The 72,089-nt window shown below is 40.9% G+C and overlaps 1 protein-coding gene across 3 annotated transcripts; it reads right to left on the bottom strand.

Moving 5' to 3' along the window:
• Positions 1-17,789: 17,789 nt before the first annotated feature.
• Positions 17,790-58,779, bottom strand: LOC122801681. 3 transcript variants are annotated; one of them, XM_044071191.1, is made up of 2 exons: positions 57,439-58,343; positions 17,790-18,111 (listed from the first exon to the last, which is right to left on the bottom strand). In XM_044071191.1, the coding sequence occupies exons 1-2, from the start codon at positions 58,049-58,051 to the stop codon at positions 18,092-18,094; spliced, it is 633 nt and encodes a 210-aa protein (XP_043927126.1). In that variant the 5' UTR covers positions 58,052-58,343; the 3' UTR covers positions 17,790-18,091. The 3 variants fall into 3 exon arrangements, 1 of the variants encoding a protein (XP_043927126.1); XR_006364782.1 differs by lacking the exon at positions 57,439-58,343 and adding an exon at positions 58,556-58,779; XR_006364783.1 differs by lacking the exon at positions 57,439-58,343 and adding an exon at positions 58,350-58,548.
• Positions 58,780-72,089: the final 13,310 nt, after the last annotated feature.

A 72,089-nucleotide genomic window follows, 5' to 3' on the forward strand; every position in this document is an offset into this window, starting at 1 on the left:
TTCCTTGAAGCCTGAAGTAAGCTATCACTGGAGCCAGAACCTTCGTGAATACTCTGGGCGCAGTAGATAAGCCAAAGGGCAATGCAGAGAACTGATAATGAAAATCTCCAGTTCGAAACCGCAGATACTTTCTGCAACCTAGCCTTATAGGCACATGAAGGTAAGCTTCCTTGAGATCTAAAGTTACCATCCAGTGATCTTTGCCCAGCAGAGGTAAAAGTTGTTGTAACGTCAACATCTTGAACTTGGGAATGTCCAGATAAGTGTTGAGGAGAGATAAATCCAAAATTGGTCTCCACGTGTTCCCCTTCTTTGGTACTAGGAACAGGCGAGAATAAAATCCTAAGCCCCTTTCTGATACAGGGACTGGCTGAATGGCCCCTATCTGGAGTAACTGAGAAACTTGCTTGTGAGCCTCTTTTCTTTGTGGAGGAGGAACGTCTGGCATGCCTTTGAAAGGGGGCATTGTGTGGAAATAAAATCTGTAACCGTGATGAACGATATCCAGCACCCATCTGTCTTGAGTGATTAAATCCCAATTTTCTTTGAAAAGAGACAGTCTTCCTCCCAAAGGAGCTGCCAGACGAGAACCCACTGGCAGCTGAAAAGGCAGGTCATTGGGTCTGCTTACGAAAGGACTGACCCCTGCCCTCACCAGAAGTCTGAGCAGGTGAACTCCCTGATCTAGGCCTAAAGAACCTTGAGCCCTGCCCCTACCACGTCTAGACCTACCCCTAGACTGGGAATCATAAGCAGGATATGTCCACCCCTTAGCAGGCCAATTTCTACTAAACTTCGGAGGCTGCACCTGCAAAAAATCTTTAACAGTCTGCATAGACTTAGCTTTGTCCTCCATTTTCTTTAAAACTGCTTCCACAGGCGGTCCAAACAACACATCAGACTGTAAAGGAGCATCCAAAATCCTTGTCTTAACATGCTCAGCTAAATTCTGATCCTTCAACCAGGCATGCCTGCGAAGAACAGAACTAGTAGCAGCCACCCTCGAGGAGGCCTGAACAGCATCAAAACCACACTGCAAAGAATGCTTACCCACTTGTTCAGACACATGAACCAAATCCAGCAATTCTTTACACTCAATACCTTCCGCCAAAGCATCCACCTTAGATTTCAATTGTGAAAGGAGATAATTTTGATATTTTAGCATGTGAAACTGACAATTCAACGCCCTCATGGCTAGAGTGGAAGAAGTATACACTTTCTTACCCCACCTATCCAAAGCCCTTGCCTCTTTATCAGAGGGTACAGGATTTTTAACCACAGAAGCTTTAACACCTTTAGGCCCCTGAGAAACAGTTTCTGGGTCCGCCCTAGGACTCTTAAACAAATACTTATGAGCTTGGGCACCCTATAATACCTATCAGGCTTAACAGGAGCAGGAGGCAAGGAGTCAGGGTTCAGGGAAGCCTCTGCAAAACATCCTCCACCACATTCAACACAGGAGGAATAGCTAAGGGCCTATGCTGGGGTAAAACAAGAATTCCTAAGCCTCTTCCTGGAATCAGAGTAATCCTGGCCTTCCCATTTAAAGTGCACCCTCATGGAGTGTAGAGTCTCTGAAAATGAAAAATCCTCAGGAGGAGAAGCGTAGGAGTGGAATCATCCACATCAGAATCAGAATAAGTAGGATACTCCTGTAAGTCTTCCACAGAAGAGTCTGAAGCCTGTGAACACTGTTCAAAACTATCAAACTCCTGTTCCACTCTAGGCCTCTTATCAGGCGGGGCATAGAACCTCTAATCATAGTAATCAAATCTTCTGCCATTTTAAGCATATGTTTCTTAGGCACAGAGCCGAAATGCTAGGAGAAGCCCCACAGAAGCTGAACTTGGCCTACCTCTAAAAGAAGCTTTGGCAACAGAAGGAGAGGCCCTAACTACCTTGGGAAGAGAGGGAAGAACAGTTACCTGAGAGGCCCCCTCAGCCTGGCCTACCTCCTGAGAGGGCACATCCTGTAACAACAAAGTATCTGCCTGAGACTCCATGGAAACTCCTGGCAAAACCTCTGGCTCCACTGAGCCTTCCAAAGAACCAACGTCCGGGACTGCCGGTTCATCAACCCTAGGCTTCACTGTTTTATCCTTGCGCTTCTTGGATGAAGCAGGCGTCGGAGTATCCGACGGCATATTATAATTGCAACGCTTCCCAAACACTAACCTAGCACAATCTAGCCTCCTCTTAATAGTGCGTTTGTTAAATCTAGCACAAGAGCGGCAACCAACAACGTCGTGCTCAGGCCCTAAACAAGGTATACACAATGTATGATAATCCCTATGCGGTATCTGTTTCCCACAAGAAATACAGTTATTCACTTTTTCTGACATCCGGTTAAATACTGAGGCAAGAAAAAACCAAAATGTTCCCCAACGGGGTACTTAGCCAACTCTGTTTCGGTCTGAAACTCCGGTTTCGGAAAAATCTCAGAACGCCAACCTGCACTCGCAAAATTGCTTCTGCATCGGACCATGCGGCAAAAAAGACTGAGGATATGACGTCGGTCATGCGCATTAGTACCCTGACGTACTGACGTCAGTCTAAGGCGCCATGACCGGCGTCAGCCTTATACTCTGGTATTCGGGCCGACTGGACGCGGACTATACCCAATAGTCAGGACTGCAGCAATGGAAGACGAAGAACATCAGGGATCATACCATCATTTGAAGGGCCCCATGCATGGGATAAAGCATTTAGGAGCTGCATTTGACCATCAGTTGTACAGGAGGCAGTCCTGGGGTAAAATTTCTGTTTCCCATCCATCGATTTAAGCTGCAGCTGAAATCAATGATGAAATTTGTTTTATGCAGATGGGGAGTCTGTTCCAGAACAGAAGTATCCTCTGCACGGTATACCAGCCCCTTCATGCCATTCTGATGTTGCAGAAGAGGGTTAGATCCCTAGACCACGTATTTCTGATGCCATCTGACTTGCTTATTTGCAGGAAAACCATCAGTAGGGGATCGGTGGTTGCCCTGCATGCAAGATATAGGCCACATCTTAGCCATCATACACAGTCATATATCATATTGTTAGTAGTCATAGTTACATACCATACCTCATACACATTTTAAAGCAGATATACATTTTTTTTAGAACCAACAGGTTACGACTATCCCCTTCCCAGCACCAAACCAAGGATACTGGACTCAATGAGGGTTGTTGACCCTTTGCTACCTATAAGAGTTTCTGTTGGCTAGACCAGGCTATGGTGGCATACGTGGAAGGATAGTGCCACCAGTACAACTTAATATAGGCATCAGCCTACCTACTTAACCATTGCAAACAGGCATGACTTGTTACCAAACTGAAGTGGCTGCCTACCAAACAGTATTTCAAGGCCTAGAAAGCCCATGTTATTTTTAGGGAGAGCTTTCATTTCAGACGTATCACCTTGTGTATTACTTAGCCTCGTACTGATATAGCACACCAAATGTTTTTCATCTTGAATGTCTTGAGACACTACTGCCCCAAACCCATCTCTAATCACACTGAACTGATCGAAGGAAGGACACTGAGGAAACTCGGAGCTATAATATATAACATTAAGTATCCTGTATTTTGTTTATTTTGTTCTTTATTTCTTTGTTATTATAGCACTTTGTGTACTGTGTATTTTTCTAGCTAATTTCACTGTGTGAGGTATTAACTGGAAATTGTCCACTTTTATTAAGCATCTGTTGGGTTGTTTATTTCTGATAATTTGTTGCAGTTAAACTCTTTTTTCTAGAGGCTCCTTTAGCTGTTTAAAACTTTCATTTAAAGGCTCACTGCTGCTTTTCATCTGTGAGATACATTTCTGCAATTTGTTTCCCACCTTCCCTCCCTGTTGGTATAGTGTTTATAGTTGGTGGCTTTGCAGTTGCCCGCCCCTAGTGTAAATTTGATCTGGGACCCTCCTCCCAGTCTAGTGTCATTACCTCATTCTACCCAGTACAGGGAGAACATTTGAGAAGGCCAATCAGCTTAGTTTCTGCTACTCCTTTCTCTCTTTCCACTAAAGACAAAAAAAAAAAAAATGCATCTGCTTTTACTGTATTTGTGTTTCTTCCTAATTTATTTTGCTTTTGCATCATCTTAAAAGTACTCAATTGTATTTATTACTGCTTGGTGTAACTCATTCTAAGCCTTTTAGTTTAAGCACTTGGGCTTCAGACCAGTTATTTTACATTAGGAAGGTTTGTGGTCTGCACTGTAGTGGCAGAACAGGTAGCTTACATCCTTCTTAGTTGGGAACTGCTGATTGAGAGCTCAGTGTCTGTTATTCTAAAAGTGTATTAATTCTGGTTTAAGCACTTGGGCTTCGGGCCAGTTATTTTACATTAAGAGGGTCCGTGGTCTGCACTCTTGTGGGAGGAGAGGCTGGACTCTGCCCTTCTGAGCTGGGAATTTCTGGTTAAAGGCTTATAGTGCCTGCATATTTGAACTGCTTCTTACTGTAATTGGTACACCTTGTTTGCTGTAGCATAGACTAGATCCAGGCCTGCTGAATCTAGCTTTGTGCGTATACTTGTTTGTTTGCTAGTTATTTCCCTGAAAAGCTAATGCCACCTAAAATGAGGCTTTTCATCGCTTCTGTGGATCCCTAGTGATATCTGCATTGCTTACTGTACTTATTTCCTTGTTTCACTTGAAAGTTACTGTTTGTCATTTTTGCATTTAAGTTACCAGGCACTTGCTCACTAAAGCAATTATATAAGTCAGCACTAAAAAATTAAAAGCACTACACCCTCACAAACTCCCATTGAGTACCTTGTTCCCCATTGGCCCTTTTTTTCAATTATAAAGGAATTCCCAATACTATTCTAGCATGTCCAAAGGTCAGTTGTCAATCTCCTCTCCGGTCCAGCTGGTGAATCTGGGAATCTTGAGGCAATGTTACAACTGCCTCATGTACACAGACAACCCTCTCCTCCTCCCAAAAAATTCCAACACATGTGAGAGATGCAACCATATAGCCAAACTGGAGGCTAAGCTCTCTCAACTCAGTACTGGTGTAACCAGTCAGGAGAAGGAAACCAAACTCACTACAATTCCAGTCTCACACAGACCTACCACGACAGCAAACCAAACACATAAACACACAAAAACATACCTGGAGGCTCTAAATAATAATCTGCCTAAGCAGCAGAGACCTCCAAAGCAGACACCCAAGCAACCGCTACCCCAAACAAAACACATGCAACACATAGCTCACAAAGCCAGGGTGCCAAACAGTCACAGTCCTTAAGGCTAAACAACACACCTGATACACTTGTAATAGGTGACTCTATCATCAGGCACACTGACGTCCTGCTCACCAGGCTGAACAAGGAGAAGGTCACGGTGAGCTGCCTGTCGGGCGCTAGGATCCGCCACATAACACAAGCACTCAGGTCACTCCAAGGCAAGTACAAATATGACTCCGTCATTGTCCATGCTGGTGTGAATGACCTGAGATGTACCTCCCTGGACTACATGAAAAGAGACAGAGGAGCTCTCTGAGCATGTAGCCCAGGCCGGCATGACCCTGACCTTGAGTAGCATCTTACCCTCACCAAGAATGATGCCACAATATGAAGACAAGATGATCAATTTCAACAATTGGCTTAAGTATTGGTGTCATTCAAAGGGGATCCAATGCCTGTCAGCCTGGGATGGCATGCTCGACAAGCCACGATGCTTCGCTAGGGACGGCTTGCACCCATTACCCCTGGGCTTTCGGATATTGGCAAGGGCTCTTGCTACCCCCATAGTGCCTTTTTTAGGCAAGGCTCAAAAGACAAACCCACCTCCATAGGTATCACAAGGGATAAGAAACTAAGAGTAATGCTACTCAACGCCAGAAGTCTAAACCTCAAGATGCACGCACTCGAAACTCTCATTAGCATGGAGAACATCGATATCTGTGCAGTAACAGAAACCTGGTTCAAGGCTCCCGAGAGCACCCCAGCACTACCAGGTTATACCTCATACCATGCTTTTTGGCCCCAAAACTTGGACAGAACCACAAAAGGAGGGAGAGTATCAATATTCGTCAAAGATACCCACACCTCCAGGTTGGTGGCACAGCACGAAGCATCAGAGACTATCCATGTGCAACTAACAGTGGGTAAAACTGCCTTCCAGTTTATAGCCTGCTACAGACCACCCTCCCAAACCCAGGAACCTCACTCGGCCTTTCTGAGAACACTGGAAAATATGAAGGTCTCTCCAAACACCATTATATTGGGTGACTTCAACTACCCAAACATAGACTGGGAGCATTACTCTAGCTCCAACACCCTAGCCCAAAGGTTCCTAGAATATATAAACTCAAATGCTATGGAACAACTTGTTACCACTCCCAAAAGAGGGGAAAACATACTGGACCTTATCATCACCAACATGGGGACTTTATGCTCCAGACCAGAAGTGTATCCCTCACTGGTAAGATCAGACCATAAACTAATCTCACTGGATATTCACATCCCGACCCCACCCCCTGCCCAGAAAACCACAGTGAAAAACTTCTCTAAAGCAAATTTCACACTCCTCAAAACGAAGGTGGAATCCTTCAAAGCCCCCAGGCCTGTGGAAAATACAGCCCAGACCGCAGAATCCTTTATAAACGCATTCTATGAACACCTTCAGGAATGCATGGATCATGCAATCCCAAATAAAACCAAGACCCAAAGGCAAACGTCCTGTCTGGTGGACCCCAGCCATAAACAAACTATACAATAGAAGGAGGAAGCTACTACATGACAGAGCAAAATCCCAAAAAGGGAAGGCATCTCTGATCAGTATTAGCAAAAAACTACGGGCACTCATAAAATCGTCTAAGGCCAGCTTCGAGAGAAACACTGCACAGGCCACAAAGGATAATCACAAGGCTTTCCTTAGTTATGTTAGTAACCTGGGTGGGAGTTCCCAGATATGCTCAGAATTAGTCCAAAATGACAAAACATACACTGAACCCACAGACATTGCCAACATGCTAGCTAACAGGTTCAACGCAATCTCCCCCCCTCCCCACCAAAAGGGCAAATATCTATCCCAGCAGAGTGCTGCCCCCCTGACATCCCAGATGCTCAGGTAAGAGCCGCCCTCTCCAAAGCAAAAAAACACAGCATCAATGGAACCAGACGGTGTCCTGGGCTGCGTCCTACATGAACTCCAAGAAGAGCTAAACCCAAACATAAAACTACTGTTCAATCTCAGCCTTAATACAGGATATGTACCCAAAGAGTGGCGTACAGCAACAGTGGTCCCTCTCCACAAAGGTGGTGCCTCAACGGATCCTGGAAACTATCGCCCCATAAGCCTGACTAGCTTGGTCTGCAAAGCTATGGAAAGGATCATCATGGACCTCATAAATAAAGATATTGGGGACCTACAGACACTGGATCCTACCCAGTTTGGCTTTAAGGGCAGATCCTGCCTCTTAAACCTGGTTAATTTCTTTGAAACAGTCACCAAGGCCATTGACGAGGGGAAGGTGGTCCACACAGCCTACCTGGACCTCGCAAAAGCCTTCGATACAATACCCCACTCGGGCATTATAGATAAGCTCAACAGTTTAAATATAAACCCCTATGTCACTAGATGGGTTGCAAACTGGCTCAAGGACAGAACCCACATGGTTAGAATTGCTGGAGCCATGTCAGACTCCAAACCAGTTACAAGTGGCGTCCCACAAGGCTCAGTCCTGGGACCTCTCTTGTTCGGTATATATTTCTCGGAGGTACAGGCCAACACAGAAGGACTGTAGCTGACCAAGTTCGCAGATGACTGCAAACTGGGCACCATAATCGACTCTCCAGCCGACACAAGCATCCTCCAAAAGGGCCTCATAGAAAGAGACAACTAGTGCCAGAGCCATGGCCTCAAGCTAAATGCCAAAAAGTGTATAGTCATCCCCTTTGGCAAAAACAAAGTGCCCACAAATTACCACATAGGTGGTAATCCATTAAGTACAGAAGTAGTAATTAGGGACCTGGGGACCCAAGTTGATAGCAATCTCTCATTTGACAACCACGTGGCCAAAGTGGTTAGAAAAACATTTCATATAGCCCACCTAATCATGAAGGGATTCACATCTAGATCAGGGGAGGTCATCGTGCCTCTTTACTCATCCCTCATCAGGCCCATAATTGAGTACAATGCCCCTTTTGGGATGTACCTTACCAGACACCTGCAGCAACTGGAAAGATCCCAAAAGTACCTCACCAAGAGGATCAAAGGGCTCAGACAGATGCCATATGCTGCCCGGTTAAAGAAACTCCAGCTCTACTCAGTGGCATACCGCCTGCTCAGAGGTGATCTGTGCCTGATGTATAAAGCCATGTCCAACCCAGAATTAATGGACATGCTGCACCTCAGAAAATCCAAATCCCATTGAGCCACGCGCTCGAGAGACTTGAACCTCAGCACTGAAATAAATAGGACATGCTGGAGGGACAGATTCATAACCCAGAGGCTCCCTTCACTCTGGAATAAAATCCCAGTCCAGGTTAGGCAGAGTCCCTCACTGACTCTCTTTAAGAGGAATCTTGATGAGTGGATGGGAGATTCTAGGTTTACCCCAGCTATCACTTCTGTGTCACTGTTAGACAGAGGCACAGTATACTAACCTCAAAAAAGGGCATAGCAAAATTAATTTAAAATAGGTGGTGAAAGCCAAACACACTCTGGCTAGGCTTAAAAATGCCCTAGGGCAGATAGCCTAGTATGAACCTATGAACTTACAATGCATTGTTATACAAGGTAAACTAGTACAATCAGGAGATGGTCATCATTCTGACTACTGCACTAGCCTGTGGATTGTATCCTTCCATGGATATAGCAACTGGACAGCTTCCAAAAGCATTCACCCACTCCCAGATGGTCGCTCTGGCTAAGTTAACCCTTATTAGAGGGAGCTATATAAGCAGCCAGAGTGACTAAAAAATCTTTAGCACTTTCTTGCCGACTCATGCAAGTGCACATTTGAGACTTCTCAGGAACAGTAGTTGACCTAAGGCTTCCTTTTGGACAGATAAGCCCCCTTGGGAACCCTTCCACATTTATTTATATGTTTTGAGGAATGTTTGGCATTTTTTAATCTATTTTTGACAAAACTGTAGTATGTTTCTTTAAGAATACCAGGTTTTCAGGAACCATTCCTTGAAGGACCCCTACGTCAATCTAGGAATTGCTTTCTAGGTTTAACTGTCTGTCTGGGCTTTTAAGGGGGTATAGGAACAGCACCCATTTCAGTTTTCCTATTTGTACTAGCAGTATTGTCAGAATTTACCATGTGACCCAAATACACACTTTTGTAACAAATTAATACACCACTTGCTGATTTGTGCTTGGCAGATGATATTCCACTTCTTAATGCAGTCAGTTTTAATCTACAATATATATATATATATATATATATATATATATATATATATATATATATTTCTGCAATAGTTACTAATCTGAATTATTGGGATCAATTGTTCCTATTTTCTTACACTATTAGACAAAGCTCTTTTAACTGTCTAGTGATAAGATTTCTAAGATTTTTTGCTTTAGTGATGCTGTTTGGTAGGTTCAAGATAGAGCTTTAAAATCTGCTTTGAGTGTGTGCTTACTTGTCTAGCCACTTAAAAGTGCATACTTGTACTTCAGGAGATATAACAGCCCTGACCAAAAGTTAAGTTCATCATAGTCCATTCAGTCTATTCCTAACCATGAAGAGGTACATCTGTAGTGCTTCTACCCTCAGCTAAGACGTGATTTTTGATAGCCTGCTTGGCTCCAGTTCTTTGTAGTGGCATACTATTCAAATGCTACCAAGTAGAACATTAAGTCATCCTCCCTGGTTAGTTTCTTCATAGGGGACACATTTTTATAGTTGGCAGCTATAGAAGCCAGCACAACTAACTGTTACTCCAAGCTGCAGCAGATTTTGGTCAGTTTTTACCAGTGAATCCACAAGTCTCTGTAGTAAATCCTGCATGGCTGGGAGTCATCTGGTGAGCAAATAATGCCAGGTACACAACAATTAAGCTTTGTATGGAATTAGTAGCTCAAAATATGATTTGCAATAAGTAGCAGAGACACTTTGAGGATCTGAAAAACGGCAAGTAAGAGGCCAGCTTCCATATTCTCCACCAGTGTAAGCCCAAGAAAACACTGGAGGCAGGACATGTAAATCTTATTTTTCTCTTTCGGCTGTTCCCGTTAGGGGTCACCACAGTGGATCATCTGTTTCCATTTCTTCCTGTCCTCTGCATCTTGTTGTCACACCAACCACCTGCATGTCTTCTCTCACCATATCCATAAAACTTATCTTAGGCCTTCCTCTTTTCCTCTTACCTGGCAGCTCCATCCTTAGCATCCTTTTCACAATATACCCAGCATCCCTCTTCAGCACATGTCCAAACCAATGCAATCTCACCTCTCTGACCGTCTCCAAACCGTCCAACCTAAGCTGACTCCCTAATATACTGATTCCTAATCCTGTCCATCCTTATCACACCCAGTGCAAATCTTAACATCTTTAACTCTGCCACTTCCAGCTCTGATTCCTGCCTTTTTGTCAATGCCACCGTCTCCTACCCATGCAACATAGCTGGTCTCATTACCCTCTTGTAGACCTGCCCTTTCACTCTTACTGGTACCCGTCTGTCACAAATCACTCCTGACACTCTTCTCCACCCATTCCACCCTGCCTGTACTCTCTTCTTCACCTCTCTTCCACACTCACCATTACTCTGAACTGTTGATCCCAAGTACTTAAACTCATCCACCTTCGCCAACTCTACTCCCTGCATCCTCACCATTATTCTATCCTCCCTCTCATTCACACACACATATTCTGTCTTAGTCCTGCTGACCTTCATTCCTCTCCTCTCTAGAGCATATCTCCACCTCTCCAGGGTCTCCTCAACCTGGTCCCTACTCTCACTACAGATCACAATGTCATCTGCAAACATCATAGTCCATGGGGCCTCCTGTCTGATCTCGTCTGTCAACCTGTCCATCACCACTGCAAATAAGAAAGGGCTCAGAGCTGATCCTTGATGTAATCCCACCTCCACCTTAAATGGATCTGTCACTCCCACTGCAGAGTTCAACACTGTCACACTACCCTCGTACATATCCTGTACCACTCTTACATACTTCTCTGCCACTCCTGGCTTCCTCATACAATACCGCAACTCCTCTCTAGGCACCCTATCACATGCTTTCTCCAAGTCCACAAAGACACAATGCAACGCCTTCTGACCTTCCCTATATTTCTCCATCAACAGTCTCAGAGCAAACATCGCATCTGTAGTGCTCTTTCCCAGCATGAAACCAAACTGCTGATCGCTAATCATCACCTCCCTTCTGAACCTAGCTTCCACTACTCTTTCCCATAACTTCAAGCTGTGACTGATCAGTTTTATCCCTCTGTAGTTACTACAACTCTGCACATCACCCCTATTCTTAAAAATAGGTACCAAAACACTTTCTCCACTCCTCAGGCATCCTCTGACTTTCAAAGATTTCAGTAAACAATCTGGTTAAGAACTCCACTGCCATTTCTCCTAAGCACCTCCCTGCTTCCACTGGTATGTCATCTGGACCAACAGCCTTTCCATTCTTCGTTCTCTTCATAGCTGTCCGTATTTCCTTTTTGCTAATCCGTTTCACTTTCTGATTCACAATGCTCACATCATCCAACCTTCTCTCTCTCTCATTCTCTTCATTCATCACCCCCTCAAAGTACTCTTTCCATCTGCTCAACACACTCTCCTCGCTTGTGAGTACTTTTCCCTCACTATCCTTTATCACCTTACCTGCTGCACATCTTTCCCAGCTCGGTCCCAATGTCTAGCCAATCGGTAGAGGTCCTTTTCTCCCTCTTTAGTGTCCAACTTTTCATACAACTCTCCATATGCCTTATCCTTAGCCTTCACCACCTCTCTCTTTGCCATGCTCCTCATCTCCTTATACTCCTGTCTACTTTCTTCATCTCTCAGACAATCTCACTTCTTCTTCACCAGCCTCTTCCTCTGTATACTCTCCTGTACTTCCTCATTCCACCAACATGTCTCCTGGTCATCCTTCCTCTGTCCACGTCATACCAAACACCTTTCTAGCAGTCTCCCTTACCATCTCTGCTGTAGTTACCCAGCTATTCAGTAACTCTTCACTGCCCCACAGTGCCTGTTTTAACTCTTCCCTGAACTCCACTTCACACTCACCCTAACTTCCACCATTTGATCCTTGGCACTGCTCTCACACTTGCCCTCCTCTTCTTGATCAACATAATGCTACAGACCACCATTCTATGCTGCCTAACTACACATTCCCCTGTCACCACTTTACAGTCTCTAATCTCCTTCAGACTGGCCCTCCTACATAGGATATAATCCACCTGTGTGCATCTTCCTCCACTCTTGTACATCACCCTATGCTCCTCCCTCTTCTCAAAATATGTATTCACCACAGCCATGTAAATACACACACTTATTCAGTGATGCCAAGAAAGTAATATATATATATATATATATATATATATATATATATATATATATATATATACTGTGTGTGTGAGACTATACCCATTCTTTGAATTTCAATACTTGTTCCGTTTGCTTACACATTTCTAATTTTGTACAAATGTGTTAATGCAGTCTTTCAGTTTTGCCTCTACAAAGTAAGACCTAGTGAACCTTTATATTTCTATATATATATATATATATATATATATATATATATATATATATATATATATATAAAAGAACTGTTAACCTACTACATAGTTTTCCTAAGAATTTATAGACCATTTTGATCTAAACTAAACAAAATACACTATACAATATGTACTATACAATAAATGGGGGTGGGAAAGAAAGGGGGTCAGATATGATTTATTCAGCAATAGCAGCAGAATGTTATCAATAATTATCATAAAAATAAAACAATTAGAAGTCCATCTTTAACAACCAGCGAGACTTATGCCCCAGGTGTTGGAACCACATGGCTGAGATAACTTTTTTCAGATTGCCAAGTCCACCCCATCCAGTAGTTCTCCATTTCTTTCTCCAGTTATGAGACAACATGAAAGCTCACAAGAGATGGAACTCAGACTCCAGTAAAATAACACAAGAACCTGATGCAAGCATGAAGGAGACTAGGAGGATCTGTTACTAAAGGTGGACCTCTTCTAGTGGATCAGTCATGATGGTAAATACCCATACGATTTGTGATTGATAAAGAGGTGGTCCTTCTTCTAGAACCAGAAGCATAGAGACCCTAGCTAGTCCTTATGTGAAAAGAAGCGGTAAGGCTAATAGTTTATTTTTCTTTATTTAATACATTTATTTTTTATTTTTAATTTTATGTATTTATAGTGATCAAAGACTTGATTGGAACGCAGTTTGGTAACAGAACTGCGTAACTTGTAACATCCTAATGGAATTTGCACTATTATAAACTAATATATATTTTTATTTGAGGGTATCCTGTTACTAGGAAGTATTTTTTCTATTTGAAGGGGCTTTCTTAGGATTTTTATAAGACTATTTAGTATAATTAATAATGTATAAAAGTTTTTATTCATCTATGTAACTAGTTGTCAGTATGGAGTATTCATTGTTAAATATATCCTGTCTCTTTAATTGAATATTTATGCTAATTCATGTATGAACGTGTTCTTAAAAGCCTGGTTTTGGCGGCTATTTTTGAAATTAGCCTCTGAGAAAGCTGCAGCTACGTCTACAGCGAAAATGCTATTTCTGGTTAAATAAAAATTTGCGTTCAGTTTTTATCGTAAGCAGTATCTAGTCTGCATTATTTGGTGGTTTTCGTTTCAACATCTCTTGGGAGAGCAACTATTTAATCACAAGAACTATTGGTTTATTTTTTCTTGACTTGTTGCACATAAGGGTTTGCCACTATTTGTGACTTTTACTCAAAGAAATCTCACTGAGCAAGCCCCTGCTTCATAAAGAATGCTCACTGAGCAGTCACCTACATAAAAACACAACTCAATGAGCAGTCAGGTACATCAGGAAGAATGCTCATGGGCTAGCCATGCACCTTGAAACCTGAATGCTTAAAAAAACACAAACAGTAAAATTCAAACAAATGCAAACAAAAAAGTAAAGAAGTAAGAATTAAGCCAAACTATTTTTGCAAAAGGGGTAAACCCACCCACACCCCCCCATCTTGATATTTATAACCTTGAGATCATACATACAGAGAACATGAAGCAGTGAGTTCTTACTCGGACTGTTCTCCCTCCAATGTGTTGGCATAATTTTCACTCTCTCAAAATAAGCGGACAATAAAAGTACACAAGCACTATTTAGCAAACCATATAACAAAAGCAGGACTCAAACAGCATAACCCTCAGTAATCAGTGGGAATTTACTGATCATTCTCATCATAAGGTGCCCTGTTCCTGTTTGTAGCTCTAAAAGAATATAGAAAATATCAGACTTCTCCTGGATGGCTCCTCTTCTTAACAGGTTTCTGCACCTCCTTCCTACCCTGGATCCTTTGAGTGGAGGAATACCTGGCAAAGACATAGGTGAGAAGGAAGGAGGTGAAAAAACACTGTACATGACAACTGTTGCATACAGTGAGTGCTCCTTACCCATGCCTTGGTAGTAATGATTAAACTGATCCTCTGATTACTCCTTCTGGGTGTGGTTGTATATGGGCGTCTGAACTGCTGCTGACTCCTTGAGGGTTGTCTATGGCTACAATGAAAGTAATCAGGGGGCCAGTTCACTTATTAGGCTCTAGCATGAGACTTCTAGCAAGCTGCTTTCTGCAGAACTGGGGTCCCCCTCAGACTCCTCTTTGTACTGGTAAAGCTGCAATGAGGAGGGTAAACATTTCATAGCCACAGAAGGATATGCCCCTTGTCCATCATAGCTTTAAGGAGTCATCCATGTCGAGGCCAAACAGCAAGGGCCCTTTAAAAGTTGAATCTATGAAGGATGCCTTAATGTCCCATGCAAACTGATTATGAAGGATGCCTTAATGTCCCATGCAAACTGATTAAAAGTCAAGAGTGCCAGTGTGAATCACTTCTAGATCTTGTAATCCCTGCAGATTTATCTGCAGTATCTCATGTAACTTGTGCCATAAGACTGAAAATTGCAAATGGCTTGGATGCCTGGGGCATAACAGTGTCCTTAGGGAACTTACATCTCCTCTATATAGCATTGTAATTCATTACAAATCTCTCTGAAAATATAGCATCTAAATGAGACTGTTCAGCCCTCTCATTGAGAAGAATGTGGGTGTAAGTGTGCATGCACACACACACACACACACACACACACACACACACACACACACACACACACACACACACACACACACACACACACACACTTTCTAATATTTTCCAGAGGCCTAGAATTCATGATAGGGTGTGAGAAATGAATAGAATTTATTTGAGCAGGATATCTTCTCTAAGGCCATCAAGGAGCAAATGACATTTAGTCTTGAAGTCTCTCCCAAATAGAACATTTTTGGAGGGGGTGGAACATTCAACCTGCCATCCTGGCAACATAGGCCACAAATGTCATGACATGTATCCACTAAAGTGGTATCATTTAAGACAATTGCACTGCACTTCTATGATGCTGATGTAGTCTTCTTTAGGGGGACAAGATGGCATAAAATGGTTACCCTCTCGCTCTCTTGTTTACGTTTGAGGATTCCCCCTAAATTTAGGGTCACAGGAGAGGATGGAGGAAACTCCTACTTAAAAAAACAAGTTGATGAGGACAAGTTAACTGAAGAAGTGTTTAAATCTTTTGTCTTTGTTTAAAAATGCTCCTGAGGTGGAGGATTTGAAGGAACTGTGACCTAGTGGGGAAGGGAAAACCTCAACAATGAGGTAGAGAGGATGGAGGTTTGCAGACTCCTGAGCAAACCAAAATATAGCTGCAGTGGAGAGAAACAGACTGTGCTCTTGGCCAGCAGGCCAGGAAGAGAGAGAGTCCCAGTTCCATAACATATGGTGTGAAACAAGCCACAACTGGTAAAAGAATGTTCATAGGTGTTTACTAGGCTAAAGACCACAAGGGCCTTTTTAAGCCTAGTCATGCATCCCAAATCTCTGACAAGTTCTGATACCCTTAATAAGTGTAAGTATGGGCCTGGGAGATAAAACATTTGCAGGTTACCATCTTGTGTCTGCATATAAACCTGTTCCTGAAGGAAAGGTACCTGCAAATCCTGGCCCCAAAGGATGTTCTTAGTGTTGGGTTAGTCATCCCATCCATACAATGCTAGCTTCATCTGTGATATTGTGACATCTGTCAAACCAATCTTGTGTCTGCATATACACCTGTTCCTGAAGGAAAAGTACCTGCAAATCCTGGCCCCAAAGGATGTTCTTAGTGTTGGGTTAGTCATCCCATCCATACAATGTTAGCTTCATCTGTGATATTGTGACATCTGTCAAACCAACATAATTAAAACAGACATCAGGTACACCAATACCCAAGCAGGTACTGATAAGGTTATTACTTGCTGTACCATGTTCTAGTGGGCCAGTTTCAGAAAGGCAGACACCTGGGTATGGGCGATATGGAGAGGTCTTGTTGTTAACCTGATGAGGAAATGGGAGGTTAAACTGGGCGCTGGAGACTAAAAGGCAAGAGTAACAACCACACCTGGTAAAAATAGGGTAGGTGCTTTGACCAGAGCTGTGGAAGACTCTGCTATTAAAATGGTAGGAAATTTAAATTGTAGAATAAAAAGTGAACGAGCATAGGAATCGGTCTAGTTCCAATCTCACCACCACAAGTGTTAAGGAAAAAATAAAAAAAATAGAGAAAACTAGTGGTCTTAAAACTTTGTTGATGAGCTCAAGTCACAATAATCCCCAAAAATCTTGAAACCCAGGTAGTGCTCCAAAGCAACAATCCTTTATTCATCACAGAGAAGCAATCTTCAGTAACAAAAATCAGAAATATTTTACAATGTTAAAACATATCAGCTTTTATACACTAGTGGTAGGTGTGTAAAATATATGTATTGTTTAATTTTAAACCAGCCTATTTAAGGCAAATAATATAAATGGGGCTGAAAGTGCATTTTAGAACAGCAAGTACCCACCCCCAGAAAATATTTCTTATTTTTGTCACTGAGGAACGCTTGTTTGTGACGAATAAAGGCTTGTTGGTATGGAACACACCTGTTTTTAATGATTTTTTGAGAATTATTTTGACTGAGCTCATCAACAAAATTTAAATTCAGCATCACTTCAGTTCCACAAGCTTTTTGAAAAACTTCTGACGTTCTACAGTTGAGAAGGAAAAAAAAAAAGATTATATTCCTTCTTGGTATAAGGCTGAACCTATAACTTTTTGACTCTTGGACAAGTCAGGTTTAAAATTTCTGGAAGCAGAAGGTTCTTGTGCCAACTTTTAGAGCCTCTGCAGTAGGCTATAATTCTGCAAGACCTTTTATACAACAGCAGCATCATTCCACTCACTGCAAACCAGTTACTCCTGAGCATGAGGGTGACTCCGCACAAATTAAACAGTTTTAAGGAGTTCTCAGCAGGCGTAATCTGTTTGACAGACAGATGATTATTTATTAAAGCTTTGATACAAACAGGACTCAAAACCACTGCAATACTACTAAGAAAATAAACCAGCTTAATACAGAGACAACCCAAATGATTTATTTATTATTTGTTTATCGGGAAAGTCCAAGCTGGAATGAAGCCAATTTTCAGCAGAGGCCCGGTGAGAAATGCTCTAGATGCATATCTTTGTAATGTGGGAAGAAACCGAACACCTGGAGAAAACCCACACAAACGTAGGGAGGACATGCAAACTCTGCACAGAAGGCACCCCAACTGAGAATCGAACTGGAGATCCTCTTCCTGTGAGGCGATAACGCTACTGCTGCACCATTTGCAGTTTCATTGTGTACTCTACTTTGGTTAGATGATGCACAATTTCTCCTTAGGTTAAATCAAGACAGTTACAGGAGGCAGGATGTAAGGGGCATAGCCACTACATTTCTAATTTGTTACTTAGTTTCACCTCCTGTCATTTCTTCCACTTGCTCTCCACCTGCAGCAGTTGTTTCTGAAACGTACTTTGTTGCAGCTTCAGCCCCTTCTGCACCTTCCTAGAAAAAAAAAAAGTAATCAAAACTATTTTTCTTTTATAGTGGGCATCAATTAGAAAAAAACTTGTTTTCATCCTGAACAGTTATATAAACAGCATGTTGTTAAGACACAGACTTGCACTGAATCTTTAAATCATTTAAAATGTTTAAAGCAAATTAGGAGCACTAATTAATCCATCTTCAAGGCACTGCACTTCCTGATGAAAAAAGTATGTTATTCAGTCTCTTCAAGGCTGCTTTAAAAAAAAACTGATGATTAAAAGTAGTAAATATAAAAACAGATGTGGCCGATATTGAAGTGGGTTTCAATTCTGTGATCAAGCTGATTCTATTTTGCCACTGCAGCAGGGGTATGCTATTGAAGGAGCAGATTACCAGTTTGTACAGGATGTTATTGAGATTTCCATTCAGGTGGTAGAACTGAAAGACAAGTTAGGAGTAAGAACTTCTGCATGATGGGGGTTGTTAGAGAGGAAGGACTAAAATGGGCAGCCTACATGAACAGCAGTTTGGTAGAAAAATCAACTGCACAGTGAACTGTATCAATTTGCAGAAAACCTATCGAGATTTGGTCTTTCAACTGGGTGACCTAAAACAATCTGTTGACATTCCAGTCTTTTGCAGGTTTTGCCTCAACTGTGGCAGTCTGGTAAAGTCTGTTGGTCGGTAAAATGTAAAGTATTTTGTCAATGATTATTCTGATCAAACAGCCAAAAGGTGAGCAAAATTTGTGACACTTGTGTAAGTAGAGACTAAAGATCTGAACATTTAAGCAGATGCATCCAGTTATTCAAGGTCTTTTTTGGTACCACTTTGCTTATACTGCACTGGAAATGTACAAAGTACCTAGTTCTAAAACCGAACAAAAATAACTGGAAAAAGCTCACCAGTGGGTTAGTTTTGTAAGCTTCTGGGACAGAAGATAACACATTGGATTACCTTCAGTACCATGTAAATGACCCAGAACTGTAACAAAACGCATGTGGTTAATTTTCTATGGAGTGACTTCCATAATGTTTGCCTTTAGCTCTTGGGACTCTTAGCTGGTCAGTTTATTAAATGTATTGTCACATATTTAATATAACACATTTAAAATGTTAAGTCAGGAGAATTTTTGCATTAAATTTGAAGTTTTCTGCTGTATGATTTATTGTACCTTGCTTGTAAGTTTGCTCTTTAAAAATGTCAGTTTTCAACTGCAATTACTTGGGTGGGACCATCTTCAATGACAGCGTTTTAACTGTTTAAGATGATTATAAATTTGGTGATGCTCACTAAAAATGGTCAAAGAGCGTTTCTAATAGTGCTCACACGGGCACCATTAGACTCAGATATAGTGCAGTTTATCTGGACTGCTTCTCACTAGATGTTAGAAGTAAAGGGCTGCAGTATATGCTGCAAAGGGACATCTTTTGAATGGTGTTGTTTGCTCTTACAAGAGATGTAGACCTAAGTGGCCCAATGGAAATATCTGTTAATAGGAAACTTTGGGGCAGATACTCATTCTCTGGGTCCCTAATCATAACTGTTTAGATGACAGATCACAAATGGCTTTGTCATAAAGTCAGGGATCAAAATTTGAAAATGACGTTCTAACAAATGTACAGTTATAAAAAAAAAACGAATTCTGTATTGGACTAGATGTTGACAATTGAAAGTAGTTTAGTAGAATATTCATGAAGGAAATCAATTATTAGTCTAATATGTACCAAAAAGGAATTATAGAATATGGTTTACAAAGCACATTTTAGGGGATGCCAATATCACTATATCTTACTGAACACACATTTTTGGTAGTTTGTTTTCCATCTAAATCAAGTTTAGAGCAGCTCTTGTGGAACTGACATAAATGTAGATGGCCAGAATCCCAAAGTCTGGGTCCGGGCGCCGTTCAACCACGCCCTTGACGCAGAGCGCCAGAGAGTACAAAGCTGACATTTTCTTGCCCCAGATGTCAGGAGTCCCAAAATGAAAAAAGTCCCATAACCTATGCAAATACACCTCAGAAGAATGGTGAAAAAGGAAAATGCACAAAAGTAAAAATAAGAGGGGACAGGGAGGAGGTTTGACTGCAACAGTGAAGACACTTAACATCTACATTTATGGTAGGTGTACACAACTGTACTATGTTCATCATGTTTCACTGTTGCGGTAGAATCCCAAAGCTGAAAGAAAGGGAGGAAGACTGCAGAGGCAAAGCCTGCCCCTAGACTAGAGTAGAGAGGTAGATTGTAGTGCTTTGAAAAGTATGCACTGAACGTTGCAGCTTCCAAAATGTCCTTGGTAGGAACTCCCTGAGGAAGGCCGCAGAGAGTGGCAGCAGCTCTGGTGGAATGAGTCTGTATACTCCCTGGGATTTGCTTTCCATGGTGAGAATAACAAAATCTGATTCCATGAGCAATCCATTTAGAAATGGTCTGTCTTGAAATGGCTTTACCTTGGGAACTTGAAGCATAAGAAACAAACAATTGTTCTGATTTTCTGATGTCCTTGGTTCTGTTCAGGTAAAAACGTAGTTATCTGTGTACATCCAAGGAATGTAAGATCCTTTCCCCTTTATTTTGAGGAGTGGGGAAAAAGGTTGGCAAGTGGATAGTTTGATTTAAAGCCACTTTGGAAACCACCTTAGGCATGAAGGTAGGATTAGTCCTCAAAGATACCCTGTCTTGATGAAAAATAATATAAGGTTCCACACCCATAAGAGCTTGTAACTCTGAAACTCTCCTGGCAGAAGTTAGGGCTAACAGGATAGCTGTCTTCCAAGATAAAAACGTGATGTCAGAAGAGGCAGCAGGCTCAAAAGGAGGCAAGATTAGTTTTTCCAAAACATAGTTAAGATCCCAGGCAGGAATGGGAGGAGATCTAGGAGGTCTTAAGTTCTTAGCTCCTCTGAGAAACTGTCTCATGAGCTGGTGGGAAAAGATGGGAGGGTCTGTAGTATAATGAGCAGAAATAGCACAGGCATGTATCTTAATGGAAGAGAAAGAGAGACCTTTATGTAAGAGATCTGTCAAGTAAAGTAAAATTGAAGTAATGTTAGGAAGAAGAGGATCAGAATCCTGAGCCTGCATCCAGGAACAAAATCTTTTCCATTTTCCTGCATAAGATTTTCTAGTGCTAGGACGTCTGGCCTCTAAAATGACATCCATAACCTGCTTGGGCAGTAAAGAAGAAATCAAAGGCCCTGGATTAACCAGGGATGCTGGGACAGAAAGTTCTTTTAGAGTTGGATACCAAAACTGCAGAGGCCAATTTGGAGCCAGCAAGATAATCATCTTGGGCTTGTCTTGTTTTATCTTCAATAAAACCAGTGGAAGAACAGGAAGAGGCGGAAAGGCATATCCTGAGAGGTTCCTCCAACTGAATGACAGGGCATCCACTTTCCAAGCTTCTCTGTGGAAAGTCCTGGTGCAAAAATTCTGTAGTTGATGATGGAGATGAGATGCAAAGAGGTCTATGTGAGGACATCCCCAGACTGCTGTTATCATCCTGAATATTTTGGTGTCCAGCATCCACTTGTGTGTGTGAATCCGTTTTTCTGCTCACTGTGGTGCCAGGAAGTTTTATTTCTGGTAGAAACTGAGCTTGAAGATCCAGATTGAGCTGTGTTCCATAGATCCATGGCTAGTCTGCATAGATCCCTTGCTTGTTTATGTACCACATAACTGTGGTGTTGTCTGTCCTTATTAGTAGTTGTCCTGGTTGTAAAAGATTCCTGAAGGAACATTTACTTTAAATTGATATGCAGGTGCTTCTGATCCTTTGTCCAAAGGCCCTGCAGACAATTTTAGAATCTGAGTGGCAGGAGGCAGATGGAAGGGTTTCCCTTTGTTTAGAGCACATGCCCTGGACCACCAAAGAAATTCCTTTTGAAGGCAAGGAAGGACGAAGATCAGTATGTCTAAACTGTGGCAATGCTGAGACCATACACTTTTTAGGTACCACTGTATTTTCCTCGTGTAGTCTTGCATATGGTATGAGAAGGATGCAGGAGGCCATGTAACCCAAAGCCTGCAGGAATTTCCTTGCAGATAGTTGAGTTAGAGTTGCCAAGGTTTTGAAGGTTGAAGCCAGCTGTAATTGTTTTTCGGATGTCAGAAATGCCATCTGGGTTGGGGTGTTTAGAAGTGCACCCAGAAAAGTTATCTGTTGTGATGGTGTCAAATTTGACTTTATGTTTACAGAGAATACCAGGAACTTGAGGAGGTTCTGTACAAATTCTAGATGCTGGAGTAAGACATCCTTGCTGTCTGCCTGAATTAGACAATCGTCCAGATAAGGGTAAATTTGAATTCTGAGTCTGCAGTGAGCCAGGCATTTGGTGAAGACCCTGGGCACAGTAAACAATCCAAAGGGCAGCGCAGAGAATTGAAAGTGCCTCGATCTGGCCTTGAACCTGAGGTATTTTCTGCAATCCTGCCTGATGGGAATGTGTAAATATGGCTCCTTTAAATCCAAAGTTACCATCCATGCATCTTTGGACAGCATTGAAAGTAGCTGCTGTAGAGTAAGCATCTTGAATTTTGGAATCTTTAGAAAGGTGTTCAAGATCGACAAATCCAGAATGGGTCTCCATGAGTTTTGCTTCCTTGGAACTAGAAAGAGCCTTGAGTAAAAACCTTTTCCCATCTCTGAAAGAGGAACCAGTTCTATGGCATTCATAGCCAAAAGAGCTTCCACCTGGTTTAAGGCCTCCGTCCACTGATGTTTTGGAAGGTCTGGCCATCCGCTTGGCCTTGGCAAGGTATGAAAACTGAATTTGTAACCTCTTAAAACCACATACAAAACCCATTTGTCTTGGGCTATTTGAGTCCAATTTTGATAAAAAAGAGAGAGTTTTCCTCCGAGAGGGGCTTCCAGGCAACAAGTTCCTGTAGCCTAACAGAGGGAGTCATTGAGTTTGTTTCCTTTGAGATTGTGACCTGTCCTCACCTCCCCTAGGGGTGGAAGCAGTCCACTATCTTGGTCTATAAGCATCTTGTGTTTGAGGCCTCCCTCTGGAGCATCTATATCTACCCCTCTGAGGCCTGTCTGAAGTGGGAAAGGACCAATTTTTTGAAGGCCAATTCCTGCTAAATCTAGGTGGCTGTACTTGTAAGAAATCTTTAACTGTTTGCATGGATTTCGCCTTATCCTCCATCTTTTTAATCACCTCTTCAGCTTTTGATCCAAACAAAACATTATGCTGAACAGGAGCATCCAATAATTTAGCCTTTACTTGTTCAGGTAAATTTTGTTCCTTTAGCCATGCATGCCTTCTAATGACTGTGCCAGAGGCCGCAGCCCTACAACAGGCCTCCAAGGCATCAAATCCACAGTGTAAAGCATGCTTCCCAACCTGTTCAGAGGCATGCAATAAGTCATGTAATTCCTTATCATCTGCACAGGCAGAGATGGAAGTAAGCTTTTGTTTTAAGACAGACAAGAGAAATTGCTGGTATTTAAGCATATGAAACTGACAGTTTAAAGCCCTAATGGACAAAGTAGCAGAAGTGTACACTTTTGCCCCATCTTTCTAAGGATCGAGAATCCTTTTCAGTAGGAATAGGATTTTTGGCAGAAGCGGCCTTAACTCCCTTAGGACCCTGAGAAATGGTTTCAGGGTCAGCAGAAGGGTTCTTGTATAAAAACTGATGGGAATCAGGAACCCTGTAATATCTATCAGGCTTAACAGGAGCAGGAGGAAAAGAGTCAGGAGTTAGCCTCCGAAAAGGCATCATCCACAATATCCAAAACAGGAGGAATAGCCAGGGGTCTATGTTGGGGAAGAAGAAGAAAATCCCTCAGTCTTTTCTTGGATTCATACTCCTGTCCTTCCCAGTGGAAATGTTCCCTCATTTCATGCAAAGTTTCCCAAGAGAAATCCTCAGGGGGAGAAGCTGAAGGAATGGATTCTTCAGCATCAGAATCCTCATAAGAAGGGAAAGAATATTCCTGATCAGAAGAAGAAACTGAGGAAACAGAAGCCTGATCAGAGGAATCATAATAAACATCCTGCCTTGGCCTTTTGTCTGGAGAGGGATGTGAACCCCTAATCATAGTAAGTAAATCCTCCGCCATCTTGAGTAACTGTTTCTGTGACTTGGGAGCCGGTTCAGAAGAGGCCTGTGTTGAAGTCTTTGATTTAGAAGGAGTCTTTGCCTTTGTCTTTGGCTTTGCCTTTACTAGTAGCCGAGTAGGCCTGAAAACCCCTTCAGAAGCCGGTACCTGCACAGCGGTTCCGGACCCATCCGAAGGAGCATTGTCCGAAGGTCCTGCAACAGAAATATTTAAAGGCCTGGTTGACTCCTCATGAGAGTCCGTTTCGGCCGTCGGTTCTGAAATGGCTGACGGCTGCAAAAGTGCCTCACTGACCTGAAGCTGGCTCTGCTTGTGCGCTATCATCAGATTTGGACCTCGGAGGCCTGTCTTTATCCTTGCAACGCTTAGAACTCCAAGCCCGGACCATATCCGACATTTTGTAGTTAAAGCGCCAAAAGCAAAATCGTATCTTCGTTTAATAGTACACTGATTAAATCTAGCACAAAACCGACAACTAGCTACGTTGTGGTCAGGGCCTAAGCAAGGAATACAGTAAGAATGAAAATCCTTATGAGGTATTTGCTTCCCACATGAAATACAATTATTAACTTTTTCTGACATCAGAGTGGAGCAAGAAAAGTTTAGCTTTGAGTGGAGAAGAAAGTCTTCGGACCAAAGTATAAAGAAAAATTCGTCAGGAGTCAGCCGACCGGCACTTGCGAACTGCTATCACTGCACGGCAAGAAAGACTGGAGAAGATGGCGTCGGCTGTCAGCTTTGTACTCCTGGCGCTCTGACGTCAAGGAGCGTGGTTGAACAGCCGACGCCGGACCCAGACTTTGGGATTCTGGCCGACCGAGGGATGCCTGCCGGCAGGGGAGAACCCTACAGTCATGACTGCAACAGTGAAACACGATGAACATCTAGGCCTTGTCTTGCTGAAAAACATGCCCCCAGATGAGGGTTCTTATCCTTGTGAGGTATAGATCCTACTGCATTGAGGGTGCTTTGCAGAGGCCTTGGAAATGTGCAAGTTTACAGGCTAGATGGGCCTACCAGCAATGTATACTGTGCTGGGGGGACTATTCCATTCTGCCTCCCATAATTTATTTTTATTTATTTATTTCAGTTTAACCGGGAACGTCCATTGGGCCAAGGTAGCCTGTTTTCAATGAAGGCCTGAGGAGAAAAGCTCCAGACAGAAAGATACTATACAATGTATTAGTACAGCATATAAGAACAACATTCAATATACAGAAGGACAATATTTTACATATCCTGAAATGTATGAGCTGAGTCAATCACTTATAATATATTTACAAAAACAATAGATTCATGTTCATTTAACACAATACAAATAAGATATTTACAAAAACAATAAATTCATGTTCATTTAATACAACTAAATGTATTCAATCAGGAGATCGGTGTCCTTTTCTGAGTCCTGATAGCAGCCCATGATTGATTTTTTTTTTATAAATAAAAGCAGAGATAATAATAGTCCCAACTTGCTTTTGTATACCATGAAACTGGCAGTTGTAAGATTAAAGACCGACCTTTTATGCTAATACAAATTACATCTTGTGCTCTAAGCTCTTAATTTTGAAAATAAATGCATTTGGTACTCCATGTCCCAATTTGTAGGCACATATTCTTGCAGATGAGCAGAGCTTGGCACCTTGAGTGGTTTAAATGCAGATTTATAAATTAAAACATTTCAGAACTAGGTTTATTTATGAATGGTGTGAGTTATTTACTTCACTGGACTATATTGTTATAAACAGTAGCCTCTATAAAATAAGCGGTTGCAAGATTTCAAGTCGCAATTTACAACAAATCATTTGGTTGGTAGTGACTGGATAGATGAGATGTGGACCCACCATTTAAATGATCTTATGAGAACATGGCAGGAATAAATTGTTTGTAGGCTGAGAACAGGTTGTACCATACAAGAGCGCAAGCTGACTGCCATTAGCACTTTCCACTCATTTTAAGAGAATCTGAATATCAAGGATTCACCGACTCATTCAAATGACATATGTAAGAAAATTGCTGCTGCTGTAAGAATATCTGCGATGCAATATTATGTTGTGAAGTGTATTTTAAAGATTATTAACTGGAATTTAATCTGCGTGATTAAATGTATTTGGGACAGAATGGGCGCTTTCAGTATCGGAGGGGTATTTGGTACTAGTGTGCACCACTTTTAAAAGGCAACATCTGAAATGGTAAATATTAGATAAAGGAAAGGGAAACCATGGCTAGATCTTTTCACAGAGGGTACACCAGTCCAAAAATGTTTTACTAACATACAAGTGTTTGCAAGTATAGAATGCGTACTCATCTATGCTTATTCAACTCTTGATATAGAAGTTAATAAATTATGTTCAGAAAAAACTAAGCTTCAAACTTCTCAATAGATACTGCCCAATAAATCAATGATTTCAAACTGTTCTGCTTCGTAACCTTGTAGACTTCTTGCCCCATATTATTACCCATAATGTTCTACAAACAACATTCCCCTCCAGATCTCTCAAGTCACACCACAATGAAACAGAAAATCACCAACATAGTACCATACCCCTCTACATTCCAGACTACACAGAGGTGAGGGGTGGGAGTGGCAGTTGTGTACGTCAAGGAAAGTGGCCCTGCTCATCTACAATCTAACATTACAGTAAGTGTGTAACTTTTGTAGTCATTGTGTCAGTGGCATAGGGGGATACAGTTCTTAATGCAGTCCAAGCCACCAGAGTTCAATTATCAGCTTGGACACTTGATAGCGCAAGCAGGGATGATGCAAACTCGTACCTTGGGGGGAGATGCAGAGTGGTTCTCATACTGAGATCTGCTGGAGGCCAGGGCCCAGAGGGATTGATGGACTGGGTGAACAGGGAAGAGCTAGGGAGGTGTGGCTGCTTTAAGGGCAAAGGTCAGACACACACAGGTTCACAGGAGGTTACTAGGTTAATGGCCCTAGGCCCTTTGCAACCCTAGCCATGTTACAACAGTATTTCCCAACAGACCCCAGTTAGGTTAGCTGGTAGCTATTCACACAGTGAGTCTATGATCAGCACCAACTACCCCTGTCCATGAGGGACATACATGCCACCCCTGAGGTGAATTTACAGTCTCCCATCCAATTGTCCAGGTTGAATTTGAACTGGGTCATTAAGAAGCTCTGCTTCACGTGAATTGGGAGTTTATTCGAGAGGAGTGACAATCTCTGGGAGATACATCTCTCTCTCCAGCATGTGCTGTTAATGACTCAGGAGAGGTTGAGATCCCTGGAGTGAATGACTCTTCTCCCACTTGATTTGCAGATGCACAGCATTTCCACTAGGGCAGGATCAGAGACTGCCCTGTAGGCCAGGCACAAGTCACCTCTCAGCAGCCTATAAGATACAGAGTACAGTGACAGGGCTTTTAGTATTTCCATGCAAGTCATGTGGTGGAGGACGTGAATTTTCTTGGTGAGAAACCTCTGTGGTCTCTCCAGCTTCTGCAAATGTCTGATGAAGTGCATACAAAAAGGAGCACTGTACTCTACTAGTGGTCTGATAAGGGTCGAATACACAGGAATTATAACATCCTTAGTCTTGGATGTGATGCCCTTACTTATCTGTATTGCTTTTGCATAGCTCTACAATTGGCTCTCAGAAGGTTCCACCTACTGGTTCTCCACATATGGTACTTTGTACTATGCTGCACATGTACACAGTCTGACAGGGTACTACTGTGTATTGATCAGATTGTACTATCTTTTAGCTCTCCACCGTATGGTGCTGTATTGAATTTGTACTATGCATCACATTTGTGAGGTTTATGTTTGCTTGTCACACAATTACTATATATGTACTGTGTAATACTTTGCTTATGGAGCTTTTCTCCCCGGGCTTCCACTGAAAATGGGTTCTCCTTGGCCTAGTGGACTATCCTGGTAAACAAATGTAAGTAAGTAAATAAGTGAATAAAAATAAATAAATAACTCTCACACCACTGGGTTTGAGCTTAAGGGGGGCACTGTCAATACTGTAAATTGTAGGAATTCCTCTTTGCCAAAGGGGATAATAATGCACTTTTTGTGTTTAGATTTAGTCCGTGGCTTTGGCACCAATCATTTGTCTGTGTTAGCCCCTTTTGTAATATGTTAACATCACTGGAAGTCTCAACAATTGCGCCTAGTTTGCAATCATCAGTGAGCTTGGTAAGACGCAGGCTGTTTACTTTCTCCAGGATCTCTGAAAAATACAGTCCAAACACTAGAGGGCCCAGCACAGATCCTTGTGGTACTTCACTGGTAACTGGTCTAGTGGTAGAGATGGAATCCTCAACTTTTACTCTGTTGGTGAGCCAGTTGGCTACCCATCTATTGACACAAGGGTTAATCTCCTGTTTTTAATTTATCCAAGTCTTTTGGGTTTCTAATACCATGATGGGAATGGACTCCAATCCTAAGTCGAAGTACGATTAAAGTTCATGAAATTAGTAATGTTTCTATTCTATCTTTGAAATTAGTAATGTTTCTATTCTATCTTTGATGTCAGTCAGAAGTGCTCTTCTCAACACCTACAATGTGCCCAATAATTACTCCTTCTGCAATTTGTGTGGAGTTACATGTACTGGTAACGTATAAAAAAGAATCTACAATTGTATTTAGATAAGACCTGTTGCTCCTACTACTACTGGAACTGCCTGGGTATCTTTCTCCACACTGCTCTCATTTTTGCCTGCAAATCCTGATATTTTATGACTTTGTGTCTCTCTGTACGCAAGACAATGTAGTCACTGGGTGTGGTGATTTCAATGATCAATGCTATTTTTGTCTTCTTTTCATGGACCACTATATCTGGTTTTCTCGCATCTATCTTTTGAACTGTTGGTAATGGGCGATTCCATGTGATGTAGACTTCATTTTCTACTATGCTTTGTGGCTCATGTTTCCAGTGTTGTTCAGCCACTTTAATACCATAATGTTTGCACAATTGCCAGTGCAACAGTCTTGCCACATTATTATGCCTTTCAGTATACAGTCCTTCTGCCATTAGTAGGTCATAACCAGCAACAAGGTGTGAGACCTTTTCCAATTCTGTTTACAAAACCTACATTTGTCTGTTTCTCCCACATGTTCAATGGACTTTGTAAACCAACATGTATTGGGCTGCCAATATTAACCTTTCATCTTTTGGTTTAAATTCAACTCTCCTTAACCATTCCTGCATTCCATCCTGATCAACAGGTGGTTCTTCCAGACATTTTCCATACTTGCAACTATATTTATGCATTTTCCACATCTCTTGCCTTCTCATCTGATCCTTTACCTTATATTCTTTCTTTTGTTTTTTGGTACATTCAGTTGCTGCCTAATTTTTTTATCTACTTCTGGTTTGATTTCCATTCCTGCTTGACACCAACACACTTCCAACTACACTAAGCAGGGAAAGCACCTTAGATGTATTATTCTCATGTTTCAAAACTTTCACTATATTTGGGTCTTATGAGGTCAGCAGATGTGTGCAGTCCCATGACTGTAAATCTATACATGTAATCAATTTCAGCGGGAGGACCATACCTCCTTCGGAACGGGGAATGTATAATCTTGGTATGCACTGACTTTTATAAATCATCTGATAAGAATGAAGCATCCTTATTGTTTTCCTATCTAATTTATCCAACACCTTTTTGGGCCAGTCAATTACTGCAAAATTAAGTTAGAACAAGATAAGCAAATCGGTTTATAGCTTGAATTTTGTTCCTAGATGTCAATGCTGTTTTCAAAATTCAATGAAGTCTTCTAACATATTCCTTACTAAGTTTTATTTGCACTTTTTCATGTTTTATTGCTGATTCTTCATCAATTCCCAAATATTTGTACAGTCCTTCTTCTCAAGTTCTTTTATATCACATTCCTGTCCCAAACTGATGTTTTCTTGGTGCTGCAGATTTCCTGCTTTAAAGGTTGCTTTTGCACATTTATCAAGACTAAAGGACATTCTTATATTATCTGAAAAGGTTTTGACCATTTGCAGTTGTGCTTTCAGTTCCTCATCTGATGAGTTGTGCTTTCAGTTCCTCATCTGATGAGCTATACAGTTTGATTTAAATCACTGACAAAGAGAAGATGAGAAGTCTTTACAATTTGTTGTTTTCTAGGAGCCAAATTATAGCTATGGCCTAATCTGTTAAGTAGATAGCTTAATGTGTTAAGGGCAAGACACAATAGCAGCAGTGACAGGGAGTCACCCTGGAATATCCCTTTGAATTTTTACCCCTGGAATAATAATTTGTCATTCATCATGGCTTAATAGTAAAGTGGTCTGCCACCATTTCATGGTTACTGTAATGTAACTGATCAGTGTAGGGTGTATTTTGTACATTTTTAAGCACTCTTACCCATGAATGTGGGATACTGTTAAATGCTTTTTTGTAGTCAGTCCATGCCATTATTTAGATTATTCCCCTTTTTAGTTCTCCATTATGACTTTATTCAGCAACAAATGATCCTTTGCTCCATACAGCTTTCTTTTATTATCCTGTTGTTCCACTGTCATGATTTAATTTTCTTCTAAATAACTATAAACTCTGTCAGCATCATTCCACTGTATAGTTTATATGCTGTTGGAAGGCAAGTTATTGGTCTATAAAATTGTTAAGAGTGAACCTGCAAGTTATCCTAAGCAGGAGCATTGTTTTTCCTGTTGTTAACCAGGTTGGTGTCTGTTTGGGGTGCGCATATAAATATTTCTTACTTGTGGCTAAATCTTCATGCAGAGATACTTTAGCCAGACGTTAAGTACTGCATCTGGACCTGGGGTTTTCTAATTGGAAGCTTTTTTTAACTGTATTTCAAATCTCTCTGCCCATTACTTCATCCCATTTCATATCCTGTACATTTGAAGTTTTTCTTTTTACTTCTTCTATCCATTTAGCATCTTTGTTACATTCCACAGGATCTTCATATATATCTCTTCTAAAATGTATTAATTTCTTCTTTTTTGGGTGCTCTTTCAATTCTCTTTGCCTTGTTTCCCAGTTCTCTATATAACTTTTTGGATCATCAATAAATTGCTTATTTTGTACTTTTCATTTATATTTATCCGTATCTTCTAAGTTTTTTCTGCCCGTGCTGACAGTTTTAGTTTATTTGCAATATTGCAAGACAGATCCCGATCCATTATAATACTGCACATTGCTTTTATCGCATCTATTTTTCTAAGTATTTTTGTTGATCTGTTTCCTCTTCTGTACTCTTAATGACATTTCTTATCTTAATTGCTTAGTGTTTTCTCTGTTCGATACTTCCATGATGGTTTCGATTTCTCCCCTTCCTTTCCCTTACTACTCTGTGTTCTTGTGGTAGACCTTTATCAGTTATTAACTTAGCTGCACAGTAATATATTCTGTTTACTTCTGTTATATCAGTCCCCACAGTCCTAATTACTGTGTTCATTTGTTTTATCAAACTTGACTTTTGGGGCTTTATTGACCTTATGCAGCCTATTTCTTTCATTGATCTTAATATGTCCATCACTGCTAAATCAAGCAGCTCTTCTCTTAACTAATTTTCTTTTAAACTGAGGGCACATTTTTTGTTCTCCATTTCCTGTGGGCATTCTATAGAAAGTTCTATAGCATCTTCCTGCAGCACATTTTCTTCAATTTCATCCTGTGTCACCCACTGCTCTCTTTATACTACTGTGGAAGGCTCCAAAACATCTTCATATGGCAACAGACCAGTTGCTTCCTGTTTCACTGTTTTTTCCTTAACTTGGATGTCCATTGCTCTATCCTGCTGTCATGCTTTCTGAGTTATATTTTCTACACTGAATCTTTCACTTCACAGGTACTCCATAACCTCAGTTTCTATTTCGATAACTTCTCCATTACTAATCTCCTTTTCTACTTTTTCTCTTGGTTTTCTTATTTTTTGCATTGTGAAGTTTTCCATGTCCAGATTCCTTTGCCTGTATTTCTCTTCAAATATCTTTGGTGCTGCTCTTTTTGAATTGATTAGGGATTCCTTTGCCTGTATTTCTCTTCAAATATGTTTGGTGCTGCTCTTTTTGTGTGGATTAGTTTTGCTTTCTCCTTTGCATAAATATTACACCATATTAAATCTCTTTCCCATGTCCATGTTTCTTCTTCAGATGTCTCCTGATCTTCCCATTTCTCCTTACTTTGGGGACTCGCTCCATCATGCTGTGATGTAGTGTGTGTTACACCATCTACACAAAATCCTTCACTTTGCAGGCATTCCATAACGTCAGCTTCTACTTTTAACTTCTACTTTACTAATCTTCTTTTCTATAGTCTCTCTCTGTGAATTTTTTCATATCTGAAAACCTTTGCCTATATTTCTCTTCAAATTAATCAATACAAAAAGGCAGCCCCAAATAAATTTGGCGTTTGACTTTGCAGAAATATTGCACCATATTAAATCTCTTTCTTTCCCATGTCCATATTTCTTTTATTTATATAATTTTTAAAAATCTCTAGGTTTTGTTGTTTATATTTTTGCAATTCCTCAGATGCTTCTTTTTCCAAACAGATCAATATTTCTTGGTCTATAGAATGCCTTTCACAAATCTGTTGTACTAGTGAACACACATTTTTCACTGAAGCTCCTGAGTTTTTCTTATGGAATTATTTGTATATCATGTGTCTGGAAATTCTGGGCTATCCTAACAGTAACAACACAATTTCTTTCTTATCCTCAATAGTCCACTCTATTGTCTTTATGGCTCTTCTTTTGCCAACAGTTTTGCGATTTTTGTGGACTGCTACTTTTTTCAACAGGGGGGCCATCCTCCCCCTGGGCCTGGCCCCACTGTAGGAATGTTTCATACTTTAAGAATGCTACACTGTCATTTTTTCCAGTCCTGGCACCATTGCACCTACCAGGATTGGAAGATACAACTGGGAGAGTTTCTCAAGGATACCAGCGTAGGTGATCTTGTCAAAAGCCTTGGTTACATCATGATAGGCAGTATGTGCTGTTCTGTCTTCATCCAGGGCTTTGGTGACATTCTCAAAGAAGTCCACCAGGTTTAATAAGCATGATCTACCCTTAACGATGCCAAACTTGAGTCAGGTCAAGGGTTTGAAGGTTGCCTATGTCCTTGTTAATAAGGTCCATCATGATTCTTTCCGTGGCCTTGCAAATAAGGCTGGTTAGACTTACGGGTCTATAGTTCCTAGGGTCAGTTGATGTGTCCCTTTTGTGCAAGGGGATTACTGTTGCTGTAATCCACTCAGGTGGAACAAAGCCAGTGCTCAGGCTGTGGTTAAACAGAGTGCCAAGTAGTTCTGCTAGATCTTGTTTTAGATTTAGTAAGCAGCTTGGGGTGTTATCTGGTCCCACAGAGGCCATGTTTTTGCCTTGGAGAGCATGGACATGACCTGCTCTTTGAAGATACTAGGCAGAGGACTGGTATTGTGACTGGGGGGGAGAGTTTGCATCAAATCGGTCAGCTAGCAGGTTAGCAATTTACTCAGGTTTAGTACGAGTGGTACCAACCACTACAGGTTCAGCACATAGCTGGGCATTCCCTTTTAGATTCTGGACATAGAGAATGCCTTATGATTATCCTTAACTAGGGATACTAATTTAGCTTTGTAATTAGCTTTCCCTTTTTTTTTTCTTTCTTACTCCTATCTTTTCTCTTTTTCCTTGTTCAGTTTTAAGAAATGCAGGCACTGCAATGTAAGAAGAAAAATAAGAAAAGTCTGGTTAACAGAGCATGACAAAAGAAAGTGTGTTTTTTCTCATTCTTACATAGGGGAATGACTAGATTATGGCAGTTGACAATCTAGTAACAGTCTCTAGGAGACAATCTGATAAAGAGAAATGACTAGGAGATATGTTCTCTGAAAGCACTCGGGTGTTTTCCCAGCTGAGACAGCAAAGATTAGACAAAACCAGACAGCAGTAGAAGCACAAGCTGTCTTGTGAGTGTAGCTGCCGGCTTGGGACATTTATTCCTATTAGGAGGGTAAAACTTCAATATAAGAAGATGTACATAGTTTTGTGTGTTATGACTAAGTTAATAGGTTTTAGGGGAGTGCTGTGGTATATGTTTTTTGTTTGAGGGTTTTTAATAAAAAAAAGTTCTGAAAGATGTGACATAGAATCAAATGGATATAACAAGAACGGTCTTGCAGATAAAGAAAGAGTAGTGAACTATATTAAAAAAGTGGAGTGCAAGACACACTTGGAAAGAATTGAACATGTGAATTTGATAAAGAAAAGTTTTCAGTCAGGATGGTTATTCAGTGGAATACCTGGGACAAAGGAAGAGAGGGGTACTTATTAACTGCAAACGGAGCTCCAATAGTGATAGAAGAGGATAATATACATATATATATATATATATATATATATATATATATGAAATGAAGGTAGATTTGTAGTACTAAGGGGCTACTGGCAAGGGAGCAGGATTACACTGGCATGTTTTTATATTCCACCTAATACTGCTATAATGGAGTATAATAAAATTCTGGGAGAAATCAGCTTTCAACAAGGAATATTACTTATTGGTGGAGACTGGAATTTGACTTGCAACAGTGAAGATGTGTCGGGGGGGGGGGGGGCAGAAGGAAAAAATATAACAAAGGAGGGTAGATTTTTGAAGACATTTATGAAAATATTTGGCATGGCAGATGTGAATTCAGTTTTAAAAGTTTGAAGTGAATTTACATATTATTCCCAAAGATACAAAATGTGGGCTAGGCTAGATCACAGGAATGTGTGAATTTAATTGAAGGTCATGATATGCACCCAATAATTATTTCAGATCATGTGCCAATAACAAAAATAAAAACACAGGGGACTGAATTAAAATGAGACACTGGTGCATTCCCACCTATCTGTTGAAAACAAGAGGAATTTAAGGAGTGGGTAGTGGAAATTATTGCTATTCAAGAGGATAGAAATTATTTATGAAAATACAGCTAGGGAGTGGGATAAAATTAAAAAAGAAGTTATGTACTCACCATAACGTTCCATCCGAGTAGTTCTACTTCATTTGTCTTCAACCTGTGGGTACCGGATCTGTATCGGATCCGAGCTGGTAAGTCCACTAGCATCTGTTCTGAGCTCCAAGCTCCTCTCCTTACCCATAATACACCTCCACTATCTTCCAACCCCCAGATCGAGTTTGCTGCCACTTATACTGAGAACCCAACCTGAAAGACTACCTTATGACCTACAAACTGCAGCCAAACAAGCTGTCCATATGATAAGGCCAGGGGGAAGGAGGGAGGGACGGTTGAAGACAAATGAAGTAGAACTATTCAGATGGAACGTTATGGTGAGTAGATAACTTCTTTATCTGAAGTAGTTTACTTAATTTGGTCTTCAACCTGTGGGACAGAGTCCCCACCTACTAAACTCCTGGGTGGCCCTCATGGAAGGATATTCCGGAGCACCGCAGAACCAAAGGATGCTCTCCTTCTAGAAGTCAAATCCAATTTGTAGTGAGAAATAAAGGTATGAAATGAGGACCAAGTAGCTGCAGAACAAATATCATCCAATGAGACTCTAGACCAAAAGGCCACAGAAGTAGCCATTGACCTAGTGGAAATGAGCTTTCACCTGACCAGGAGGAGACAAACCTTTATCCTTATAGACCTGAAGGATACACAAGGAAATCCACTTGGCGATAGTGACCTTGGAGTTAGGTTTACCCAAAAAGGGTTTAGAGAAGGACACAGACAATTGCTCAGATTTACGAAAGGTTTTAGTCCTGTGTAAATAAAATAGTAATTGTCTATGAACATCCAACAAGTGGAGTCTGTATTCCATTTTGTTAGCAAAATTTGGAAAGCAAACAGGTAATGTAATGGTCTGATTGATGTTAACTTGTAATGCAACCTTGGGAAGGATGGACGGATTGGTCCAAAGGGAAACCCCATCCTTATGGAAACTCATATATGAAACTTTAATATACAAAGCTTGCAGTTCTGAAACCCTTTTAGCAGAGGTGATAGCGACTAGAAGACAAAAACATAAGATCTGTGGTTGCTGCAGATTCAAATGGCGGAGCAACCAAAGCTTGAAGAACCATAGTAAGGTCCCATGGGGGAACAGGATCCTTGATCGGGGGGGGGTAGGAAAGTACCTTTAATAATGCCAGAAGCAGATGTGAAAATGAGAGATGGCAGCTAATTGAACTTTGATAGTAGAAGAGCTTGCTCCTTGTTGAAAAATACCGGCTAGGAAGTCAAGAATGGCAGAAATAGGAGCCATGAAAGGGTCTAAACTCCTTTGAGAAGCCCAAAAGGAAAAGTTTCCATTTGCTGTGGTAAATCTTCCTGGTGGAAGACTTATGAGCTGCCACCAGAATAGACCTGATTAGAGTCCTAGCAATCAGGGGAACTGGAGCAGCCAAGCCGTGAGCTTCAAACTGTCCAGGCTCGGATGAGGAACCCCCCCCCCAAAGGGTGTGAAATAAGATCCTGAACGGGATCCAAGGCGGAGCCAGAAGATGAGACCAAAGGAAGGGAAACATACCTGGCGAGGCCAAAATGGGGCAATGAGGATCACTTTGCTCCCCAGTCGACAAGCTTTCTGTAGAAACCTTGGAATAAGAGGTACTGGAGGGTAAGCATACAGAAGACCGGGAGGCCAAGCATGGACTAGAGCATCTCTGGGGGACCCCCCCAGCTGGGGGGGTACAGAGCGAAGAACTTGCTGCACTTCGCGTTGGAAGGAGATGCGAAGAGATCGCAGCAAGGCTGACCCCACTCTAGAAAGATCTGCTCAGTTACTGAATGATTCAGAGACCACTCATAAGGCATCAGTATAGTCCGACTTAACCTGTCCACTAGGTTCATAGGTTTATACTAGGCTATCTGCCCTAAGGCATTTATAAGCCTAGCCCAAACTTTTGTGGCTTACGCCACCCCTTATATGAAAAAATACTGTGCCCATTAGTTTGTTGTGCCTCTGTCCAGCAGTGACACAGAGATGATTCCCGGGGTAAACCTACGATCTCCCATCCACAGGTCTAGATTTCTCTTGAACAGAGTCAGCGAGGTGCTCTGCCTCACATGGACCGGGATTTTATTCCACAGCATAGGGAGTCTCTGAGTGATAAATCTATCCCTCCAGCATGTCCTATTTATATCCGTGCTAAGGTTTAAGTCGCTTGCTCTAGTGGTTTTGGTGGATTTGGATTTTTTGAGGTGGAGCATGTCCATTAATTCCGGGTTGGACATGGCCTTGTATGTCAGGCACATGTCACCTCTGAGCAGACGGTATGCGACTGAATAGAGCTGGAGTTTCTTCAATCTGGCAGCATATGACAGATTTTGGAGTCCCTTTATCCTTTTGGTGAGGAACTGTGGGGTCTCTCCAATTGCTGCAGATGTCGGGTGAGATACATCCCGAATAGGGCATTGTACTCGATCATTGGTCTGATAAGTGAAGAGTACAGGGGAACAATGACCTCACTAGATCTGGATGTGAATCCCTTCATGATCAGGTGGGCAATGTAGAAGGTCTTTCTAACCACTTTAGCAACGTGAGTGTCAAAAGAAAGGCCACTGTCAACCTGGGTCCACAGGTCCCTGATAACCTCTTCTGTGCTTAGTGTATTGCCACCTATATGGTAGCTTGGGGTTACCTTGTTTTTCCCGAAGGGTATGACTATACATTTTTTGGCGTTTAACTTCAGGCCATGGCTCTGGCACCAGCTATCTGTTTCCGTGAGTCCCTTCCGAAGGATATCCGTGTCCGATGCACTTTCCACTATGGCCCAGTTTGCAGTCGCCTGCAAACTTTGTCAGCCAAAGTCCTCCCATGTTGGCCTGGACTTCTGAGAAGTAGATGCCAAACAATAGGGGCCAAGGACCGAGCCCTGTGGGACACCACTTGTGACCGCTTGGAGTCTGACACAGCGCCAGCAACTCTAACCCTGTGGGTTCTGTCCTTAAGCCAGTTTGCAACCCATCTTGTGACATATGGGTTTACATTTAAGCTGGTAAGTTTTTCTACAATACCCGAGTGGGGCATTGTGTCGAAAGCCTTTGCAAGGTCAAGGTAGGCTGTATGGACTGCCTTTCCTCATCAATGGCCTTGGTGACTGTTTCAAGAAGTCGACCAAGTTCAAAAGGCATGATCTTCCCTTGACAAAGCTAAACTGGGTCGGGTCCAATGTCTGCAAGTCCCCTATATCTTTGTTTATGAGCTCCATTATGATCCTCTCCATAGCTTTGCAGACTAGACTTGTTAAGCTTATGGGCGGTAATTACCAGGGTCCGTAGAGGCCGCCTTTGTGGAGTGGGACCACAGTTGCCGTCGCCACTCCTTGGGCACGTATCCTGTGGTAAGGTTGAGATTAAACAGCTGCCTTATGTGCGGGTTTAATTCCTCATTTAGCTCGTGTAGCACACAGCCGGGGACACCATCCGTCCCATTGATGCTGTGTTTTAGCTTTAGAGAGAGCAGCTTTCACCTGCGCATTTGAGATGTCCGGGAGGCTACACTCGGCTGGGATAATTATCTCTCCTTTAGGGGAGAGAGAGGGGTGAAGTTTGCACTGAACCTGTCTGCCAGTATGTTGGCAATGTCTGTGGGTTCAGTGATTTTTGTATCATTTTGGACTAATTCTGAGCATATCTGGGAGTTTCCACCCAGGTTCCTAACATAGCTGAAAAAGGCCTTATGATTGTCCTTGAATCCATGGCAATTTTTCTCTCAAAATTGGCCTTAGTTGATTTTATGAGTGCTCGTATTTTTTACTAATAATGATCAGGGGTGACTTCCTTTTATGGATTTTGTTCTATCATGTAATAGCTTTCTCCTCTTATTGTAAAGTTTGTTAATGGCTGGGGTCCACCAGACTGGATGTTTGCCCTTTGTGGAAAGAGTCTTGGTTTTATTTGGGATTGCCTGATCCATGCAGTCCTGGAGGTGTTCATAGAAGGCATTTGTAAGGGCTTTCGCAGCTTGGGTTGTGGTTTCCTCTGGCTCAGGGGCCTTGAAGGATACCACACCAGTCTTGAGTAGTGTGAAGTTTGCTTTAGAGAAGTTCTTCACTATGGTCTTTTTGTTTGGGGTGGGGGCATGTGGATTTCCAGTGAGATTAGTTTATGATCAGATCTCACCAATGAGGGATATACTTCCGTGTGGAGCATTTTGTCCCCATGTTTGTGACAATGAGATCTAGTATATTTTCTCCTTTCGTGGGAACAGTGACTAGCTGTTCCATGGCATTTGAATTTATGAACTCCAGGAACCGTTGGGCTAGAAAGTTAGGGCTTGAGTAATGTTCCCAGTCTATATTCGGGTAGTTGAAGTCACCCAATATGATGGTGTTTGGAGATACATTTATACCCTCCAGTGTCTTCAGGAAGGCTGTGTGGGGTTCCTGAGTTTGAGAGGGTGGCCTGTAGCATGCTATTTGTAGAGCAGTTTTGCCTATGGTTAGTTGCACCTGGATGGTTTCCAAGCTTATGCGTTGCCACCAACCTGGAGGTGTGAGTATCCTTTATGAATATGGATACACCCCCTCCTTTTGTGGTGTGGTCCGGGTTTTGGGGCCGGAACGCATGATATGAGGTAAAACCTAATAGTGCCGGGGTGCTCTCAGGAGCCTTGAACCAGGTTTCAGTTACAGCACAGACATCGATGTTCTCCATACTGAGAAGGGCCTCGAATGCATGCATTTTGAGATTTAGACTTCTGGCATTGAGCAGCATTACCCTCAGTTTCTTCCCATTTTTGTTTTCTAGGGTGGTAGGTTTAGAATTTGAGCCTTGCCTAAAAAAGGCACTATGGGGGTGGCACTATGGATGTTGGACCATCCCGGAATGTGCGTTGCTATGTGAAAGCGACCGGTGGAGACTGCCCTTTCCGAAACCCTAATGGCCTTGTGACAAAGGGGGTAAGATCTGGTCCCTCCCTGTTTGTTGACATACCAGACCACTGCCATGTTGTCTGATTGAATTGCAATGGTTCTCAGAAAGGCATGAAGGGCCTGCAACTCCAAAAGGACTGCCCTCATCTCCAGAACGTTTATATGCAAACTGGTCTCAACAGGTCTCGACTGCCCTGCCCAAACAATGCCCCTCCCCACCCAAGTTGGGAGGCATCCATGGTCACTGTGGCTTGGACAGGGACTGGAACAAAAGGTAGTCCCTCCAAGATTTCCGGAGAGTACATCCACCAAAGAAGGGACGACCTGCAGACTCGACTGAGGTGTATTGGATATGATAATGGAAGATCCAACAGGGACCATTGCACTGCTACAGTCCACTGTAGTACTCGCATGTGTAACCAGGCACACTGTAACAGCTGCCCTAGCCACTCCTTCAGTAGCATGTGAAACGAGTCACATGGATGTACTGGAAACTGCTTTTAAAGTGGCCATCCTCACGAAGAACGTGTTTCTGTCCTGCGACATGGACTTACGGGGAGACTCAGCCAGTTCCTTGACCAGGTCGCTCTGTAGTCTAGTAATGTGGGCCAGGTAGTTCAGCGCCCTGATGGAAAAGGTCGCTGAAGCATAAACCCACTTCGCTAAGCAGTCCATCATCCAAGACTCTCGGTCGGGGGGATGAACCGAGGAACTCTCCTAGGCTAGTTCCTTTTTAGTGGCTGCAGCTACCACCATAGCATACACAGGGGAGCCCTTGTTCCACACTGGTCTGAGGGTGGACTCAAGATCTTGTCTGAACATTTTGGGATGGGTTCCACGGTGTCCGGCTCCTTCCAGGTCCACCAGGGGATCTGCGGGAGGGGACACCCAGGAAGTAGACAGGCTCTTGCCAAAAGCCTCCAGGAACATGGATTCGTCAAAAGAAGGTTTGGGGGTGGACCAACCTCCCTGCTAGCATAAGATTTCCATGACGTCTCCAAAGGAGACATCCTTGGGAGGTGACCTGGGGGAACCTTCCCCATCATCCAAATCAGTGTCCTCGGTGAGGGACTTGGGGGAGTCCAAGTGCCTCCTCTTACATGTATGCTTATGGTGGGGCTCTCCGGGGGGAACTCGCAAGCCACTTGATCCTCAGGGGGGAACTGTCAGGGGGTCCTCGAGCATGGGCTGTCCCTCTGGTAAAATGATGGGATTTCATAGACAGAGCCGAGGGAGTCAAGGCGGAGTCCGAGGAAATGGTCAAGGTTCTTGATCAAGTGGAGAGAACCCCTTCTACCATGTCAAAAGCCAACGGAGAACCCTCTTGGGACACCATTAAGGAAGCCGCTCTCCCCGGATCCAATGAGGGAATCGTAATCGAGCCCGAAGTGGACAGAGCTCCGAGGGGAGGAACTTGGCCCGACATCAGAGCCGATGGAAAAAGTTCCGCTCCCTCAGATCCGACACCCAGGCACCGGCTCCGAGAGCCACTCGGATCTGAACTGGTCAGATCTGACAAGCTCCAGGCAGCTGCCAGCATCGAGGAGACAGGTACCATCGGCGTTGACCCCCTGACTAAGGCCATCCTCTGATCGAAATATTCCAAACCCGGTGGATGGATCGGAGAAGGAGAAATTGGTGTGAAGAAAGGAAGCAAACTCTCCCCTCCAGAGGGAGAGGGGGCTGGCAAGACTCCCATCTGGATTAGAGTATGAATGAGCCTCCTCATCATTTTATCCATGTCAACTTCAGATAAGTTTTGGGTGGATCTTGACGAGGCCACGGACTCCGACCTGGCGGGTCGAGGAACTGAGGCCCTAGATGGTGGTCATGGCTCCTCTGGCTCCGGAGAAAATCTCAGAGATCGGAGCCGAGGGGAGTCACAGATCCTAGCCTGACTTTTGCCTGGAGTAGAAGAAAGGTCCAGGGACCTCTTGCATTTCTCTGGTCTAGGCTCTCCCTCCTTCTCTCTGCCCCTTCTGTGCTCCACTTCCACAGGCTTAGAAATGGGAGTGCCAGCCTGGGAGGGAGGAGAAGCAAGGGCAAGAGAGGAAGGAGAGGTGGCCACAGCAGCTGCTGTGATTGAAGCAGTGGAAGAGGCAGCCGCCTCAGTAGTGGGTAGAAGGCCTTTCAGGGCCAACTTAGCCTTTCTATCCTTAATAGCACGAGAGTTAAAACCCACACAAATGGTACAGTCAGTGCTTAAATGTGCTACACCCAAGCACATAATGCAAAGAGTGTGGCTATCGGCTGGTGACAATTTGTGGCCACACTCAGTGCACCTCTTGAAGACAGGCTTGGAGTCAGCCATGTCTCTAAAGAATAAACAGCACACACAACAAGAGAAGGAAAAAGGAGAAAAATGAACTATTTTCTACTCGGACCCACTCACCACACACTCAAAGGCACACAGAACACTGAGGGAGGAGGAGAAGCAACACACTAACACTGAAAACTACTGAAAAAGCCCTAAACACGACATCAGCGAGGGGAGGAGGAGAGGGTACCAACACTAACAGTTACACTCAAACAACTATGACAAAAAACTGCTTAATTTATCAGAAACCCAACTCACTAACTTGGAGCTCAGGATCACAATGTTTCAGCCAAGCCGCAGCAAATGAGATCTGGGGGTTGAAAGGTAGTGGAGGTGTATTATGGGTAAGGGGAGGAGCCTGGAACAGAAGCTACTGAACTGTCCGGCTCTGATCCAATACGGATCCGGTACCCACAGGCTGAAGACCAAATGAAGTAAACTACTTCAGATGTGGAGTTTAAAAATAGGGTGTAACTTAAAAAAATAAAATAAAATAAAAGAGATATAGTTAAGAAGTAATGAGAATTATTTAGAGGGATTGACAAATGTTAAAGTATTATAAAATAAAGGGAATCTCATAGAACAAGAAGAGGAGCAACCTCAGAATGCTAAACAGAAAATAAGGGATTACCTCGATAATGTGGCAGAGTTCAGAAAGACTTCTGTTAAGCAACTGTTTCTTAATAAGAACTCATACAGCAGAAAAACTTTTAGCACGACAAATCAGACAACAGACACTAGAAAGGGCTGTTGATAAGCTTAGGGAGCCTAACAAGGAAGATAACAAGAGATCCTGTAGAGGTATTAGAAAAATTTCAGAAATTCTAAAGTCTGTATAAAGCAAAGAAATATGGAAATCAAGAAAAGGTACAAATGGAAATGTTTATGAAGAATTAAATATGCCAAGGTTAGAGGTAGATGAAGCTCAATTGCTAATAGTTAGGATATGAGATGAGCTAAAAACGGTGATGTATAACCCATGTACAGGAAAGTCCTAAGGAATAGATGGTATTCCTGTGGAAGTTTGGAAGCTAGGAGGGGAAAAACTGATAAAGATGCGGAAGGTTTCGTTTAACAGTATTTTAAGAGGAGAAGTACCACCAACGTAATGGAAGAAAGTGGTGGTAGCTGCAATACCTAAACAGGGTAAAGATTCATCGGATCCAGCTTCATACAGGCCCATTTCAATACTAAATCAAGATTATAAAAAGTGTATGTCTATAATGGCTAACAGATGGTAAAGGTGAGACCAAAACTGATAGATATGGATCAATGTGGTTTTGAGGAGGGGAGGCAAACATTTGGCAACATTAACAGAACCCCAATGATCCAGAGGGAAGCAGAATATAAGAACATACCACTGTTGTTGGTGGGTCTTGATGCAGAGAAAGCATTTGACAGAGTAAACTGGGATTTTATGAGCAGAGCAATGGAAGCATTTGCATTCCTTGATAAAATTATAAGGTTGGTTAGGAGGATATACGAGGCGAAAATTAAAGTGGGTGGGTTCCTCTCCGATGATTTCTGCTTGAGCAGAGGAACCAGGCAGGGTATACTCTTTCCCCTTTGTTATTTGCATTATATTTGTTACCGCAGGCAAAGAACATAAGGCACTCGGAAATTCAAGGATATAATCGGTATGGTAGTCAAGAAAAGCTGGCTCAGTTTGCAGACAATATTATTTTATACCTCATAAAACCACAAAAAGACATTACAGTGTTTCAGAAAATGGGCTTACTGTACATCAGTACTCTGACTGGAGAACGAGCGTTCTTGAGCAGCTGATTAATGTGCAAGTAATGCCCACAGAAAAATGAGTCAGCCACTTCACGGTAGCATATCAAGCTGCCGTGGATTTCGGACCCAGAAAATGAAACGGCCGCCATTATTTTACACTCCCTAAGCAGCGCTTCTGCTGTTCAGTGAGTGTAAAATGTTAACAAAAGACGACAAAAAAAGTGTGTGTGTGTGAGAGAGAGAGAGAGACTGTATGCATGTATAAGAGTAAGAGTAAGAGAGAGAGCAAGCTTGATAGAGTGTGGCTGTATGAGACAGAGAGTGATGTGTGAGAGAATGCATGCATGTAAGCAGAGGCGACTGTGTGAGAGAGAGCGAGATCGAGAGACAGTGAGACTGAATTTGTGTATGAAAGCAGCTGAAGACTGACACCAAAGAAAGACGGTGAGACCGATCTTGTGCGAGTGAATGTGTGCATGAAAGCAGAGTGTGTGTGTGGGAGAGAGTGTGAGACTGAAGTGCGGAAGTGAACCAACGATCCCGGGTAGCATGTGTGAGAGAGAGTGAAGAAACTATGATCTCTGCCAGCCCTTAGAGAATGGGCTCTCTTTAAAATTGTTGTGTTTTACTTAAGTATTTTTTTTTAAGTACTGTTTTGTTTTTTTTGTTTTTTAATATATTTTGGATGCAAAATGTTTTTGCCAACACCATTAACATATACTACAGCAAGTATGAAACATTAGGTGGAGGAACTATTTTACATTAAAAATGTATTAAAAAAAAAATAGAACTTAAAAAAACACAAGTAAATAAAACAACAGTTTTAGACAGCCCATTTGCTAAGCGCAATAATGCCCTCCAGGGTATGTATTAATATGCAATTAATGCCCTTCCAGGGGTGTAGAGGCCCTATGCCTGCAGCATCGGGCCTCACAACATCCCTGGGTAAGCATTAATTACACATTAACACACATCGTGGAGGGCATTCTCTCTTGCGTGAAACACTTTGAGATAGTTTCAAATCTTTTGAGGATACAAAATTAATGAAGATAAAACAAAGACAACAGCGGTAAGCTACAGCGGATATAAAAAATGAGATCACAATCATTTCAAAACTTTTCTCATTTTAATGTGACCTATAACCTGCACAATTCAACTGAAAAAAGCAAACAAATCTGTTAGGGGAAAAATATAAAAAATGTACAATAAGCTGGTTGCACAAGTGTGCATACCCTTAAACTAATAACTGAAGAAACTGCAGGAATTTCTGGCAAGTACTGGTTATGTACTACATGTGACAATCTCCCGTATTCTTCATATGTCTGGACTATGGGGTAGGGTTGCAAGAGGGAAGCCTTTTCTTACACAGAAAACATCCAGGCCCGGCTAAAATTTTCAAAACAATACATCAAGTCTCCCAAAAGCATGTGGGAAAATGTGTTATGGTCTGAGGAGACAAAGGTTGAACTTTTTGGCCACAATTCCAAAAGGTACGTTTGGCGCAAAAAAAAAAAAAAACACTTCACCATGGGGGTGGTGTTCTTTTGGTGATGCGAAGCATGGTGGTGGCAGTATCATGCTTTAGGGTTGCTTTTCCTCAGCTGGAACTCGGGCTTTAGTTAAGGTGGAGGGAATTATGAACAGTTCCAAATACCAGTCACTTTTGGCCCAAAACCTTCAGGCGTCTGCTAGAAAGCTGAAGATGAAGAGGAATTTCACCTTTCAACATGACAATGACCCCAAGCATACATCCAAATCAACAAATGAATGGTTTCACCAGAAGAAAATTAAAGTTTTGGAAAGGCTCAGCCAGAACCCAGACCTAAATCCAATAGAAAATCTGTGGAGTGACCTGAAGGGGGCTGTGCACAAGAGATGCCCTCGCAATCTGACAATTCTGGAGCACTTTTGCAAGGAAGAGTGGGCAAATATTGCCAAGTCAATATGTGCCATGCTGGCAGACTCCTACCTAAGAAGACTGAAAGTTGTAATTAAATCAAAAGGTGCTTCAACAAAGTATTAGTTTAAGGGTGTGCACACTTAACGCAACCAGCTTATTGTACTTTTTTTATTTTTTTCCCCCTAACAGATGTTTGTTTTTCAATTGAATTGTACAGGTTATAGGTCACATTAAAGATGGGAAAAGTTTTGAAATTATGTATTGTGGTCTCATTTTTTTATATCTCGAAAACCTGGTATTTAACAGGCGTGTTTAAACTTTTTTATATCCACTGTATGTACCCACATATGAATTGGTTCAGTAATAGCCACATTTATGGGGAAATTATAAAATGTATTTAGGAGTATGGTTAAAATGATTCGGGTGTGGCAACTAAGGATATGTGGGAAGATACTAAAAAAACTGAGAAATTGGAAGCTCTGTTATATGCAGATGGATAGTAAGATACAAGCAGGTAGAATGTTGTAGTCCCTTTAGTTTTATATGCAGGTCAGGCATATTTTATCAACCAGAGGAGAAGTTGTGCATAGCAATTAATAAAGAGCTTAAGGATTTTATCTAGGAGGGGAAGACGGCAACAGTCAAGTGGGATAAGCTGATTCTTACAGTACAAGGCAGAATGGGATGGCTCGATTTGAAGGGGTATTTCAGAGCTACACAGTTAAGGCTCCTATACATAGCATAAGCAGAAAACTATAATTCAAAGTGGAAAGGGAGAATGATGAAACGGAGGGGAAGCTCAACAAATATGGAGAGACTGGGCTTTTAGATGCAAACCTTTTAGGAGAAAAAACAATAATCATACAGAATAATACATTCATAAAGTAGCAAAAAATATTCTAAGAACTAAGCCAACACAGGAATGGAGAAAGGAGATTCTACTGATAGGGATGACTGCAATTAGGGATACCAATAACAGGCAAGAGGGGGCTGGAATTTATTGGAGAAGACTGGCAAAGGAACCAAGGCATTGGGAGCAAATAACTAGAAGGAAAGGTAATAGAATGGAAACGGCCTAAGAATTGTTGGACTGCTGATTAGAGGTTGCCTATACTCTGATATCAATCCTTGATAGGGAGGGCAAATAGAAAGAAATAGTAGGGTCTTCAACAAGAGTTGAGCAATGGTAAAGTTTTTAGTAGAATCTAGAACAGAAGCTGCTGTATAAAATACTGCATGATAAGATATACAAGAATCAGTCTGAGGATGTTAGAAAGGATTGGGGAGAGAGATTGGATATGGCGTTCACAAAGAAAAAATGGGTTTGTTTCCCAAACATGAAACAAAATCTAGAAGATTTAGGATTTTTGCATGGATATTTTTATACCCCAAGTGGACTCCAGAGAATGTTTCCTCAGCTAGACATATTGGAGGTATGACAGGAAGAAAGAGGTAACTGGGAACACATTTTCTGGAAGTGTAATGAGTTGACAGACTTAAGATTCCCTGCAGACTACTCTTTCAGATACCAGGTGAGCAGACTGGTGTAACTAGTGAAATGATTTTTATGAGCTTTGCTAGAGAATCGAAATTGCCTACACATATTAAGGCCTTGCTCAGTCTAATTTTGGTGGCTGGCAAAAAGGCAATTACTAGAAAATGGAAATCAAAGTCTAAGCCAACTTTAGTAGAAGTAGTAACAGAAAAAAAAAATGGAACTGGGATCTTTAGAAAAGGGTAGCAGGGCATTGCATAGGGAAAATAGGAATTGTGGGAACAATACGAGAGGAATGGTGTTTAAAAGAAGGCAGGATATGAATGCACTCTAATGTCTGACTGAATGATTGGGCGGACATAAGTGATATATAATGTTTGTAAATAAAATCATACCAGTATGCTCTCTGATGTAAAATGCTTGTAACTAAAATTGTCAGTGAGGTTATGATTATTGAGTTAATGACATAGGCAAAGAAGTTTCCTGTTAAACAAAAAGCTCTGATACTCCAATCAGAGTAGGTGACACTGCTGCCTCTGGAACTGTCTTCCAGGCTACCCAAGGCAGGTAATATAACCCAAAACATCCCACTGCCCTTCCTACCAATCATGCAGCTTCAGTTGGAGGACAAGAGCTACCGCAGAAACGCCAAACAGCCAGTGACCATGCTGGAGAATGTCAAAGATACATATTATTATTATTTGTATCTTCTGCATCTCGGATAAGGTCCACCCTTGTCAAAGATCAGGACTGAGCCCCAAGCTTATAATCCTAGTAGCTTTCATCCGTTGTGGCTAACACTTCTGACTTCAAAAGACATGTTAAAGCCTGCAATATTTGTTTTTAGACTGTGCTTAAAATATATGCAGTTACACAGAAAATAATTCTCAACACTTCAATGGCCAAAGTCAATAGCAAAATAACGTGGCAAGATTGTTAAACTGGGGATTATACAAACATTGCAGTCTACAAATAGCCGAGAAGCATCGAAACCATAAACCACAAAGAATTACTGAAAATGAAGTGCTGACCACATGGGACCCTCCAATATCAACAGTTAAGAAAACAGAAGCAAGAAAGCCAGACACTGTAGCTAAGGAAAAGGAGGACAAATGTAGCAGCACCAGCTACTGAAATAACTACACTTAGTGACTGCAGTGTACTCACAGCCACTAGAGCAAAGTGCAGTAAGGACACTCTGTTATAATGGTAATAAAAGCAAATGATCTAACAAAAATAGTTTCCAAGCATATTTAAATATATGTTACCAATACAAGTACCTTCTCTCCTGAAGTACAGGAGGCAGTTTTGTGGTACATTGGGGGTACTTTTGGCAAACATCAAAGGCAGAACCAATACTAATTTCATGAACTTGAATTACTTTATGATGTGAATGAGGCAGTTTCATGGTGTTAAAAAACATTGAGGGGAAAATGAGCGTGTTTATATAGTGTTATTGTATAACATACTCATCCCTGGTGTGTTAGCACATAGGACTTATCACATAAGTGATTCTTTGGAAAAGAATTTTATTTTGGCTACTATGTCTACACTTAACTGACCTTATAAAAACGCAGTCTTCTGCATGTGGGGGGCATACCTCTCAAACTCTTAGCACAAGAAATCTGGACAAAGCCTAACATAATGGGGAGCTAAAGGCCCAAAAATAGGGACATATTTTAAATACTGATCTTATAAACTTAGAAAGTTGTTAGAATAACAATGCTTGTATTAGCATACATTTCCTGAAGGCTATGAAATCTGAAACGCAAACTTATGTCATTATGTACTAACTTGTGACTTGCCACAAAACCACAAATTTTATGAGGAACAGACAAACTATGAGGCAAAAATCTGGATAGTTGAGAGGTATGGTGGGGGGGGCTGACAAATACAAAGACCTACAGAGAATGTTAGGTCAACCGTCGTGTCACTCTGCTGTACTTCATTTTAGCCAAAAGGCTGACTACTGTGTACCGTAGATCTTATAGGCCCAGGCAGATTACTTCCTGAAATATAAAATCTGAACATATTAGAATATGCTGCGATCTTTGTGATCTAGGGCAGGGGAAAGAGGCACTGACAAAACTGAAAGGCACAATGAAATATTTTGACAATATTATAGTAAGAAAAATAACTCTTGGGTAAGGTTAACTGCAGTATAGAGTTTTCCATTAAATGTGCCATGCCACGAGGCTGATTTGTGGCTATAACTTCAACAATGACTTGTGATTTAGCAGTCTTGTTTAGGTAATGGTGTTAAGAACTGTATGTACCACAAATGGATAAAAAGTAGCAGGATGTGCACGCAAGGTGCTTATGCCACAACATTTTTTTTCCATCCTGGATTCTGACAAAGTGTTCTGCAACATGCACCTCACATTTGGATCTCTATTTCCCCTCCTTCCCAGACCACAGTGATAAAGCTTAGCCTATACAGGTTACTTCCTGCCTAAAAGATCCTTCCTACTGTAGTACTTAAAGACCTACAATGACCTCCACTCACAAGGCACATCCTCACATTTGCAGTTTATCCTTCAGTACTTGTTCTGTGATCCATAACAGCAACTATCTGACAGTGGTTCCTGTAATACTGTCCTAATTTCCGTCAGTGTTATTTTAAAGCTACTTTTAGTCATATCTTCCTCTCTGTTCTTTACTGTAACTTGAATATTACTTTTCTGTGTATTAGTACTACAGGTTACTACAACTTTCCTAGCCTTTCCTCTTCTTTTCTTTCTGCCTCCTCCCTTACTGTTGCCACTTTCCTTAACTCTTGTGTTTTCAGATACGGTATATAGAGACATGCCTTCCTGTACTTATTGCTCCCCCTTTTATTTAGCTGAGGGGACAGCAGCACAATTTTGAACCCCCCCCCACACACACACACAAACTCACTGCACCCTGGTACATTTCCAGGTTTGTTGTTTAACAGGTTGACAGGTACAGCTTGGAGTCATTTGTCATGGTTTAGTACTAGGTGACAATATAACTACAAACATGAAAGTCTATTAATTATGATCTTTACATTTTTATATAACTAAATTATTCAAGTTTATTTCAATTAAAATGGTTAACTTATTGGAATTTCTGTTGAAGTGATGATACTGTATGGAATTTCTGTTTACTCTGTTAATGGCTTTATATAACTGTTACTCAGAAAAAAATCTTTGTATATATTTTGTAGTAGTGTGTTTTACATGCACATGGATAAATTCACAAATAATGCACATGCACATCTGTCAGATGATCAATGATTTTCATAAATATACAACATTAGCATTTTTATTTAATTCCACTGACACCAAATTAGCTAATAGCTTTGCATATACTGTTAGTATCTAGCTGCTAAAAACATAATTTGGATCATTTTTGCAATGTGTAGTTGGCATTACGTTGACATACTTTATTGCATCATACAGACCGATTTCCGTACTAAACCATAACTGAAAATGTATTGGGATTTTTGCAACAATAACTGCAACATTGTTATTACTGAAACTGGTACACCTCAATCACTGCAGTTTTGTTGCAGGTAGTGAACAAGCTGTGGAAATGAGTCAGGGTCAAAGTACTCCTGCCTTTCTCCAGAGGTTTCGGGTAGCAGTAGAAAGAGGAGGTGGGCAGGGTGGCTACTCAGGAGTGTGAGGCTAGGAAGTAAAGCAAAGGATGGCGACACACTCAGTGGAAGTGGGAAAAAATTACTTAAATGCACAGCAGAAAACAGAAACAGGGGCAGAACACCGGGCTGAGTGAAGAATGGGGGCACCATGTATAAATGGGAAAAAGTTGAGGCACTGATTAAATACTTTTGTTTCAGCCATCACAAAGTAAAGCAAGAAGAGACTGACATGCTTGAAGGGAGGTATGACAAAGTAACAAAGCACTGGATAAGCATCATTTCTGCAAGTAAAAAACCTAAGATGGAGCCATCTGCCCTAAGGGAGGCTAAAGTTCAAGGACTACGTTGATACCTGCTTCCAAGGATTTTCAGGAATTTGGCCAATGTGCTGACAGATTCCCTGAAGGAGGATCAACAGAACACTGTCCAGTACGGAACTGCTTGAGGACTAGAAGAAAGCAAGTGTGATACCACTGCACAAACTGAGGAAGAACCCAGAGAACTACATGTTAGTTTACCAGAAATGAAAGGTAAGTTATGGGGAAGATCCTGAGGAAATGATGGTCGAAGTTCCAGAGCACAACTACGTCTAAAATAAGTTATAACATGGGTTTATGGATGAGAGGAGCTGCCAGTAAAATCTAACTGAAATTTATGTCGCCTTCTTATCAGTACCAGTAGCCGTGGTCTGCATGGCTTTCTCAGTCATACAGATGGCTGCTAGGGAAACTAGCTAGACTAGGGGAAATATGACTGAGGAACTGGGTAGCTAAATGGCTGAAGGGTAAACTCTAGCTCTGCTACAGATGACTGAGATGACACAGAAAATGTCTGGAGTAAGAAAAAAGCGACTCCTTGAGTGATTCAGGGTAATGAATGGGTGTTGCACTCTTCAGGGTGTTAATTTCAGTCACATCTGTGGGAGAATGAAAGTGGATTAACCTCTTAACTGAGGAGACAAGGCTGAATCTAGCAGTGCAGGATGTGGGAATCAATACGAAAAGCTAAATCATGTGGACAGAAAGGTAGCATTAGAGTTCAATACACAGTGGAAACGGCAGCACTTTGGAGCAGAACAACACTGACGTGGACTTACAGCTGGGGAGGGAGCTGATGACAGCAATACAGGAAAGGCTTGAGGGGTGTTGTTCACACCCGGACTGATCCACCAGGCATCTCAAAAGCTGCCTTAACTTTAGTGAAAAATCTATACCTGTGACATGATACAGGAAACATCCTGTAACCATCCTGGTTGTTTACAGTACACAGGTAAGCAAGTCTGACCAGAGCTAGATCACCGGTAACCACTGCTGGACACAGGTAAGCAAGTCTGACCAGAGCTAGGTCACCGGTAACCACTGCTGGACACAGGTAAGCAAGTCTGACCAGAGCTAGGTCACCGGTAACCACTGCTGGACACAGGTAAGCAAGTCTGACCAGAATTAGGTCACCGGTAACCACTGCTGGACACAGGTAAGCAAGTCTGACCAGAACTAGGTCACCAGTAACCACTGCTGGACACAGATAAGCAAGTCTGACCAGAACTAGATCACCAGTAACCATTGCTGGACACAGATAAGCAGGTCTGACCAGAACTAGATCACTAGTAACCACTGCTGGACACAGATAAGCAAGTCTGACCAGAACTAGATCACTAGTAACCACTACTGGACACAGGTAAGCGCCTGCTCCTATGTTGTTGAAAGTCTGGGCCAACATCTGGTGTGCAGCAGGAAGAAAAGTTAGCCCCTTATACAAGTGAGAGGGGAGACTGGCCGACTGGCCAACTGGCCATCTGGAAAATTCAGACACTGGTTTATTTGTCACAAAGGGATAAACCTAGGATGCACATATAGGATATTACAATGATGGAGCTACACCAGGAAAGTTCAACAAAAATATACGATCGGAAATGTCAAAACTAGTACTGTTGAAAAAAAATAGAAATTTTCAATATTAAGACAACTGCCAGCTCAGAGACATTTCCCCCCTAGCAATGCACCTAAAATGCTATAAAGCACTGTATATTCCTCACCCTGGCATTGGGGTCAGATGGCCACAGAGGTATGATGGGGTACATTTGTCAAATGGGTATGATGGAGACATGGTCCATTTGTCACAGGAGGGTATGCAGGTTTTCTATGCAGAATTACAAGTAGGTTTTGCAGGGAAGGGCGTACACTTAAAGTGGTAAGAGACGAGTTTGGCAGAAGGGAGGAATATTCCTCCCTTCTGTGATGGTAGGCAGGACAGGTATGGCAGGCCAAGGTAAATGGGGTTGGGGGGGGGTCTCAGAACTCTTTAGTTAGATCTTCCACAGGCCAGACAGCCCCCATGGGAACGTTGACAGGTACCAATCAGCACGGCAATGGAAGATCGTAAGGTGGCCCAGAGGAATGTATTAAAAATTGTCATGCTGTGGGTAAGATTAATCGGGGCCAGATATTGACAGTGCTGTCTCGTCACTCTGTAGGGTTTACGGCACTGCTAAAGAAAAAAGAAATGGCCACCCTGAACTTCCTGCCTTGCACACATCTCAAAATAATTGGCTTCAGTCAGTAAGGGTCATTGGCAGTAACTGGCAATAAACACCAAGAACTGTCATAAAAGCAAATGTCCAGAGAGAACAGTCCTATTAAACAATCTAGATTTGGAAGACTGCTAAAGAAACTAGATATACATGCAGTCCAAGAGGTGATCACAATGTATTTTTTTTAAGCGTGTATAAAAAAAATCTCACAATCTGAAAAGTCTATGACAAACTTGGCACAAAGTTGGAAATAATTTACGATGATCAATGTAATAACAAGGACAAAAAAAAAATCTCAGTAGCACGGAGTATAAATAATGCAAGACTAATTTTGTACATATTTTTCTTGTCTGTATACCTTAAGTATATTTTTACGAAAAAATCTTAACGTGACCTCTCCACCCTATTCACTGTAAAAGGTATATTTATTTATTTACATTTGTTGACCGGGAGTGTCCGACTGGATATAGGTCCATTTTCAGTGGAGGCCCGGGGAGAAAAGCTCCACAGTTAAGATAGACAGTAGTTACACTGGATTACATAGCGATTAACGGATTACATAGCGATTAACAATTTAACATAGCAATTAATTACAAACATATTTACAGATGAAGAACATAGTACATCAGTAGACAACTAGAATCTTTATCTGTGAAGTACATAACAGACATTAACAAATGTTACAATAAGAGGTTCCTGCTGTATAATAAGTACTAGGCTTATGAGCATCTGACCTTGCTATAATCAAGGTAGTTAGTGTGGTGGAAAGAAAGGTAGTGGTTGGATGGGGTGGGTGATATTAGTGTGGCAGTTGCAAGGGCATAGCCAGAATGTTTTTAGGTGCGCTTTTAGTAAAGTTTTGAAGTGGGTGCATGATGGTACGGAGGTAATTGTGAGTGGGAGGGAGTTCCATAATTTGGCTATGGTGCAAGAGAATAGTGCTTCACCAGCAGAGTTATTGGCTTTAGTGATCTGAAAGTGATTTTTGTTGCTGGATCTTAGTGGTCTGGTGGTGCGATAGGGTTGGAGTAGATTCTGGAGGGATGGGACATTTAGTGGATGGTTTAGTAGTTTGTGGACGAGTGATAGTTGATACCATTGAAGGAGGTGAGGGAGCTCAAGCCAGCCCAGTTCAGCAAGTGAGAGACAGTGGTGACTACGGTAGGATGCTCCTGTGGAGAATTTGGCAATTTTGTTGTAGCAGGTCTCTAGCTTTAGATCGCATTGTCTTAGGATGGTATATATTGGAGAGGCATAACGTAGGGTGGAGATAAGGTGGGAATTTGCTATTGAAATATTTGCTGCTTATTTCTGTATAACGCTCCTAATTTTTTTGTGCACTTTTTTATGGTCATGGATATGTGAATGTCAAATTTTAGTTTATTGCCTATTTCCACTCCTAGCAATTTGGTGTGTTCAGTTGGATATATAGCGGTGTTGTATTTTGCTGTGATGTTAAAGTGAGAGTTGTTTTGAGTATTTTTGGTGGGTTGGAAGATGAGTAGTTTAGTTTTGTTTGGGTTGAGTATTAATTGGGCATCTGATAACCAAGTTTCAACAGAGGAAAAGGCTTCCTGTGTGACTTTTTGCAGTTTGGGTAGGGACTGGACTGAGCAGATGATAGTTGAGTCATCCGCATATTGTAGGAGTGTGCCATGTTTGGTGGCAGAGGCTAGATTATTGGTGAAAACAGAGAAGAGTAGGGGTCCAAGGATGGATCCTTGGGGAACCCCTATGGAGACAGGTAGTTGGGAAGATATGTCATTCTGCCATACAATGGATTGTTGGCGATCAGACAAGTAACTCTGAAACCAGTTGGTGACCGATTGAGAGAAGGATAGGTTATTGAGGACAGAGATGAGTTGTTTGTGTGGGTCCATGTCAAATGCTTTAGATAGGTCTAGGAAAGTAGCAGAGAGGAGATAGCCATTGTTTTTATGCTGAAGGATAGTGTTAGTAAAGGAGAGTAAGGCAGTGGTGGTGCTATGGTTTGGTTGGAAACCATGCTGAGTATTGGAAAGGAGATTGTTAGTAAGGAGGTAGTCTGAGACCTGAGAATGTATGTATCTCTCTAGTATTTTGGAGAGTGGAGAGAGAATAGCTATGGGGCAGTAAATGGTTAGATGACATCTTAAAGTACCAACCCGTTAACAATTGCTAATTAAATAAATAAATACAAACATACATACAGGTTTAGAGCTTTTAAAGTCTAACTATAGAGCAGCTTCATGTTATACTGTACGTTTTATAGAAATGGTCTAAATAAGCACCACTATACCCAGAGTGCCTGTGGTCTACTGAGCATTCTGACAAACATCCACACATCACAACCATGCCTGACACTGGAAGAGCAAACCATTACAGACTGCTTAGTACTTACAGTAAACCCTGGTTACAGGCAAACTGTTTAAAAGTTATAAGGCTAAGAAGCAATATAGTCATGTTAATTCAGGTTAAACTTCCAGACAGAAAGTCCTGACACTGTGCTGCAAGCAAGGTCACTTCTACATTGCATTTATTAAATTGTATTCTTGCAGAAGAAACTCACCAAATATTCACAAGAACTAATAACCAAGCAGGTAACATACAATATAATCATAAAATATAAAGCAACAGCTGAGATTTAAAAAGGATACACAAGGGAATTGGTGGTGGATGGGGGGGGGGGTAAATCCTTACCCGCTCTTAAAACATTGTCAAATGTTTGCATTAAAATAGATAGAACATAAAGCATAATGTAGCCTCAGGGAAAAATATACTGATGTACTGGGGGGAGGCTGACATCTTTTGTTCATGCTGACAATCAATTTAAATGTAAAACAAGAATTATAATGCAGCAATGCAAAGTAAATGGATGTACATTTCTTTTTGGAGGGCCATCACTCCCCTGTTACTAATCTTTTGAATGCTCACAAACATTTGTACAACAGTTGGTGAACACAGCTGATGGCAACTGGCTGTGACGGAACCAAACAAAAACCAAATTAATACATTAATTAATTTGATAAAAATTGGTATGGTGGGTAACACTTTAAAACAAAATAATATGATGTGATGTAGCTACTTCTGTTTAACTAGGACTTAGTATAATGCAATGTAAGCAAATGGAGCTTTTCTCCCCGGGACTCTGCAGAAAACGGGTATTACCCAGCTGAACTTTCCCAGTAGACAAACAAACAAGTAAAACACATTTCAGTACAGAAGTCCAGAAAATACATGTTTTGAGTTACCTACAATAATGACAGAAAATGAAAGCAGAAATGTAACGTACGGTTCCACATTAAATGATATTCAGTGAAAAAGAATTCACCAAAGTGAATTATGTGGTATGCACTGAAAATGAGGCAAGTAAGAACATTATACCAGAAGGTGTTTAATAAAAAGAATGCAGGCAAGTGCATCACAGCACAAGGTATTCAGTGAAGTCAATGCAAGTAAGCACATTACGATATAACATATTCTGTGAAAAGAATGCAGGCATGTCCATTGTAGAATAATTCTGTTCCTTAAGAGACAAATCCTTACCTTTCCTTCCTGGCAAGTCATAAGCTGACCCTTACTTTCACTCTTACTCCATGTTTCTAAAATACCATTGTAAGCCTCCTCATAGCATCCTGGACAGGGAGGGTCCTCCTTGCTATTCCACTTTGCATCCAACAAAGAACGCCGGATGCTATGGCCACAAGGCAGCACCAATGCATCCTCAAACAGTTTAGGGCAGTCGGGACAGTGCACATCCCCTGGTAGTCCACCTTCTAATGCACAGCTTTGTACAAACTCCGTTTTCATCCAATAAGGGTGTACATGCATAGAGTCTACATGATAAAAGTGAAACACATTACCTGAAGTCAGCCTATTATGTGGAGGGCTATACAGACGAACTTGCTGTCCCCTTTGCAATGCTTCCATGTAACTCGCCTTAAGGAGATCATGCATCTCAAAATATGACAGGCCAGGTTCTACCTCTATTTCAGGATACCTGATGGGTGCAAGCAAAATCTGAGCAGGGTTCCAACTTTCCACAAACATTCGACCTTGAGACTCTTTCTGACAATCCACACAGTCACGTTCACTTCCTGTATCCCACGAGTGTCCTTCCATAGAGATCCCAAAAAACTGGTGCTCACAATCCTGGTCAACCAATCCAACATCACAGATGGGACAGTGCAAGTTCTCCTGGAAATTATTTTCTGCTGCAGAGGTTTGTTCACAATCTTTTTCAGTCCAGCCATGATACACAGCCCCATGCATCCACCTGTTTGTTACCCGACAATGAGGTGGACTAAACAGGGTCAAAAGCGAATAGCCGCCTCCATAACGTGGGCACCAGATGACTTCTCGGTAAACTGTTTCAAAGAGCCACACCATTTCCTCAAAAGTAAACCCTGGAGCTACCTCCACTTCTATTTCATACTTTGCGTCTTCCCGACGAAAAATGCGCACCTTTATTACCATTTCTTGGATAAGGACTTTCCACCTTTAGTTCAGTTTTGTTCAAAATAGCGACACAATCCTGCTAAGACAGCTTGTAGCCACTGGGCATAGCTATAGGGTACACATTAATTCCGGATTTGGACTTATTTTGACTAATTCAAATGGATAAACCCCCCAGTCTACAACCATAAATGAAACAAAGCTTTTGTAATCGGTCCAACAAAAAATACAAATAAGCAAACCGGTAAAAGTAGCTGTAAAGATATAATCCGTACGTCAGTAAGTGAGAGCACACCTGTTACAGGTGTGTCGTTTATACCTGTTGTCACCTGTCCGTGCCAGTCATTTCTGCCCAGATACAAAGCCAGGTAGGTACAGCAGATCCAACTACTTGGCAAAGAAATCAAAGTTACCAGAATACTGCAGACACTAAACAGTAATAGTAAACCAACCCCCAGCCTACTACTCCCACGAGAACAATACCTCCACTCCGCAAATAACCCCCAAAACTGTTATACAACAAACCTGAAAGTTTGCGGCAACATTTCCGTGACTGAACTGAGCAGTCTGACGTCACAAGAGCTACGCACTCGCCTCCAGGGAATGCTGCGTATGGCATAAGTCAGGTGACCTCAGAAGAGGTTTTTTCTCTCTCTCTCTCTCTTTTTTTTTTTTTTTTTCTGCTTAGGTTTCTTGGTAAGCGGCGGACAGCGGACGCTCCAAGTGTAGTACCTCGCATGATGCGCAGTAGCAAATCCCGCCCCGAACACGCCTCCAGCCCAAGCCTGCATGAATATTTATTTTGCTCCTCCCATACCCTAACTTTTTGTCAAGCTTTTAGTGAAATGTTACATTCTGAATGTTACAAAATTGTATGAATTGCAGAAGTATAATTACTGGGTACATTGAGAGGCAATCTTTAGCTTATTTACAATTTCTTCAAGGTGACTGCTACGTTACAGCATTGACTTTTGCTAACATAGTAGTGGGAGGATGGCCTAATGGTTAAGGTATTTGCCTTACAAACACAAGGTACACGATTTGAGCCCCAAAAGGGATAATTGGCAAGGGCAGTTAGCCTAGTACTAACCTTTGAACTATACTTATGGAGAGTTATCGGGGCAACTTAACCAAATAACAAGTTAGGTTCAAACTTCTGAGACTCAGTGAATTACAGAAAATAGCTTAGCAACATTTGATATCCGAGTGCTCAATTAGTGCAGGCTTGTAGCTAAAGGGGAGTTGAATGATCACCTACTGAAAATCAATCCTGCTTGAGTCGAAGGTACAAATCTGTGTGTTAAAATATGTTGAAACACCGGTACTTTTCCGTTATCGGGGCAACACGTGATGCACCTACATTTTAGCTATGAACACGGCCATGAATGCAGCAAGTACTTAGAAAGTGTTATGCAAATTACCCTTTTACCAATTTGTAAAAAATAACAGAATGTTTTTTGCATCTGAAACACATTAATGTCATCTGAAGGAGTATAAGCAAATCCAATCATATAAGGATATGCTTACATTCAGACCTTTGCGATAGGTGCGGGTATGGCTTGTCCTGCAAAGTCTCAGGTTCATACAAAAAATGTCCCACTTTGCTCATTTGAAAAGGTAGCAATCTTAGTTAACTTGCATTTATTTTATTATGTGTACATATTGTCATAGCTCTTAAGTGTACCATTACCAATACTGACGTTACTCACTTGGGTCTTAAAAAGTACATGTTCCTCAAACTTCCACATTGAAAGACTTTATCGCACATCGGGGCAACACTTTCTCGGACTGTAACACCTCATACTGCCATTACTTTGTCAAGTTATCTGCTAAACAACGTAGCTCTCAGGTTCTTACTTCTACAGCTGAGACAGACTCGGATCCCCTTCAAAAAAGAAAAATAAATACATAAATAATAAGAATAACGTTTTCAAACCACAGACGCGGTGTATATTTCATAATGATGGTTTTTAAAGCAGTATAATATTACAGGAGTTTAATTAACATGGAGTTTCTGGAGTTAAAGTGACTAAAACTGGGACTGGGAACTGTTTGTTGACTGTAAACAGCAGGCACTGTTTGTTGACTGTAAATTGCTACCCTGTCTTGAAAAAAATTTAGGCGAAAGAGCTTAAACGTTTTGACCTAGAAACTGGGTGCTTGAAAATTGGGGCTAGTTATAATACTCACATTTCAGGATTATAGCTGTTACTACCCAGAGAGTCATTGTATCCATGACAACACTGTCCCAATGAATGGAATGGAAAGCGCCCATTAAAAGTGTTGCCCCGATAACGGAAAAATACCGAAACACCTAAATGTGAAACAGGATAAGCAGCACAAATGCTACAAGAATAAGCTTTCATGTTGCCAAAAAGTGAAATTATGTAAGGTGGCTACTACCCTAGCGGCGCTTTTTACTGATATTGAAACAGTAACCTGCAGTGACTGTCACTCATACTCTACTTTCACCTGCCACTCCATGCCCAAAGCTGCGCAGAACTGAGTGTGAAGTACTACACTTGGAGATTACCAGTGTTGCTGCCTAACAGCAAGAGGTTCTCCCGTTCGATTCTCGGCTGGAGCGCCTTCTGTGTGGAGTCTGCACATCCTCCCCGCAGTCCAGTGACGTTAAAGACATGCAGGTAGGTGCGAGTGTGAATGGGCGTGCCATCGTTAAAGGTTGGGTGTCGGGCTGGCAACTCGGCACCGTAAATTCCACTGCCAATAATGAGTGGACCGAAGTTCTGCTGTGGCGACCCCTAACCGGGAAAAGCCAAAATACTTTTTATTCTGTTTAGGTTTCTTGACTGTTAGGTAGCATTAAACAGAAGGTTGTATTTCAACCACAGTATGTTTAGCTGAATTTGCACAGTGTGAAAAAAAATCTTACAGCAAGAGCTATAAGCTGGATAATTATTGTCAGGAGGAGTAGCTACTGATGTACTGCTCAAGTGTCCAGATTTTTGCCTGGTATTTCTGGTCTGCTCCTCATAAAAAAGTGTAATTTTTTTTTTTCAGACAAATCGCTGAGGAGTGAAGTCAGTAAACAGTGACAGACATTCAAGGGAAAAGTAGTGTTATGGGGGCAATGGAAATGAGCACTTTGGAACGCGGTCCCAATGATCGCACTGCTGCCGCTGATGTGAGTACAGCCTTCACTTCCTCTGACAATACATTTTAACTGGGAAATATGCTAAAAAAGGAATAATGGCAATTTTCCAGAGACTGTATCCCGTTCACATTATAAAACACAACTGGGTTTTGTATTAGAACATTACCCCAGCAAATGCGCAGTAGCAAGGACCCCACCCTTTGCTCATGGCGTTCATTTTGAAAAGTGTTTTGAATAAACATGGATGGAAAAACCATAACAATGAGTATGCTAAACATTGTAATTATTTCAGTACAAAGCCTTTTCTCCCTTATTTGCTGGTATCAGGATTTCCAATTTGCAGTGATCAAAAGCTTCGATAAATTATATCTTAGACTAAATAATTTGGCACAATGTGTACTTACAAGTGCTGTACCGATCCAAACAGATTTACCTATTCAAACAAACACAAAATATGCTCCATTTATACAAATGTATTACACTATTTTGCTGAGAATTACAATTCTTTAAAGGGGAGGGGTGCGAACACATAATATGCTGCACATATAAAAACTATTACACAGAGTTAAAATTCGTATTTTGTAAAGGTGCGGGTGGCGACCTTTCGGGGGAGGTCTTTTTTTATTGCATTTATTGTATGTATTTATTGTCCCACTGCCTCAGAATTTTGCTTGTTGCTTTAACTCCAGAATAACGCTTAAAGAAAGGTGGGGGTGCAGAGGGGCTTGCCCCCCTGCGGAAGCAATTACTGCACAACATTAAACCAAAGAAAGGTGGTGGTGGGGGGTCCATGGGTTATGGGCCTGGACTGCAAAATGAGATCTTGTGGATACTGCATACATACTGCCCTTTTGACCCGCTTCTTACCCTACAACACAGTATGTGGTTAAGTACAAAGTGACAAAGCAAGTCAGACACCCAGGACATGCGGTGCTTTCGATGGTACACTTATAAATGTAGCACTTGAGGATAACTTTATTTAATCTCTGTTTTACATATGGTGTACTAAAAGCTATAGTAACTCTAATTAAAGATAACATAAAAAAGCATGAAGTCTGTGTTTAAAAACAGCCCGAGAATGAATATTCACAATGAATATTCACCATCTCACTGTATAATCTGCATGGCTTGTCACTCAGCCCTGTCAGTCGTGTAGGACACACCCATTCCTGCCCAAAAATCACAATGGGGTAATGTTCTAATACAAAGCACACACCTGGTTGATAGTCCAACAACACCCTTAGTTTTACAGGACATTAGCTACATTTACTTGGTTTTTATAAACCTCCTGCTGTCCTCAAGCTGTTCGTGTGTGGCTGCGGTGCTTCATAATGCCATGAGTTTTGAACTCTCTGAAAGCAACATAAAAGTACACAAAAAGAATACCAAGTGTCATCATTAATTGAACGTCCTTTCTCTTTTTTATGGAAGCCTCTACTAACCTAAACGTCATACCATTTTTTACAGGTAACTGCCAGTTCTCCCTCTCCTTGTTTGGTGTAGTTAAAATAACAATGCTGTAGATCGACAATGGGGAAGAAATTGAGTAAAGAATGCGACTTAAAAAGCTTTATGAAAACGAATGAGCTGTTAACTTCGAGCATGGTCGTAGTGATTTTAGGTAAGTGCCTCTTTTTGAACGTGCTTTTTCTCTTTCTGTAGAAGACGTATGACAACTACAGAACGTCTTCAGCTTATATCAAGCTTTAACCCTACAGATGAGCAGGACTTCATAAAAATATTAGCCTGGGAACATTCAAAGTCTTACAACCGTTTTGTTAAGCTTTGTTTCGATTCAGGACTAAATGCTGTGTGATCACTGCGTGTTGCCCCAATAACGGAAAAGTACCCATTCAAATTTCAGACTTAATACCTTTCAGAAAAATGTTTGCGAACACAAACCCTAATCATACCTCTCAACTGTCAATGATTTTCAGGGACGTCCCAGATTTTGATTCAAATTTTAGCTCTGTCCCTCTTAATCTCTCCTAAAACTAGTGACTTTTGGAGGAAAGGTGGTGACAATAATTGAGAGTTCTAGACTTTTTACTTCAGAAAATGTATATTAATTCATATGCTCTGATTCTGTCAATGTCTCAAGTTAATAGCAGTAATATTGTAAAAGTGTCCCTGATTTCTTCTGGATTTGTCCCTGATTGTGTTGAAATTTGTCCCTGGTTGGTTGAGAGCTATGACTCTGTTAGTGTAGTAACTAAGTTTATCAGAGCAGTTTTAAAAACCTGTTACTGATTTAGAGCCTTTGCCACAACCCTCAATTATTATAGGTTTATAGGTCTGTACTAGGCTAATGGCCCTGTAGCCTTTACAAGCCTAGCCCATAGGATTACCCTGGCATCGTGCTGCCCAACCTTATTTCCTAGTGTCTCTGTCGAGCAGTGCCACTGTAGTGATCCCCGGAATGAATTTTCTATTTCCCATCCACTCATCAAGATTTCAATTGAAGAGAGCCAGTGAGGTGCTCTGCTTGACATGTATGGGAAGTATATTCCATAGCATGGGCAGTATCTGGGTTATGAACCTGTCCCTCCAGCATGTTCTGTTGATTGTGGTAATGAGGTTGAGGTCTCTGGAGCGTGTGTTGCGGAGGGATTGGAATTTCTTTAGATGTAGCATTTCTAACAGAGCTGGGTCAGACGTGGTTTGTAAGTTAAGCAGAGATCGCCTCTAAGTAGGCGATATGAGACAGAGAATAGGGTTGTTTGAGTCTGTCTATATAGGACAAGTGTTTAAGGCCTAGGATCCTCTGTGAGGTACTTTTGCAGCCTCTCCAGTTGTTGCAGATGTCTACTGAGGTACATGCCAAATGGGGCATTGTACTCGATGACTGGCCTAATGAGGGAAGAGTAGAGGGAGACAATGACCTCTCTAATCCTGGATGCAAAACCCTTAGTAATGAGATGTGCCACACAGGACTTTCTGACCACTGTGGCAATGTGGTGGTCAAAAGAGAGGTTGCTGTCAACCTGTGTTCCTAGATCACTTATAACGCCTTCTGTGTTCAGTGGACTACCATCGATGTTGTAATTCAAGGGAACCAGGTTTTTCCCAAAGGGAATGACACATTTTTTGGCATTGAGCTTATAGGTTCAGAAATAAGTACTAGGCTATCAGCCCGAGGGCATCTATAAGCCTAGCCAGAATGTGTTGGCTTTCGCCAACCCCTTAGATTAGTTCCCTGTGCCTCTGCCCAGCAGAGACACTGCAGTGATCCCCGGGGTAAACTTTGTTTCCCATCCACTCGTCAAGGTTCCTCTTGAAGAGTGTTAGTGAAGGGCTCTGCCTTATGTAGATTGGAATCCCGTTCCACAGCATTGGGAGTCTCTGGGACAGGAATCTATCCCTCCAGTGCATCCTATTTATAATTGTGGTGAGGTTTAGATCCCTAGAGCGTGTGGCTCTCGGGGATTTGTTTTTTTTTAGGTGAGCATGTCCATCAATTTTGGGTTGGATATGGCCTTGTATGTCAGGCAGAGATCACCTCTGAGTAAGTGGTATGCAACTGGGTACAGCTGGAGTTTCTTCAGTCTGGGCTGCATAGGGCATCTGTTTGAGGCCAGTAATCCTCTTGGTGAGGTGCTTCTGTGGTCTTTCCAGCTGTTGTAGGTGCCTTGTAAGGTACATCCCAAATGGGGTGTTGTACTCTATGATGGGTCTGATGAGTGATAAGTAGAGGGGCACAATAACTTCTTTTGTGCTAGATGTGAACCCTTTTGTGATTAGATGGGCCACATAGAAGGATTTTCTAACCACCTTGGCAATATGATTATCAAAGGAGAGATTACTATCTACTTGGGTCCCCAGATCCCTTATTACATTTTCTGTATTTAGGGGACTACCACATATGTGGTAGTTCACGGGTACTTTGTTTTTTCCAAAGGGGATGACTATGCACTCTTTGGCATTTAGCTTGAGGCCATAATTTTGACACCAGGTATCTGTCTCAGTGAGACCCTTCTGGAGGATATCTGTATCAGCCGGAGAGTCGATTATGGCCCCCAGTTTGCAGTCGTCTGCAAACATGGTCAGCCATAGTCGTCCTTTGCTTGTATGTACCTCTGAGAAGTATATACCGAACAGGAGGGGTCCCAGAACTGAGCCCTGGGGGAAGACAGCTTTGTGTTGGCCTGGACTTCATGACTATAATAACCATAATACATAAAAACAGATTAAAAAATATTTAAAAAAATTGGAAAACATTTTAAAACGGTAGCATTGTAGCCTCACAGTAAGACGCTGTCCGGTTCGATTCTCAGCTAGAGCGTCTTCTGCGTGCGTCAGGGCTGGTAACTCGGCATGTAAAAATCAACTACCAATCATTAGAGGACCGGAGTTCCGCTGTGGCGACCCCTAACCAGGAAAATCCGAAAGAAACAATATATTCCAAAAAGCAAAAACATAAATTACTTCATTTGATTCCTTTTACCCTACAACACACTTTTTAAAATAAATACAGTCATTAATACTAGGCTATTTGTCCACATCAAAACGTAATTGCCAGTACAATTCCCTACTGAAAAACATATTATTTCAACCCCCCCCCCCCCTTGGATTTTATCCAGCAAAAAAAAAAAAATTTTAAAATTAGTACAATTCTCACCGTGTCTAGCTAGTAATTTTTTTATTAATAACATATACATGTTGACAAATTCTTTGCTTCAAACCTTTACTAGTCAAAAGAACAAGAAAGGAAGACAAAAAGCAACATAAATTTAACTGGCTTAATTACAGTTAGAGAAACTCTAGAATTCAGAACTTTAGATCCCCCCCCCAGTACAACAAACTTAAACTGAAACACCCCTGCAGGTCGAGCTCAAGGAACAATATTCTTCTCACAATGTCCAACTCTATTCTTAATGTTATTACCACCCTTAAACCCAAACATAGGTTTATACCCAGTCTTACCAACTACATCATTAAAATACTGAAATATATTCCAACTCTCCATAATTTTTGTACACCACTATTATCAGTAGAAAAAGAAAAACATAGCTCTACTAAAATTGTCTGATGTGCCAACCTTCCTTTTAACTGAAGCCTTCCTCAAAACAGGTGCAAAAGCATCTATCCCTTCAACATTAATCTAGTTAACTTCATCAATTAAAAAAAATCAGGCTATGCCCTGTCTAAAAGCATGTTTTAAAATCTTGACTTCCTTTTTAAAAAAAAAATATATATTGTCCAATACCAAATGGGATAACCAAACCAACTGTCCTTTGACTATATTACGTTTAATCTGAATCGCATGAATGCAGTTAAGATGCACACAGGATTTACAAAGCGTTGAGTTCCTAAAAATGTTTGAACTTAACCTATTAGCAACAGAATCAACTGTAATTGTAAAGCCCAAAAAACTGATGTTAGTCATCACCTTTCCACAAGAAAAATATATCAGCCAAATATCTGAAATATATAATATCCTGAAAAATCCACTCTTAAATACGTGTTCCTTTTCCCATTTGCATAAAACCAAATTAGCTAAAATCAATAGGAGAGGCATAGCCCACTCGAGTTCTGATTTTTTTATGTTCAAAGGGGAATTTTTTAAAAATTATTAGATAATATAAACTAATATTATTCATGAAGGCACATTTAGTTTCCACCAAAATCTCTCTAAACCAATCAAGTTCCATTATCTGTGGGATCACAGTATACAAATAATGAATATTAGTAGTAAACAGCATAACACAAGGTGGAATAATACCCCATAAAACATCCACAAATCCTTCAAAATCTGTGGGAATCCAACCAACATACCTTTAGTTTGCTAACCACAAAGACAACAAATAGTTCCATCACCCTTTGTCAAAATAATTGGTTACAATTGGGGATTATCAGGGTCCCTAAATATTTTGGGGATACTAAAAGTTTGTGAAATTACAGGATATTTGGCTGCCAAAAATTAAAAAGCACATTGTCAGTAACACTTTCCAATAAAAATCGTACAGCCAAACTCTAATGTTCCTCTAGGCAATTGGGACTTTGTCCAGAATTCTTATGTTGAGAGGTACTAGAAACAGTTATACACTTGACTTTTCAAATACCCTAAAGTGGGGACCCTTTTGTAGAAATGTGAAATTTTGCAGGACAAGGCATACCCCCAACTTCTGCAATACATCTGTTTCACAATTATTTTCTTTGCTGTCTTACAGCAGTTTACTGTTTCTATCTTTATTTTAAGAGGCCTAAGCAGGTATAACATAGTAGGCAACCCTACATTGACGTTCCTTTGTTGTTACTGTTTTTAATATTACTTTTTTGTGGGAGGAGCAGCTTATAGTTGCTTTTATTGCAGCGGGTATGGGGGTACGGTAATATGCATGCCTTAATTAAAACTTTTAAGTACATTTTACAGAAATTAGCATACAGAAAAAATATGATGTTAAAAGTCAATTGATTGAGTGATTACTGTTGTCCTCTTGGAAGGGATGCTGAGGTAACCCTGAAGAATCCCCAGTTCACAACACTGTGGTCTGGACTGCACTAGGAGTATTGACTGGATTATTGATCTGCAACGACCAGCAGTAACTGATGAAAAAACAGTTGTTCTATTAACTTTTAAACTGAAATTGAGCATTATTAAAAATGTGATTCGCAACGACCAGTAATAACTGATGTAAAATCAGTTGTTCTATTAATTTTTAAACTGAAATTGAGCATTATTAAAAATGTGATTCAGAACCAATCAATAATGGATTACTGTGGAGGATTTTGTGCATTTTCAAGCCAGAAGTATGAACGTTCTATGTTACTGCACTTTAATCTTGCAGTTTTGAAGTAAGGTCACTGTTTTTTCAGTCAACATGCAGCTGGTATGATCTTGAACCTCACTGTATTTCTGGTGAAGCTCCAGTCTTTGAGGTTATACACTTCTTACCACCAGGTACTAGCAAGACAGGCATGTTCTTTTCAAAAGACCAACAGATGAAAAAGGAGACCCACCTCTAACAGTAGGAAAATCACAGACAGCTGGTTCTCCTGTAAAGGACAGTCTATTACCTGGTCTTTTTTTCACTTCAGGGAATTCCTGAATGCATACATAAAACTAAACACAGGAAATCTGGAGAGCACCTAAATTAATGAGAGGACAAAGGCCCAAAAATTAAATAAATTAAATATTGCTGTTATGAACTTGATAGACTACATATGATTTGCCCACAACAATAAGAACAACTCAAGCACCAAAATGCAGAAATATCCAGAAAAACAACAGCAGCCAGTATATCCAAACGATTTATTACCAATGGAATCTCTAGCGCCTCGGCTTCAGAAAGCCTTCAAGGAGTGTCTCACAATGAAAAAACAGTTAACATTTATACACACCTTCATTTTCTCATTACACAATTAAAACTAGATAATCAAATGCTAAAATTCAATTATACAATTAAACAATTAAATAACACTTTTCCAACAGCATTCAGTATTCAGCCCCTTAGGAATCAGGGTCTGATATTTCAGAATAAAAATCAATTCTTTCTTCAAAAGTTCATGTCTAATCTTTTCCTCACTAGCTTCTTTTCTTATAATTTGTTCTAAAATAGATGCTCTAAAACTATCACATTCAGAATTATGATATTCAATGAAATGTTGTGCTAATGGACTTTCTATTTTTCTATTTTTAATGTCTCTCAAATGCTCCATAATTCTGATTTTAAACATCCTTTTTGTTTGACCCACATAATATTTTTTACATCCACACCTAATAATATAAATCACTTGTTCAGTAGTACAGCTAAAATGCCCTTTTGGTTTAAAACTAATTCCATTTATGTAAGGGAAGACATTCTCCACATAAGTACAAACCTTACATTTTCCACACTCTTTAGTACCTATACTTTGAACAGATTTAACTAAATTCTGTGTTGGTAATTCAAACTTTGTATGTACAACTATATCTCTAATATTTCTTCCTCTTTAATGCTTTAATGCATCTGGTGATTTTGCTGTATATAATTTTTCTGATTGTGTGATTGATGTGAATGTAGCTAATTTTTTGTCAAAAGGTATTTCCTTTGTGGCAACAGCCAAATTTAATTTTGCTGATTTTATTATTGATTTAAAGTTATTTTTACGTAAATTAAATTTCAGTTTATTGTATCAAGATAATATACAGAACAATGTTTCTAAGTTTCATATAAGTAGCACTTTCAACCCACCTTTGTACCCTAATTTAGCTTTGTTTGAGAAGGTTTGTCAACATGAATTACTTAATTATAAGAACATGGTTTCTCATATTGATGTTGAATCTAATTTATCTGAAGTCGAACTTTCTGCATTGCATAATTTGAAAACACATAAAATAAGAGTTATGAAACCGGACAAAGGTGGGGGAGCTGTTATTATGAATCAAGAAGCATATAATGAAAAATTAATTAACATTTTAAATACAGAAACATATGTTAAGGTTTCTTTAAATGAGTTAAATCAGGCTTATAACAGGCTACATTCACAGTTAAATGATATTTTTTTAGAGAGGAGAATCACCATAGAGCAATATAATTATTTACGTGTCATTACACCAAGAATTCCTGTTTTCTTTGGAATACCAAAGATACACAAAAATAGCTTGGATCCTCCAATGAGACCTCTGATTGATGGACGTCAGTCAATTACGTCAGCTAGTGGGCAATTTGTTGATTATGAACTTAAGAAAATTATCCAAAAATTTGCACACATTTGCAAAGACTCATGGTCATTTTTAGAAAAAGTAAATGAAGTAGAATATTGCTATAGTGACATTTTAGTCACAGTTGACGTAAAAGACTTGTACACAGTCATTCCCCAACATATAGGTCTTGAATGGGTGAGTGAAATTTTACTTGAACAAAAAATTGCAATACATTAACCAATTTAATTATGGAATTACTTGAACTTGTTTTGAGTCACAATTTCTTCACCCACGATGGCCAATATTATCTTCAAAAAAGTGGTATAGCTATGGGCTCCCCTTGTGGGGTGCTTATGCTAATATTGTAATGATTTTTTGGGAGATGACATACGTCTTTTCTAGTACATATAATAAATTTATTAGATTTTATCAGAGGTTCCAAGATGATATTTGTATCTTTTGGAAAGGCAGTTTAGATTTTTTGAACAAATTCCTGGTATACATTAATAGTACTACTACATTTTTAAAATTTACTTATGAAGTAACATTTGATTTGTTGAATTATATGGATGTCCATCTGGTTAAAAATGAATTTGATAAATGTTATACGGCAACTATTTATAGGAAAAAAACTTATAGTAACTGTTTTCTGCATTACACAAGTTGCCACCCTTTCCAACCAAGGAAAGCAGTGGTAAAAGGTCAACTTGTGAGAGCAGCTCGCATGATAACTACATTCACGGAATTTCAAGTTGAATGTGACAATCTGCGAAGCATGTTTTTGAGCAGGGGATACCCAAGTGATTTACTTGATGCAGTGATTCAGGAAGTTGTCACTAAACGTCAAACTGGATTTTATAAACCTATATTGAATAAGCCTATAATAAATTTGGCAGATTCACATGATCAGCACACCACTATTATTAAAACAACATTTCAAGAAAATAATATATTTATAAAATCTTTCATTACCACATTCACATACGATCACAATTTGATTAAAGATGTTTTGATTCGCAATTGGAGCATAGTTATGGAAGATAACTTGTGTCGTAACATGTTGCCCAACACAGTGAATATGGTATACAAGAAAGGGAAATCTTTTAAAGAAATATTAAAATACGGTGGTCATGATCGTAATAAGATTAATAGAGGTATGGTGAAATGTGGTGCATGTAAATGGTGTCATAAAATTAATACAGGTTCCACTTTTAAAATTAGAGATATTACACATAGAATCAGACACACATACAATTGTAAAAGCAAAGCGATTGTGTACCTTGCCCAGTGTAACCAATGCACATCATTTTATATAGGCAAAACCGAAAGGATATTCACCTGTAGGTTGTATGAGCATGATTATGCCATTAAAAAAAGTAAGAAATATAATGCTTTAGCCAAGCATATAAAAGAATTTCCTTCTCATTCTTTCGGTTTTGCCATCATAGATCATGTTAGTATTAGTGATAGGTCCGCTTGGCCAGTATTATTAGAGTTGAAAGAATTACGATGGCAAATATTAACACAATCTGATACATGGCCAGGTCTCAACGAGAGAACATCTATCACTCCAGTATTAAAACTTAAAGCATTGCACAGGGGTAAAATACATGAACACATTAATTATTAAATATATATTTATGCTTTATAAGTTTCATTCATGTTTACACACAGTGTTGAATGTAATTAGATTTTATTCATTTTTAAAAAAAAATTTCTAAAAAAATCTTTTTTAAAAATAATTTTTAAAAAAATTAAGATGTTTAATATATTTTATACATATTTTTTCAGAACATTGTTACTAGATTTTTGTCAAGTGAATTTATGTGCTCTTTTTAATGAATTTAGTAAAAACATTAGATGGTGCATTACTGATAATTAATATGTGAAAAGGAAATGACATAATTAGATTGTTTATCAGCTGATAACGTGAAATTTTATAAGGAAATTACATCATTGCTGCTGTTTGTCTGAGGAAGTTTGATATAGATCAAACGAAAAGCGCTTAACAGTTCATTTGATTTTAATTGTTGTTTCAAATAAAATAATTTTTTTGGCTCCTGCATCATGGTTTGGTGGCTACTCCTGGATATTTTTTATTTATATCACAGGCAAGGCTTAAGTCTTTAGAATGGGTAATCATGGTGCTGTTTGTTTTGTGGATATGCAGGAGGTCCATCGGAGTCGGGTCTGACAATGTTTTGTATGCCAGCCATAGATCTCCCCTCAAAGATCTGTAGGAGACAGAATACAGAGATGGTTTGCATAGGATATTTTACTTACACCCTGTATTCTTTTAGTGAGGAACCTCTGTGGAC

This window comes from Protopterus annectens, chromosome 5.part0, assembly GCF_019279795.1.
Source record: "Protopterus annectens isolate FY-2018-M chromosome 5.part0, PAN1.0, whole genome shotgun sequence".
Lineage (NCBI taxonomy): Eukaryota > Metazoa > Chordata > Ceratodontiformes > Protopteridae > Protopterus > Protopterus annectens.

What these genes read in the sequence shown, in the direction of transcription:
- LOC122801681 (XM_044071191.1), bottom strand. Translation starts at nt 58,051, where the DNA reads ATGGTAATAAAGGTGCGCATTTTTCGTCGGGAAGACGCAAAGTATGAA. An exon ending in ACATAATAGGCTGACTTCAG is followed by an intron (nt 18,112 to 57,438) that starts GTAATGTGTTTC and finishes TTTTTTTTCTAG; the next exon opens with GAAGGTGCAGAAGGGGCTGA.